Raw genomic sequence first — 68,523 nt, 5'->3', positions numbered from 1 at the left:
CAGAACTGCAGTCTAGGCACTAGTATCAAGATCCACGTCTTTTTGTTGTGGGGGGTGTCCTAGTGCTCAGGGGAGAAGGTGTTTCTGCTGCAAAGAAAGCCTCGGTAAGAACACTGCCCGCAAGGCCTGCCCAGGGGGAGGCAGGAAGACAGTGACCACAGAGCACTGCCCCTGGCTCACAGCTCCTCTGCTGCCCACAGCGGGCCAAGCTGGAGGCCACCATCGCTGAGGTCGAGCAGCACGGGGAGCTGGCCCTCAAAGATGCACGGGCCAAGCAGGAGGAGCTGGAGGATGCCCTGCAGCGGGCCAAGCAGGACATGGCGCGGCAGCTGCGCGAGTACCAGGAGCTAATGAACGTGAAGCTGGGCCTGGACATCGAGATCGCCACCTACAGGAAGCTGCTGGAGGGCGAAGAGAGCAGGTGGGGCTCCCATTCAGTCACCTATCAACTTCCTGTGCATCTCTTCTGTAGGGCAGAAGTGGGAGTGGGAGGGGACAGCCAGTGCCTCTTTGCCCCTGTGGTGTAACATGGACAAGTGGAGGTTATGATGGTTTCTTTATGTGTGTGGCCCTGAGCCGAATCATTTAATTTGAGCGTCAGAACACACTCAGGAAAGCAACAGTGTAGGGTTTGTTGCTTTCCTAGTTTGCAGAGGGGAAAGCAATTCAGTTGTATCAGCTGCAGGGTTGGGACTGGCATGCACAGCAGCTCTACTGGCTCCTGGGGTCCTCTTCCATGGGGCTAGGTGATAGGTACCTCACTACAGAAAATGCTAAGCCCCTTGGTAGGAATTGAATGGAGTGGAGGCAGAGGCTGATCTCACCTTTGTACACTCATCTGCAGCCAGAGAAGAGGCTGGGGTGAGTAAGTCTTACAGGGAGTTCTTCTGAAAGACCTGGAATCTCTGTCTGTGAAGTTGGGCCTTCATACTCACATTGCTAGGCTGGTTGATTCATTTAATCAACAGATAAAGCTTTATAGCTGTGCCTTGGGGGAAGGTTAGAATTTGGAAAGAGTAAGAGAGAACAGCATGGGAAAAAGCTTGCCAGGAGAATCCATGGTTTGGCTTGTTGGAACCAAGCACCAACTGATGATGTCAGGTTGGAGGATGGTCATGCAGCTTGATTGAAGAGACAGAACATCAGTGGAGAAAGCATGAAGGCCAGTCACTTAATCTGCAAATGCTAAATTCATAAATAATACTTTCCTGAGCCTTCTTCCTGAGGGGCTGCAGAGAGGAGGCTGAAGATGAGTAGGTGGTGGGGAAGGGCACTGGGGAGCGGGCAGAATGCCTAGTTATAAGTATCCAGCTGGATATCTGTTCTAATTAAGATAGTTCTCTCTGTGCCCTCTGCTAGGGGTACAGGAACCTCTCTTTCTGGGGAATGCCTGCCCAAGCATTGTCTGGAAGTCAGGGCTGGGGACCGATCCCTCCCTCCAGGGGCAGACAAGGGGCTGAAGATCAGGCATTGGGAATGGCATGTCCAAGACCACACAACAAGCAGAGCCGCTGGTTCCTGACAGCCTAGGTTCGTTCCATCCTGCTTACTCTCAGTTTCAAGCCTGGTTCTCTGAGGGGACACTGTCCTCTTCCCGCCCCTAGGGGAAACAGAAATGTCACCTTGCTCTTATTCCTTACACTTCAACTCTTTCCAGGGGCAGAGCCAGGATTTGTTGGTAAGGAAACTCACACAATTTGGGAGACCTTTTTTTAACCATACAATGTTACAAGCGTGAAGATAGGCCTAGGAACAAATATTTATTTAGGATGAGAAAAGAAAAAAAAATTACACAAATCACTAGAGCCATAAATATTCAGGTTCCTTCTTCCTGAGTTCTTGAGGCACTGGGCCAGACATTCTCTTTGGGATTGTTGCCTGGTTGCAGCCTGGTTTCCCTCCCCACCTGCTCTGTCAGCAACTTCCAGCATTCCAGAGTCATTGGAACAAGGGGCCTAGAGGCTTCCTAACAGATCTCTCTCATTATTAGCCTTTGCTGACCTTTTCCTGATCCCTGAGCTACTAAGGCCAGCTGGGTTCCCCTTATTCCCTCCACTGAAGGTCTCCCCTACCCCCTGAAGAGTGAACTCATCCCCAAGGGCTTGGTGACAAACGGGCTGTGAGTCACAAAACAAACACACCCAGTTGGATTCTTAATTTCCAGTGCAATACCTGTTTCAGCCCCACAGGCTGCTCAGACTACCCCCCCCCCCCCAGCCTAGCTAGAACCACATTCACTCCGTCAACAACTTACTCATTTCAACACACACATTAAGTAACACTACTGCCAGACCTTTTGCTAGGGGCTGGAGGTACAGGAGCCAATAAACTACAGTCCACTTTTAGGATTTTATGCTCTGGTTAAGGGGAGGGAGCTGACTGTGGTAATAATCAGAACCACAAGAACTCACCAAGTCCTGTGTGCCTGGGGCTTTAGGTAGATTGTGTTATTCTCCCTGGCAAACAACCCTATGAGTCTGGCTCACAGGCTCCATTTGCAGGTGAGGGAATGGAGGCTCAGAGACAGTGTCCAAGATCATGTGGGTAGATAGATGGGAGGATCTGAGTGAAACTCCCTTCCCTCTCATTTTGCAAGAAGGATGAACATCAGTCCTCTCAGGTCTGGTGGGGAGGAAGCCGGGGGTGCATCCTATAGCTGGAGAGGAAAGAAGCTCTTACAGGTTTCTTCTCTGTCCCCAGGCTGGTCGGAGATGGAGTGGGAGCTGTGAACATCTGTAAGTCTTTCACTGTTGTCCATTCCTTGCCAGTGCTGTGTAGACTAGGTTGGGTCTATGGGAGGGTGCACTAGCCTGAGGGCCCTGTCTTGTGGGGCCACCCCCCTTTCCTCCAATAGCTCACAATTTCCCTGTCAAGCTCAAAGACCCAGAGAATCCTTGCTTCCTTGCCTGTGAAGAGGGCAGGATATGGATGGTCACTTATGGAACAGCCACCACCACTGCCCCAGGCTCCTTTGGGCTGGTTTCTGGAGGGCCGTGGGGCAGCTACAGCAGGGGGTGGGGATAGGATGCAGTGGGGAGGCTCTGGTAGTGGCCTTGATACTAACAGAGCCCTCTTCTGCTCCCAGCTGTGGTGAATTCCACTGGAGGTGGTGGTGGCAGGCTGACCTTCAGAGGAACCATGGGAAGCAATGCCCTGACTTTCTCAAGTGCTGGGAGACCTGCGAGCTTCAAGTCTTCTTCCATCAGGACCACATATTCCACCCGTAGGAGAGTTCGCAACTGAGTCTGGGCATGGAGAGACCCTCCTACTACAGTCATGGGTGGACCCTATTCCTTGCTCTCATCTCTGGTCCACAGATTGCAGGGGAGCAATGTTAAGGCTTCTCCTAATAAAGCAAACTCGCCAAGAGGCCTGGGTGAGCCTTGTGCCAGTGCCTGGTGTCCTGACTTCCTTAGGCTGAGCAGAAAGAATGTTGGGAGGACTGAGACCCCGGAGAGGGAAAGGCCAGGGTCTGCCTTGACAACTGAGCAGACACTGTGCAGGAGGCTGGCGAAGCACATGGGAGACATGGGAGACCTGGTGCAAGGGACTCAGCTTAGATCCAGTGTGAGGTGTTGGCCACTCCCAGGGTTGGGGCTCATTCCAACTTCAGTCTTGAGCCAAAAAATTCTCCATAGAAGTTCTAACTCCACCAGGAAGTGGGTATAAGAGGCCTTTCTTGCTGAGGTGGGGGGTGGTAGTGCAGGAGGGCTGTTTGTACTTCCCCACTGGCCTTCTGCACCTCTGCTCACTTTAGTCTTGTGCTGCCAGAGTACACTCCTCTGTGGAATGGCCACAGACATTCACTTGCTCCAGGCCTGGGTTTTGGGTGGACCAGCTAGCTAACTCTCAGGTCAGCTTTCCTGGTGCTGAGTCTGTCAGGCTCTGTGTCCTGCATGGGGCTTCCTGAATCTGGGATTCTGTAGGGGTGATGGAAGTGGGAGTGTGTCTGAGAGGGGCATCCCAAGGTCTAGATCGCTGGTGGGTGCTCTGTTCCTGGGTTCTTGGGCTGTGCATCTGGATCTTTTTGTGTGTGTGTGTGTGTGTGTGTGTGTGTGTGTGTGTGTGTATGTGTGTGTACACGTGTGTTTGTGGGGGTAAAAATCTGTGTTAAGTCTATACTTGATGAGGGTGTCTGTGGTCTGTGTGTCTTGTTTCTGATGTGGGGTCTGAGTTTTGGGGCATTTGATGTTTTTTTTTCTTGGGTCTGTCCTTTTCTTTTAGGCACTAGCATCTACTCTGGGTACTGGAGAAGAAATGGGACACCCAGCAGCTGATGCTGACATAGGGGTTGCATTGGGACGTTGTCTAAGGAGTGTTGGTTTCTGGGGGAGTCTGCATATTTTGTTTGTTGAGATGGAGTGGAGTGGGGGAGTAGAGGGAAGGGACCGCTTGTGTCCTAGTAGCCATAGTACTAAGGTCTCACCCAAGGTGCCAGGAGAACCAGGTCCTTCCTGCTGACTCAGATTCTTGTTGGTGGCCCTTCTCATAGCCCTGCCAGCTCCTCCTCAGGCTTCTATGTGTTTGGGTTGTGGACCCAGTCCCTGTACCCTGCAGATGCATGAGTATGGTGGGAGGGACTTCGTGCCTCAGAGAGAGCCCCTTCTCCTTTGGGTGAGATCGGCTCCTTCAAGCACAGGTGCATCAGCTGGCAGTGGGATAGCAATGTTGTGTGTACCAAAAAGAAGATTATCAGACACTTTTTATATGATTCAGAGCTTTATTGCAACACCTACGGAACAAGTACAAGGGAGCTAGAGAGGGTGTCCAGCATAGTTGTTCCTGGGAGGCACCTCCTTGGCCTCCTGGAGTCCTGGGACTAGAAGGTGATGGAGGCATGGTGTGCTCAGCACACTGGCATCCATGTGCAGGGGGCAGTTTGTCTCTTGAGGGCACGGTGGTCCAATCTTGCTCTGTCCTCAACAGCCCTGATCATGACTAGATCTCATTTAGACACTAAGGGGCAGGGGTCTGGGAGAGCTGCCAGACCTCAGGCTGAGAAACCTGGTCCTTCTAGAAGAAATGAAGAGACAAGTGGTGAGTGAGGTGCGAGGAGAAAGAGCAGTTGTTCGGACTGAACAAATGGGTAGGCTCCCGAAGTCCTTCCATGTCAAGATCGGGGGTCTTGGGGGACCCTGGGGCCTGATGTAGGAGGCAGGACGGTTGGCGTGGAGCAGAGTATTTACAAAGCAGAAGGGGCGCTATGCAAAGTGCACTGAGCGGCTGCTGCCACAGCTTTGTCCACAAGGTGCGCACAAGCCTGTGCTCACCGCCAGGTTCCCGCTGCAGGGGGCGCTGCAGGCGTTGCCTATCACGGGTCTGGAGCCAGACACGCAGAGGTCCCCACAGACGACTCCGCCTCGGGAGCTGCTGACACCTGTGAGGGGCAGACAACACAGCTTAGTCCTAAGAAAACTGTCTCCTGGCCAGAGATTCCTCCCCTTGCTCAGAGCACCTCGTCTCCACTGCTGTCCTCCAAACCACGCCCCCCCCCCCAAGCTCCCCCACACACCCAGACATCCTTACACTTGGGCACAGCCTTCCACAGCCCAGTCTTAGCCCGGGTTCTCCCTTTAGCACAACTACTTATCCTAATCACTCACTGTTTCACCCCTTTCTTCCTTTTAGAATCTTCAAAATTAAGGCCATGGACAAGCCTCCTGCTTTTGTAAATACTGGGTTTTATTGGAACCCAGTCAAACCTACTCAATAAGTCTTGCTTATGACTGTGACTACTTAGTAGGTGAGGTTCAAGTCTAAGACACTGACTCTCTGGTTCTTTAGGAAAATGTTTGCTCTGGGAGCTGCCTTTATTTTAGAAGCCATGATACAGATACTTACAGACATTCACTGCACCAACACCCTCGCACAACCTTGAGGGGGAGCAGAGAGACAAAAAAATTAGTTGGGGGTACAAAGCTTGGAAAATTACTTCCTCTAAAAAATTACTTCCTCTAAAAAATCTTAAAGTCATTTTAGATGCAAGTACTATGCAAACATATTCCTGGCTCTAAGCACAGTTGAGGGTGGAGGGTGTGGTTCCCACCTCTGCTCCTCGCCCTCCAGCAGACGCCGGTAGGTGGCGATCTCGATGTCCAGGCCCAGCTTGGAGTTCATCACCTCCTGGTACTCCTTGAGCAGGCAGGCCATGTCCTGCTTGGCCTTCTGCAGGGCCTCCTCCAGCCCCGCCAGCTTGCAGCGGGCATCCGCCAGGGCGGCCTCGCCCTGCTGCTCAGACTGGGTCACCGCGGCCTCCAGCTTGGTGTTCTGGGACCAGATGAGAGTGCAGTGGGTTAGGATGTTGAATCTCTCTACTCACTTCCTGGGGGTGTGGCATCTCCTCAAACAGCAGGGAACATCCCAGAAACAGATGTCTCATCTATATCAATGAGTTCCACTGTGTGACCACCCCCCCCCCCCACGTCTCTAGGCTGTGACTGACAGTGGAGTTCAGCTTAGCACGCTGCCACTGGACCCTAAGAGCCTCAGCTGCTCTGGTCAGAATATAGTGACCGTACCTGGCACTTAGCGTTCTCCACCTCAGCCGTTAGCCTCTGGATCATGCGGTTCAGCTCATTGATCTCCTCCTTGGTGCGCCGCAGGGTCTCCCCGTGCCTGATGACTGTAGCCTTCATCTCCTCACACTGGAGAGAGAGGCAGTAGAGATGTTCATGGGGCTTAGGATTTGCCACTGCACTGACCTCCCCTCCCACACACACTTTGCTTGTACATCTGATGCCACATCCTGAGACCCACTTGCTCCTCCTTTGTCTATCCTGGCTACCTAGACAAAGGGGGAAGTCCTCATAGCACCCTTCTTGCTGTGGTTCTAGGAAGGAGATGCAGGACACACTCACCTTGCTACGGTACCAAGACTCTGCTTCAGTCCGGCTGCGGCTAGCGACATCGTCATACTGAGCCTTGATCTCAGCAATGACGCAGTCCATGTTCAGGTCTCGGCTGTTGTCCATCTTGACAACAATTGAGGTGTCTGAGATGTGGGCATGGAGCACACGTATCTCCTGCGGTGGGGGGAGAGGACAGTTAAGAGTTACTTAGAATGAAGAGCCCTCCTTTTGCCATTCTTCCGGTCCTCTTCCTGCTTCCTCATAGCTCCTATCTGAAGGTTCTCTTTTTCAGGTAAGTCTTCTCTCAACCCTGTGACCTCTAAGTATTCCTCAGACTTGCACTACTGAGGCTGAGGAGAACACATGTCTGAGGCCCCCAGAAGTCCAATGGTGTATTGGTCACCTTCTCCTTGCTGCCCACTGCCCCCTTGCCACTCACCTCCTCATACAGGCGCCGCAAGAAGTCGATTTCCTGGGTCAGGGCCTCCACGTTGGCCTCCAGGTCTGACTTGCGCAGGTAAGCACAGTCCACATCCTAAAAGGGTGAAAGCAGCACAGGAATCTCACTGGGGAGGTAGCACAGAGCTCTACACACCAGGGTAGGGGACCTCCCCTCTCTCCCAGGCTGGGAAAATTCCCTGGAGCTCCAATCATTTCTCATGCTAGGGGCTGCTAACATTGTGTTGGTAAAGTCCTCTGGGCAGTGGAGGGACAGGAGGAGATACTGACAAGGGAGGGGACCTCAGGGTGTGTACTCCCTCTGGCACCCAGTAGAATGATTCTGCATTTTGGGCTACCAGAAACAAAGATTCTCAAATAAAAATGGGTCAGTTCTAACTCTGATCAAACCCTCTGCACTCTAGAATCTCATGAACAAAAATCTGAATGCTTGGTCAGAAGAATGAGTCTCAGGCATCCTCTCTGCCTCTCCCAAGGTAGTGAGATTCAGGTCAGGATCCTCGGCCTCTGTGCCTCCGTTGCCCTTCTGATTTTGGAGGTGGTTTAGGGAATTGCTACAAGTTTGGGTAGTAGAACTTGCACAGCATTGTCATGGCTGACAGGTGGAGAACAACAGCATTCTTCACCCCTGCATTTCCCTGTGTGGCTCATTGGTGCATGTAGCCTTCCCCAAGCAATCATGTACTCTGTCATTCACACACCAGGAATGTTGAGCACAGGGCCAGGGAGGTAGGAAGCCATTGTCAGATGGGCATCACCTGTGCTGTGGGAGAACAGTGCCCTGCTGGAAGCAGGCAGCACACTCTGATGTCTGGCGGGTCCAGGGAGCACAGGGGGGACTTGGGGAGAAATGACTAGGTGATGCTGTGTGATCCCAGGGCCCCCCTCAGTCTCTGAACTACAGAGTGCTCTCTCCTGCCTCTGTCCTCAATTATGAGTCATGGGATGTGCCTTCTGGGCTCACTCACCTTCTTCAGTATCACAAATTCATTCTCTGCTGTGGCCCTCAGTGCCACCTCCTCTTCATACCTGGGGACAAAGAGTACAAGGTGGAGTGACTATGACTTCAACAGGCTGCTATTTGAAGTGGGGTTGGGCAAAGAGTGTGACGGTCCAGGCAGGCACATTGCAGGAACTAGAGCTTCTGGAGTTGGTCCCAGGATATAGAATGCTGGGAAGGAAGGTGTCTTGTCCATCCCTTTTCTCTGGATACCCAGACTGGCCCACCGCACCTGGTGTTCTTCTTGGACCCATTTCTGCTATTGGCCAGTATGCCCTAACCCACATGTTGATGGGTCTCCTCTCTGCTTTCAGATTATAATTCTTGGGGGGGTAGAAGGGAGGAATCTTGCCTTAGTTAGCCACCCTCTTTTCCTCGTCCTTATTTTCTTACCCTACTGAATCTCAGGCCCCAATACAACCCCCGGAATGTAAAATAAGGACACAACAAATGTTATGTAAGTTAGAGAAGACAGCATTTGGTAACGAGGAGGCTGAGAGCAGTTCAGACCCTCTCCAGTGTCTAAACTCCTCTCCCAAAAAAGAAAGACCTCCATAGGCTTCCTGTCAACATCTAAGTCTACTGGAAAGTGTCTTCTGCTAGCTAAACTGAGTCTTGCCTGCTTTGATTTAGTCCTCTTTCCTTTCTCTCCACCTTCCTCTCCCAGACACTCACTTCTTCTTGTAGCCCTCCAGCACCTCCTGCACATGGTTGAGCTCCGCGGCCAGCCTCCCACTGTCGGCCTCCACACACTCGGCCTCCCGCCTCAGCGTCTCGATGTAGCCGTTGAACAGCGGCTCCAGGTTGCTCTCACAGCACTGGCGGTTCTGGTAGAACTGCCACTTGGTCTCCAGCAGCTTGTTCTGCTGCTCCAGGAAGCGCACCTGGGGTGGAAGTGGGAAAGAAAGTGGTGGAAGGAGCCACAGTCCTCAGCCTCCTCTCTCAGAGAGCGGGCCCAGCCAAGACAGAGCTACCTGTGTGGCATGGTGAGGCCAGGTGAAAATGGCTGGCCCCTCTTGGGTTCCCCTGGCCTGAGGAGAACCTTTTGCATTATGGTTTCTTGCTCAGGTTTGAGTGAGGGTTCAAATATCAAAGTAAGGGGAGCAAGTGCAGTAGTGGGTAACAGCTGTGCTGAGGCCAGGAAGAGGGTAATATAGGTAGGAAGTCTGCCTGGAGGGAAGAAATGTCAGGGAGGATTGGTAGGGCTAGAATTAGATAGATATTTCTACATTTGTTTATTTATTTATCTTCAGGCAGAGTTATCACTGGGGCTTGGTGCCAGCATAACAAATCTACCACTCCTGGCAGCCACATTTCCTTTCCTTCTCATTTATTTATTTATTTTCCCTTTAAGGGGGGGGGATTGACAGTTTATAGTGGACAGTAAAATACAATAGTTTGTGCATGTGTAACATTTCTCAGTCTCCCACATAACACTCTGGCCCCCAAACTAGGTCCCCCTTCTTATTTGTTAGGATGGAGAGAAATTGAGAAAGGAGAGGGAGGCAGAGTGGGAGAAAGACACCTGTAGACCTGCTTCACCACTTGTGAAGCTTCCCTCTGCAGGTGGGGAGTGGTGGCTTGAACCAAGGTCCTTGTGCATGACAACATGTATGCTCAATTGGGCGTGCCACTGCCTGGCCCCCAAGATAGACATCACTTACTGAAGCTGCAATAACCTATTTATCTCTGTCCTGAGTGGTCTGCTCAGGGATTCCAAGGACAGAACTTCCAGGAATGGGGAATGAGGACTGCTGATATAAATGACAAGGCTTGGGATGTGGTGGCGCGTCCCAGTGCTGCCTTGGCCTGTCCAGCCCTTCCATGTTGTGGCAATCCACGCACTGCACCCTCACAGCCCTGTGAGGAAGACACTAGGTTGAGATGCGGCCACACAGCAAATAAAAGAAGCAACTGGGCATGGAACCCTGGCTGCCTGCTCGGGGTCAGGATCCTTTCCTCTCTATACATCCTGACTGCCTTTCCTGGCAGTGAGTGCCAGCAGCTTTAGTGGTGCAGTGTCTGCTGAAGTGCTTTGAGTCTTGCTAGGGGTAGATAGATGGCAGAAACCCCTTGTTTTGGGCCCTCTAGCCCCAGGGCCCAGGAGAACTGGAGAGTCTAGTCACCCACCTCTTCTTAGTGGGTTTTTGGGAAGGTCCCTTGCCCTAGACCTCCATCTCTTTTCTTTTCTGTCTACACTAAATAGTTGGACTGATGGAAGCCATTTTTAAATATCAAGCATGCACAGGCACATTCTGAGATTTTTTTTTAAGCACCTCCTCATACTACTGATCTCATGATTCAGCTACAGATGTTAGCTGCAGCTTAATACTTACACTTAAGTGAACTCAAAGGGGGAACATTACTATATGTTACCACCATGGTTGTAAAACCTCTGTCATATACTGGGAAGTCATAGAATATTGAGTCCTAGCTGATTCTAGCTGAAACCACTTCCTCAGGTCTCTTTTCATGTTTGTTTCAACACCTAAGATGACATGAAGAAAATTTTATTGGGTATTTATATGTCCTCAACATCTCTTTAACACTCACAACTCTCCTGCTTTTAATTAAGAGTGGGTGTCTGCTTGGAATTAAAAGCAGGAGAGTTATAAGGAGTGAAGAGATATTGATATATTAGTACCCAGTAAGATTGTTTTTTTTTTTCTTTCAATCTCATCTTAGGTGTTGAGACAAACACAAAAGGAGAGAAATACAAAAGAAGACAGATTTTCTTATCAGGAATTTCAATGTGATTTAATGCTTTCTTTTACATCACCTAAAATTATGACATAAATGCCAGCAGTTCATACTGGCCATTTCCAGAGTGAATGATCAAGAAGGGTGTGATCAAGGATATCCACCTCCTCTGTGGGAATCCTGCCGGTCTGGACAGAGCTACCAATCAGGAGCCACACTCTTTACTCACCACCTGTACCTGTGTGCCCATCTTTTTTCTTTCTTTTCCTTCCTTCCTCCCTCCCTCCCTTCCTTCCTTCCTTCCTTCCTTCCTTCCTTCCTTCCTTCCTTCCTTCCTTCCTTCCTTCCTTCCTTCCTTCCTTCCTTCCTTCCTTACCTTTTTTCTCTCTTACTTTCTTACCAGAGCACTGCTCAGCTCTAGTTGGTAGTGGTGCGGAGGACTGAACTTGAGACTTGGAGCCTCAAGGCATGAGAGTCTTTTTGCATAACCATTATGCTATATACCCCCTCCCTGACTTGTATTATCATATCCTCCCTTCCCTTGGCTCCCGTCTCAGAGGCCAGCCTGTGCCAGGTTCAGGAAGGGTGTGATCTAGGACACCCACCTTGTCAATGAAGGCAGCAAACCTGCTATTGAGACACTTGATCTGCTCCTTCTCCTCCTGCTTCACGCACTGGGCGTTGGGGTCGATCTCCAGGTTGAGGGGTGTGAGGAGGCTCTCGTTGACTGACACGGAGGTGATGCAGGGAGGGCTGGGTCCACACACGCCCCCGGAGCGGTATCCGAAACTGCTTCCGTAGGAGCCGGCGCGGAAGCCCCCGCAGACGCTGCGGCTTCCGAAGCCCCCAGTGAGGCCTCGGTAGCAGGAGACCCCGCGGTAGGGGGCGGCGGAGATGCAGCAGCGGCCTGGCCGGGGCCCGCAGGCCGAGGCGCAGCTGAAGGCGCGGTCCCCGCAGGGGGCGCCGAGGCGGGCGGAAGAGCAAGACATGGTGCGCGGAGCAGAGGGGCGGCGGGCAGCTGCAGGAGGGAGCCTCGCGGAGCCTTTTATCCCTTGGCGGCCTGGGGAGCACAAGCAGCCACCGAGTTTATGAGCTTGGCGGTTGGTCTTCGCGCCTCTTCGAGCCTGGTATCAAAGCGGGCCGGGTTGCCGGGCCGCCTCCATAAAACGGCGTTTGCTTCTCCCCTCGCTTTATGAGGCCTGGAAGGGCCTGGTCAGCCCAGCAGGCCGTGAACCTCTGCCCGGATCTGGGAGACCTGAATGGCTCCCTCACTAGGTACCTGTTTCCTCCACTGTGTCCCTTTCCAGCGCTTATCCTGAGGCCTGGGAAGCCCAGGTCTTAGTTGCAGGTACATCTCTGCAGGGAATGGAGAGGGAAGGGAGCTCTGAAGTCTAACCTTTCAGAGTCTCTGTTCCTGAGCCAGGGTGTCTTCCTGTACAAGAAACAGGATAGCAATAGTATCTATATGAAGGTTGTTGAGATGCCTTAATGAGATAATGGATGGGATAGTGTTCAGGGCCCTACCTGGCACTTACTGAGTGGAATTGTTGGTTTGTTTTTCTATTCACTCGATTTGTTATTAATTTGTCTTGCTTTTTTTTTTTTTGCCAACACTTTCTCAGAATTCATCTCAAAAGTCATCTTCTCCTAACTGTCCTGCTCCTTCCACCCTCACCCACCCTGACTCCAGCAATTGCTTCCTAAACCCCTTTCCACTTTGTGAGGAGGAGGGAATTGCATTTCTGGAGTGCCCACAACCTGGGAAGGCTTGAAAATGCACTATCCCAAGGACAATGTCCTGGTATCCCTTGACCTGCTTTGGCAGATAGTTTAGCTATTTGTTTAGGGTAAAGACTCCCAGGGCCTTCCCATACCTGTCTCTCTGTGGGGGAGGGGGTGGTGGGAATCTTTGGAGTCTCAGGGAAGGTTGAGCTTTCCCAGACAGGAGCACACACAGGATGCTAAGAACTGGGACCTTAAAGAAACCGACATAATACTGGTCCTGACCACCAACTCCAGGAGTCCATAATCTGTCACAAAGGAGGTTCATTACAAGTCAGTTATCAGCAGAGGGAACTAGAGTGTGCACTCAGCAGCAGCTTTAGAGATAAACTTGCAAATCCCCACCTGGAGGAAAGCTTTATGAGTGGTGAAGTAGAGCTGCAGGTGTCTAGAGCTCTATCTCTCTCCCTATCTCCTCCTCCCCTCTCAATCTCTTTCTGTCTCTATCCAAAAATAAATACATTAAAAAAGAAAAACATGCAAATCACCCTTAGCTTCCTTTGCTTTAAATGTGAGCTGTTATTTTGCAAATTAAACCCAGAAGTCTAGAGGTCATCACGACAGCAGTACCGAGATGCTGGGTTCAGAGAACACTCCTCCTTCAGGGAGTGGACCACTGCACCATTTGCTCTGTCGCTGTAATACTCCTATGGGCCTGAAGCCCTTTGGTCTAGGCTTGGTTCCAAAGCCAACTTCACTAGCCTTGATTTTGTGGGAGTTTTGGACCAATTATAGTTCTGCTCTCTGATGAAGAAGGGGTTTCCAACTCTGCAGTGGCTTGTACTTGCTTCTCCAGCTTTGACAGGGCACACCAGCTATGTGATAGAGAACACTGGGTTTGTGAAATTAAAAAAGTATTATTGAAAAAATTTATTTATTGTATGAAAACAGAGAAATTGAGAGTGAAAGGGGAGATAGAGAGGGAGAGAGAGAGAGAGAGAGAGGGAGAGAGAGAGAGAGGAAGAGAGAGAGAGAGAGATATCTGCATCACCACTTGTGAACTTTTCCCCTTGCAGGTGGGGACTGGGGATTTGAACCCAGATTCTTGTGCACTATAACATGTATATCTATCAGGTGCACCACTGCCTGGCACCAGGACTGTGCATTTCTACTCTGGATTCTTCAGGGAAGCACTACTGGAGAATTTTTCCCTTGTCATTTCCCTGACGAGGAAATGGACTTACCTCAAAGCTCTGAATTAGACTTATGAAGGCTCATGAAAGGGAATTAAATCACCCCCCTGTTATTATATCAAAAAGTCCTGCCAAACAAATTATAATCACAAATGTCAAATGCAAAAATTTCAACATTCTTAAACCCTGTTGGAGAATGTCTCCCTGACCTTGGTAAAGGGATTTTTAATACATAGAGAGATTAAAAACTAGATTACATTAAAAGTAATGGCTTTCATTAATCAAAATGTTATAAAGTGAAAAGACAAGACAAAAGCCAGAAGATGACATTTGTTACACATATAAGTAACTAGATAATAAAACCTAGAAATTTACAAAACGCAGTCTATTAAGAGCAAGGTAAGCAAACCAGTAGAAATAATGAGAGCAGAAAAGAAAATACAAATGGATAATAAACACTTAAGGAGTCAAGTTTGGTGGCCATCATAAAAATGCAAAGCAAGTCCAAACATAAGATTGATTAGACCATTTAATTGTTGAAATACAGACATTTTGGAGAGGCTATACATGCTTTATGCTTTGCTAATCAAAATGTAAATCATTATTCTAATAACTTTGGCAAATATTTTTTGTCTTGTACTATTTGGCAATATCAAACATAATGGACCAGAATTTATAGGTATATATCAAAGAGATATTCTCCCATATTTTCATCTGGGAACATTTAGAAAGATGTTATAGCACTAACCTTGTAAGAGGAAAACAATAATAGACTTACATAAAATGTAGGTATTTGGCCCAGGTGGTGGCACACCTGTTTGACCACACAAGCTCCAGCATAAGGACCCAGGTTCATGCCTGGGTCCCACCTGCAGAGGGGAAGCTTCATGAGCAGCGAAGAAGCGTTGCAGGTGTTTCTCTTTCTCTCTTCCTATCTCTTTTTCCCTCTCACCTTCTCTCTAGCCTGTGAAGTAAATAAAAAAGGAAACATAGTTGTGGACACTCAACAGAGCACTACAAATCATCGTGTTTAATAAAAGAAATCTCTGTGTGATTCCTCATAAAAAAAGTACCAGTGGCTGCTGCTTGTGCTGGGGCCCAAGGAGGGATGTGCTGGAGTGAGGCCGCCAGGACCGTGTGAGCTACAGACACACTACCTGCCAAAGCCACAGCTGCTTAGGGGTCCTCACAGACCCTTTGCCTGAGTGTAGAATGAGCCAAGGAGACTCAGACCCAGCAGATATTCCACACGCAGCAAAGGATATTCAAGGAGATGACAAATGGATGTCTCAGCACAACAAATTTGTCCTGGACTGTAAAGACAAAGATCCTGATGTTCTGATGTGGGGGACTCCATGGTGCAGCTAATGCAGCAATAAGAGATATGGTGAGAGCTTTTTTTCCCTCACTTCATGCACTGAATTTTGGAATTGGGGGAGATACGAGACATGTTTTGTGGAGACTAGAAAATGGAGAACTGGATGGCATTAAACCTAAGGTCATTGTTGTTTGGGTAGGAACAAATAACCATGAGAACACAGCAGAAGTAGCAGGTGGAATCAAGGGCATTGTTCAACTTATTAACACAAGGCAGCCATGGGCCAAAGTCATCATATTGGGTTTGTTACCTCAAGGTGAGAAGCCCGACCCTTTGAGGCAAAAGAATGAATGCCAAGGTGAACCAACTCCTCAAGGTTTCCCTGCTGAAGCTTGCCAATGTTCAGCTCACGGATACAGACGGGGACTTCGTGCACTCGGACGGTGGCATCTCCTGCCAAGACATGTTTGATTTTCTGCATCTCATAGGAGGGGGCTATGCAAAGATCTGCAAAACCCTCCATGAACTGATCATGCAGTTATTGGAGGAAACACCTAGGAGAAGCAAACCAACATTGCCTGACTGTCCCCCATCGGTGCTAATAGCATCCCAGTTTCCTCAGATCAGTTTTATCACTGGCACTACAGAATCCTTCCCTTTCTTAAGGCACTTTGCATTGTAGAATGTTCCTGGATGTTCATATCTAGTGTTCGAAGGGGAAGAGGGATTTAAACTGGTCCTGTACATAGGTTTGTTTGAGACCACAGAAAAATAAACCAAGGAAGATTATTTAAACTCAGTTGAAACAAGAAGGGGACTTTTTAGTTCTGTATGACACATCCACTGAAATTTCACTGTTTTTCCTAGCACAACATCAAGTCTGAGTACTGAAATGAATATTCTTTTTTCTTTATCCTTTCTATGGATTATCTTATATATAATAACCAGAATCACACCTACTTGGCTTTGAATCAGTTGCTTCTCCCCACCCCAGCCTCAGTTTTTAAGGTTCATATTATAGCAAGTTTTTATTTCACTTTACTCATATGTATTCTCAATGTTTTCTTAACATGTAGCATCAGGTTGAACATGCTTGTTGTTCAAATAGGGGAGAAGTTATTACTACAATTGAATATGTTCCACTCTCTTAATATTCCCCAGGCTCAGCAGTGACAGGTTTATCCCATCTGGGGGACTCTGTGGAGAGTATTTTGCTGCTTGATGGCTTGTCTGTAGTAGACCCACATATGCACATGCTCTCCTTCCTACCACACCCCCCAATCTCTATTTTTTATTTTCTTCTTGTCCTTGTTGACATTACAAGCCTTTAACACGTTTTTGACTTGGGAGCTCTGTTGCTAGAAGTATAAGTCCCCAGCGATTACTCCTGTGATAATATTACTGATATGTAACTCATTCTTGTGCAGTGTTCTGTGCTACAGAGTCTGTCTAGTGCTACCCATATTCAAAGTTCTGGTTTGTTTTTTCCCTTAACCAACCTGTTAAAGTTTCCTGTTTAGGGGATGGAGGTGGGAAAAAATCAAACCCAGAACTCTCTTACTCCATAAGCTTTGGCATATTTCAAGTTTTATAGTATCTTAAGATATATATTTTATATTTTATTTTTTAGTATTTATTTATTTCCTTTTTGCTGCCCTTGGTGTTTTTCTTTATTGTTGTTGTAGATATTATTGATGTCGTCGTTGTTGGATAGGACAGAGAGAAATGGAGAGAGGAGGGGAAGACAGAGAGGGGGAGAGAAAGATAGACACCTGCAGACCTGCTTCACCGCCTGTGAAGTGACTCCCCTACAGGTGGGGAGCCGGGGGCTCAAACTGGGATCCTTATGCCCATCCTTTTGCTATATTTTATTTTTTTATTGGCTTAATTTCTAAATGATATCAGTTTAGAAAATTTTGGCCTATTCTCATGGAGAACTAAGTGAAGCTGCTTTTCTGAATAGACATTCTACCTTTATCACCATTTTTGTAACAGTAAAAAAGAACTAGGTTTGCTTAGCTTTCAGGGTTTCTTTATTGTATCTCCATCTGAGAGCTGCTTTCAAGAGAACTCCTTATAATCTTAATGGTTTGCTTGAGTAGCAGCAACTGCCATTTAAGAAATGATGGAAAATAGATGGATTACTGACTAACGTATCTATGTGTCTGTACAAACTGGATCAACAACTAATTTGAACTAGACCAGCTGGGTATTGAAGTAACCCATCAATATGTGATCTGTCATGATTCTGTTTAATGCTGAAATTTGGTAACAAGGGCATATATTTTATGCCCTGCTTGCAAAACAAATGACGTTGCTTTTCTGTGTTGGAGGGCCTTTGCTGATTTGTCCTAAGAGCCACTTCTGATTGAGAAGGGTGAAACTTGAGTTGTTTTTTTTTTTTCCTTGTCAAGCCTCTTTCTAGAAATTTTTTTTTGCCTTTTAAGAAAAAAAATATGTACTTTTCTGAATGTATCATGTGTTCATTAGCAACAGAAAATACACATGGTGTTTGCTAAACTTGTTTACTATATTAACTTTTTTCTTGTCCTAATTCTCTAGTCACCCAGGTTCTTTGAGTTTTTCAACACAGATTTCTCTTCTTAGCTGTTGTTCTAGTGGGGAGAATTAATTAAGGCAGAATACTGTGTGTGTAAAGATAGTTTTCTATCAGGGTGTTTTGTGTTATCAGAGGGTGGGAGTATGGTCCACACAAACCCATGGCTACTCCTGCAGTATGCGCTTTTAACTTCTCTCTCCACTGAGTATCAAATATCCCTTTGTGAGCTGTCCTTCAGCTCCTTTGCTTATGTATCTAAGCCTCAGATGTTACTACATTTATATCTATCTACCAGCGCTATTCAAGCAATAGTATTTGAACCACTAGCCTTTTAAATTAAACTATACCCCTATTTTAACAATGACTCTTTAGTCACTATTAGACCACCCCATCAGCTGAGGCCCTATTTGGGGAATCCTGAGATTCCCAAACAGACATGATGTTTCTAGACCTCAAATAAATCCCTCTCTCCATTGTTATAGGTCATTTCTATCAGGAACAACAAAAAAGACCCCTTTGTGGGCCCCCCCATAAGACCTTGCCCTCAACTGAATCAACAATGGTAGAGAATGTTCCATCCTCTGAAGGGAGGATGGACAACATACTCTATGCTACACCTGAGGAAGATGGGTCAATATTGGGGCAGCTTGGAATGTTCCTACTCATGACCACAGAATGTGAGCTCAGATCTACAGGGATGCAGAGGTTACATAGGCTCCAAAGCTGAATATGGGCCCCAGACCAAATCAAATTGATGGGGTTTACAATCAACAATATTTATACCCCCTTCCCTTATTAGGGAGCTACTATCTTCCCTGATCAAGCTTTCTGTTCCTTCTGCAGCCATGACATCACCTCCCCAGACAATAACTTGAATCCATCTGCATATCAGATTTCAGGCTCAGAGAAAACAAACAAAAAAAATGACTAGTATAGCTACAGGCCTTTTGAAATATAACTAAAATATGCCTGCTAGCTATCTACAAAATGGAAGACCCCTCCCCCCCAATCACTTCATCTGCACTACTCCAGCCTTTAGGTCCATGATTGTTCAACAATTTGTTTGGCTTTGTATGTTAACTCTGTTTTCAGCCACCAGGTTCCAGATGCTAGCATGATGTTGACCCGATCTCCCTGGACAGACAACCCCACCAATATGTCCTGGAGCTCCACTTCCCCAGAGCCCCATCCTACTAGGGAAAGAGAGAAGCAGACTGGGAGTATGAATTGACCAGTTTATGCCCATGTTCAGCAGGGAAGCAATTACAGAAGCCAGACCTTCCACCCTCTGCAACCCACAATGACCTTGGGTCCATACTCCCCAGAGAATTAAAGAATAGGAAATCTATCAGGGGAGGGGATGGGATGTGGAGATCTGGTGGTGGGAGTTGTGTGGAGTTGTACCCCTCTTATCCTATGGTTTTGTTAATGTCTCCTTTTTTAAGTAAATAAATTAAAAGAAAAAAATAAAGTATGCCCCATTACTAACGTGCAGATATTGAGTCCACTTTCATATTCTTTGCACTGTTTTTGGGGAAATTTTTTTTTTCATTTATTTTTCTTTGACATCCAGCTCACTACATGGACAGCATTTAATGCTTAATGTCTGAATTTCTCTCTTTGTACTTTACACATACACATGTCTGTGTGTATGTATTTATATATCTATATCTATATATACAAAATTGAGTGCACTGTCCAAGTGAAATGTCCTAGTTGTCATTGTGATTTAAGGGGCCAATATTCAGGCAACTAGTAGAGGTATTACTCTGTTCTTTTCTCAGCAAATTTTTTCTCCCTTGCCCACCCATTTCTACTGCACTAGGTGGCAACTAGGATGACATTATAAAAATTTCTGTGGACACATTTGGAATGTGGCAGGATAAAGTGTACTGAGAATGGTTCTCTAGGGCATGCTCTGCTGCCCATATATTCTAGACTGCCAAGGGCAGTACTTTGGCGGCCACTTATTATCTATTTGTACTTTGGTGGACATCCATTTAAACCTGAATCTTTTGTTTAAAAACCTCAAACTGCATCCCCCCCAAGCAAATTTTTTCAGAGCTCATGCCTTGCTCTTAAAAGTTCTGCTTCTTGTGAAAAAATGAATTTCAGCTTTCTTATTTTATTTTTTAACTTAGTTACTGTTTATAGTTAGTTGTATGATATAGCCTGAAATATTGTTTGTGCTGTGATATATGAGCATTGCCAATTTTCTGTTTATTACAGTGAAGAAGAAACTAAACAGTGCAGATGAAAATTATTACTGATGCTTTGGTTCTAGTGTTGGTGTAATCCATCTACTTTGAATTATTAGATAAACAATTAAAGCAATACACTATTTGTAAGACATGGACCTAAACTATAAGGTTATAAACTGAAACTAAACTGTACTGTAAGCCATTAACTGTCTCCCCGATAATATGACTTTTAAGAAGAATGTGTTAAAATGATTAAAAGTGTACCATACCTGGTAATAATAACTTTTCACAAAACATTTCAATTTATATGAACAGATATGTATGTGGGTAATCATCCATGATATGAAATGTTTATTTTGAATTGTAGTTAAAAAGATTTGACAGTTAATACTCAAGCTCTTGCCAAAGTACAGCCATAGATACATATCAAAAAGCTCATAGTAGTAGCTTCCTAAAGCAAAAATAAAACCGAGACATACACAGTTACTTATAGAAGAATAGAAAATGCTCACACACTAGAATGCCTTATAGTAGTGAAAAATAAATTTCCATTCATCAGAGGGGGATAATTTCACAAATAGAATGCTGAAGTGGACAAAGCAAGGCATAGGAGTAAACCAATAAACCTTGGAGGTGGCACAGTAGCTAAAGCACTGAACTTACATGCATGGGGCTCTGAGTTTGACTCCTGGCACATGTACCAGAGTAATGTTCTGGCTCTCTCTCTTTCTCTCTCATAAACAAGTCAATAGATCTTTAGGAAAAGAAGAATACAAACAACAATTCTATTTATGTAGAGTTCAGTGATGGACAAAAATAACTGCTTGGGGTTTCATTCTGGTAGGGTAAAATGATAACTAGAAAGAAGGGAATGCTTCACATAGAAGCTCTGGAGAATGGTTGCTTAATGATAGGATGAGGTTAACATGCACAGCACATGCTCCAGCCCAGGAACCTCTACCTTCCCATCTGGGTTTACAGAATGTTCTCTTGCACTATTTCCAGAACATTGTAGTTGTAACAAGGTGAGGTCACAAAGCCACTAGAAAGGAGTGGCCTGGTCCCCAGAGGAGAGGATTCTGGGAGCTCCTTAGGTTGGAGCTGGCTTAGGTTTTGCTGAGAGGCCTGTGGAGGACTGGAGCTCTGTTCATCATGGTAAGACGTGCTCACTGGCTTCACTGGGTCACACAGGATGAGGGGGCGTGGATGCCCTTCAGTTCTGTGGGACTCAACCAGGCACAAGGTTGCCTATTGTATCTATCTAGCTTTGGAGAATGGCAACAGGAAAGGATCGGTAGGGACAGGGTAGAGATGGATGGGAGATAATGCTTTGCAGTTTGTTGATGTCTATTCCCTGGTTTGGCATAAATATCTCCTCTTTTTTGGGGGTTGAAGGGTGCAGGTGGCTTTATATCACTCTGCAGAGTAAAGACCATGGGTTTAAGGTGTGACCTGGTTCAGTCATTGCCTGGCAAGACCACTCATGTTCCTCTGAGTCCTTGCTTCCTTGCAAGGTAGATATAATGAGTGCCAGCTTTCTCAGTGAAAGAGGATGGTGACCTAACATCTGCCTGGTGCATAGCTGCTGGTGAGCTCAGCCAGATGGAGGAGGTAAAAGGACTTTGGAGAGAGTGGCAGGTGCATTGTAAGTGTCAGCTGCCTGATGTCCAGACTTATCATGTAGTATATAGAGACATGACATGGGAGGGGTAAGGAGCCCTGACAGCATTTCTTAGAGATATCAGCTTGGGGTTGGAGAAGGAGCCAGAATCTGTCACTGACTAAAGGCATTCAAGTCAAACATTTTGTTTCATACTCCGAGATTTTAAAAAGCTTTTTTGTTAACTTGCTTTTGGTGTTGGGCTATGTACCTGTGTGATTTCACTGATCTTAGGGGACTCTATTTTCATCTTTTAATTTTAGAGAGAGAGAGAGGGAGAGGGAGAGGGGGAGTGAGGGAGAGAGAAAGCTAGGCACAGAGGAAGAGGCAGGGAGTGCAGGAGAGAAAGACATCACAGTGCTGCTCCACCCTTCATGAAGCTTACCCTGGTGCTGTGCATGGCACTTCCATGTGGTACTAGGGGCTGGAACGCAGCTCCTCATATCTGGTCAAGTGTGTATGCTACTGAGTGAATTGTCTTCCACCCCCTTTTAAAGTCTTAATTTTATTAAACTCCTTTTGTGTCACTTTAGATGATCATATGGGGATATTAAATTGTTTTTATATACCTTACTTGCTCCTCCTAGCATGAATCCTCTGTGACCTCACCCAGAGGTTGAGTTCAACAGTGCATTATCCTTTTTGCCTAAATTCACAGTGCCCTTAGCTTCTCTAGGTCTGGAAGAATCCTTCAGAACTTAGCCAGCCAAGGGCAGTGTGGATAAGAAATTATTATCCCATAGAGAAACAGAAGTGGTGTGAAGTTAGATGTCTTATCTGTGATAGTGGTTGTGTGGGTGGGTATGGGAGTGGCCTCAGGGCCTCAGGGCCTCAGTCAAGTTCCCCTTCTGTTCTATATCTACCCTCCTGTGCTATGAGGACATCGAGGCAACTGTGCAGAAATGCAGGCAGCCCCTGAGACACAGCAAGGAGGAGCTGAACAGGCTCAACCAGGCCATCCAGCAGCTGACCTTGGAGCTGGACAGCACCAAGAGTCAGGTGAGGGTGAGAGTTTAGGCCGCAGATTGGTGATGGGGTCGGGGATTCCAGCATGCTTGATCACGAGACTAGACACCTTATCCTTTGGCTAGTTGGACAGAGCTCCTCTTTGTGAGCTGACAGGAGTGTGACTGTCTATGTCTGCCCAGCTCACATTTACTTAGAACTCAACACAGCCCACACAGGCAAGTCATTCACTGTCGGTGCTAGTTTGGATATCATTTTAGTACATGGATGTGTGTTCTTTATGTCTCTGTTTTGCTTGTCCTTCACATTATTCAATTTGAGCCCATCTTCAAAGGTTTCAAGCACCCAGGAATGCAGTTTTCTAGGTCCTCTTTCAAAATGTGAAGGTCTGGCAATGTTAAAGTGAGACTCCACACAGTGGCTTACCCCCTGCTTCCCTGTCTTTGACACTGAAGTGGAGGGTTTTGCACATACCACTATGTGCAAGGACTTAGGCTGAGCTCCCTTCTCCATCTGCAGGGGGCATGCTTCAGCAGGTCTGTAGGTGTCTGTCTTTCTCCCACTTTGTTTTTCCCTCCCTCTACTCTCAATTTCTCTCTGTCCTGTCCAATAAAACAGAAAGAAAGAAAAAATAATAAAAGGAAAAGATGGCCTGCTGGGAGTGGTGGATTGGTAGTGCCAGCACTGAACCTGGTGGCAAAACAGAATAATAATAAATAAGATGAGGGTTTTCTGTCACTTATCATCACTTTGACTAGCAATGAGATTATCCTTACAGAACAAAAAAAATTTTTTTTTTGCACACACACAAAATGAAGCACTTCTCCACTGCTTACGAAGCTTCCCCCCATTCAAAGGGAGGGCCAGGAGCTTGAACCCAGGTCCTTGTACATGCTGACATGTGCACTCTACTGGATGAACCACTACCCAGCCTCTTACTGGTTTCTTTAGAAGCAAGTATGCAAGTGTTTCTTTTTCTTTTTCTTTTCCTCATAACTTGTGAGGAAAGGGTATTCTTCATGTTAGTTTCCCTGATGAAATAGCCATTCCAACAATATGTGCTTTGGAGCATATATTAGAGATGCCTCTCAGCTACCCCATGACTGCTCCCAAGTCTCCACCTTAGGATTGGGGCAGAAACATAAATACATGTTTCAAAACAGGCCTCCTCATTCCCTGCAAATGCTCTGTAATTCTTCAGCAGAAATCCAGCCTTTGGAAAAGGTCTAAATCCTTAATGGGTAGGGGGCCAAGAGTGCCCTTCTGTCCATGGTCCTTCCATTGTCCCCAGCCTGGTGAACTAGAGAGAGCCAAGGACCCACCAGCTGTGCAGGAGGAAGGGGACTCTGGCAGTGCCAAGTGCAAGCTGGCTTGGCTGGAGGCTGCCCTGCAGCGGGCCAAGCAGGTCATGGTGAGGCAGCTGTGTGAGTACCAGGAGCTCATGATGGTCAAGCTGGGCCTGGACCTGGAGATCGCCACCTACAAGCGGCTGCTGGAGGGCCAGGAGAGCAGGTGAGGGAACATGCTCAGACCCCTTCAGGCCACAGAGAGTTTAGTTCATCAGCAGGGGAGCCATAGGGATGCATGATATGCATAGCAGGTCAGTTAGAGGTCCAGCCAGGGAGACATAGGTCCCTTATGCAGTGTCTTCTTCTCAAGTCCACCCTGCTCCTCCAGGCCCAGGAAGGCAGGAATAATATATATTGCCACTGGGGTTATCACTGGAGCACAGTGAATTCATCACTCCTGGTAGCCATTTCCTTTGCTTTTTGATATTAGTAGAGATAGACAAAAGTTGAGAGGGAAGGGGTGAGGTAGAGGGCCAGGTGGTGGTGCACCTGGTTAAGCACACATAGTACTAAACTGAAGAACCTGTGCAAGGATCCAGGTTCAACTCCTTGCTCCCCACCTGCATGGGGGAAGTTTCACAAATGGCGAAGCAGGTCTGCAGGTGTCTCTCTTTCTCTCTACCTCTCCATCTCCCCCCTCCTCTCTCAATTTCTCTCTGTCCTAGCCAATAAAATGGAAGAAAATGGCTGCCTGTAGCAGTGGATTCATAGTGCTGGCACTAAGCCCCAGTGATAAAGCTGGAGGGAAAAGAAAACACCAAATGGAGAGAGAGAGATAGAGAGACAGAGAGAGAGAGATACATGCAGCCCAACCTCACCACTTGTAAAGCTTCCCACCTACTGGTAGGGACCAGGCTCTTGAACATGTTAATATGTGTGCTCACCAGGGCTACCACTGCCTTTCCTTGGGAAGGCAGGATTTAAGGAGTAGCTAGGGCCTAGATTTTCACCCCAGAGAGCAGTAGGCTGTGAGTTCTAGCTGGGTCTGCTCAGGCATGCTCTGCTTCATATTTCCATAAAGCCCCACAGAACATCTTGAGAGCGATTCTATTAGCCCCATAGTACAGACAGAGGAGGAAACTGAGTCTCAGGGGGAAAGGACCACCTCAGGTAGAAAGTACTTGGGCACAGCTTGAACAAATTGTTCAGATAAGAGATATCTCCTCTATAACCCTCCTGGAATGTTTCAAAATTGCCTACCCCATGATTTCTCTTTTTAAGATAGGATCAGGCCAAAGGAAGTATAGTTTATTTGGTTAGTTTTGGCTTCTCCTTCCTCTAAGAAGTTATGAGTAAAAGTGAGTTACCTGAATTCAGGGCAGGAAGGATTGAGTTTAAAGGTCCAGAAGGATTTGATTCAGAAGGCCTGTGGGGGAAGGGGGTAGGTTGAGAGAACCAAAGAACTTACAGGATGGAAAGATTCCTGACGTCTGGAATGGGCTGGAGGTGCTATGTTAAGGAGAATGGAAAATACTGTATTTACAGGATAGATTCACTCACCCGCTTCCTCCTTCTCCCTGCAGGACTGGTCTGGGATGTGGGGCAGGGAAGTTCAGTAAGTAGATAATTGGCTTAATTTTGGTTATAAGGGTCAAATGTCACCCCCTTCCTTTGTTTGTTGTAAGGGTCTAAAGTCACCCTCTCCCTTTGCTTAATTTGGGTTATAAGGGTCAAATGGTATCCCCCTCCCTGTGTGTGCAGAGAAGGATCTGTCTTTGTGTTTGTGACTGTTTTTCTTTTTTTGGGGGTGGGGTAGGGGACATTCTGGGTGATTCTGTGTGTTTGGTCTGTTTGCTTGTGTGTAGATTTCATTGGCTTGTCCTGGGTGTGGGGGAGGGTTCGTGGGTCTTTCCTTGTGGGAGAGACTGCTTTATTTTCAGGGGGGGCGACAATATGTGTGCCTGCTCCACTGGGGATTCTTGAGTGGATTTCTTGCGGGTAGGGGACTATGTACCTATGTCACCTGGGGGTGGTGGTGGTGGTTTGCACCTATTTCTCAGTGGGATGGAAGGTCTTTGCTTCTGCTGCCCCAGGTAGAGAGTCCTCATTGCTGTCTTCTGCGGTTCCCTGGGGGTATGAAGAAGGGGGGTTTCCTCTTTCCTATAATGGCTCTCCCTTCAGCCTTGGGCAGTGTTCAACCTGGATCTCCACCAGCCTGCTCCTGTCCATGGCGGGTTTCAGTGCCCTGGGAACGAGCGCCCCTTGCGGCCACTGCTTGCACCACGGCTCCCGGGACTGTGTCAGGGACAACAACTTCAGTTGAAGAAGTTGAAGAATGTTTTCTGTCTTACCCTGCAGAAGTCAAGAAACACTAGCTTCTGATCGAAAGCTGAGACCCTGTGTCTCAGATGCCCCCTCCCATGGAGCTGGCCCTCATTTCACCCCTTCCTGTTGCCCATGACCCCAGATGGAAATGCCTTTTGGACTTCACTGGATGGTCACAGATTCACCCCTGCACTGAAATGGTTTGAATGCTGCACTATTGCATAGGCATGCTCTGAGGCTTACCCATCCCTATCCTCAGCCCTCAGAGCTATTCCCACTCCTCTTCCCCTGGGTCCCCTTTGCAATAAAAAGTTCTTATGTGGCTTGAAATGCACCTGGATTTTTCAGGAGCTATTCTCAGAGGAAAGACAGCTGTCTGGAATTTGGGGTGGGGTAGGGGGAGTGGGGACACTTCCAGGAAGCAGCCCCTAGAGCTTCTGTTTATGATATTACAGAACCAGGATCTTGAGGGTTGAGGGGGTGCTGGTGTTAGAGACCCAGGTGAGTGAAAGAGGAGGTTAGTTCAAGCCATGGATTCTACTTATCCTTTAGCCTGGAATCCAGTCTGTTTTTCTGACAGGGGAGCTGAGAACAGCATTACTTCATCCATTCATTCACTCACTCTATAAATTCTCAGTCTCTGAGGCCCAGGCATGGAGGGATTTGGTGAGCAAGGTGCAGTCCTGGCCTTCTGGACATGACATTCTGGGTGGAGACATGAGCCATCAATAAGAAAACAATTTTGAAAGAGGATAAAGTAGATGAGCTTCCTGGTGCTCGGATGGGCATTTGAGGAAAGGCCCTGGGGAAGACAGTCCCTGGAGACTGGGACTGGGGGAACATGAACACAATTGGGTGGGCCAGACTAGGGTTTTATTTTAACAACAGATATGATGGTAGACTGGGGAGTGCAGTGTGGTGGAGGAAATTTTGGGTTTAGGAATCAAGTGGAGACTCTGATGCTGGCTTTATTTCCAGACTGAGACTGTAATTGGTCTGAGTTTTCATAAGCTAGTGGGTTTTGTGGGACAGAAGATAGATCAGTTTGGGGGTGGGGTGGTCAGAGAAAGGTTGGGTCTAAGAGCTCTTTCCTTCCACACAGGCCCCACAGAAGCTTCCGTTTAGTGAGCTCACATTCTTTTCTACTGCACAAAGGATTACATCATCAATGCACCTTGGGAACAGTGACTCTTGCCTTCTGTGGCCCTGGGTGTGGCTAAGATGTGTCATTGGCCAGAGGCCCTGGCTTTACCTTTTAAGGTACATTAGTGCCAGTGAGTCTGCTGTGTTCTCCTGGGTCACTGCTTGGAGAACAGGTTACCTAAAAGGTCCCCTTTCATGGTAAACAGATTAATCTCATAGCAAAGGAATGGAAATGGAACTTGGCTGCTATCATGGCCTGGCTAGATTTATACAGACCCACACCAACTATATAAACTTTATTCCCAACACACCTAGTGTTAAGCAGTCAGGTCAATGCAGAGCTGCCCCTCTGCAAGGTTTTCTAGTCTGGCTCCAAGCTCCCTGCATTTTGCCGGGTGGTGATGACATCCCTTGATTCCCAAAGTCAGAGTTTCCCAGCTCCCGCCCCCCTTGTTCTGATCATGCCATAGAAGGAACACTGTGGGAAGCACCTATAAAATATTCCTCTGGAGTTGCAAGATCTAGGGTGAGCCCTCTGCAGCCTGCACTACTGAGGCCTGGTTGCTAGCATTTTACTATCCCAGGTCCCAAGCCTGAACTTGCCTAATGTCATCCTAAGAAACTCCCCAGAGCTGTGGGTCAAATCAGAATCTCTCTCTGGGCCAGGCCACAGGGACACTAGCCACGTTTGTGGTCTGGGGATTGAATCTCTGAATGGCTTTTCTGGCTGTGGGCCACATTCCAGCCTGGGGTGGGAGAGGACTCCTTGGTCCATTTATGAGGAGTCATTCATCAGCCCATTTATAAGCTTTGTGAGTTAGGGTGACTTCTGAAGAAAGGAGGTTGTCACCAGTTTGGTCATCATTTCTCAGCAAAAGAGGACCACAAAAAGTCAATCCTCTGTCACCTCTCTTTGCCTGCTTTGTACTTATTGGCACTCACACATGCTGAATCAGGTGTGTCCATGTCTTTATTTGAACCCTTTGAGGCCAGGGACTCCCTGATCCACTCACCTCCAGGGTCCCCATGAAGCAGGTATGAATGTGGTCCTGACTGGTTGGCCAGACACTTGCATATGTTAGACTCTGTTTCCTACCATTAACATGTCTCATATGCTAGAGAAATACTCTGGGAGTCTCTCGGTAAGTCTAAATGCAGTCCTTTTCCATATGATTCTAATTTCAGTGTGTCAGCCAGACTAGACTTCAGTAAGGAAGAAAGAGCCCAGATTCCATCTCCAACCTTGCTATTAGCTTGGCCCAACTTGTTGCCTATTTGTGGGCTTCAGTTCTGCCCTCCCAAGATCTAAACGGTGAAGATTCATTTGCCCCCTTTACCTTCCCTTCCTACATAAATTCTCTTCACTTTGCCTTGTAAAATAAGAATAGTTCTTATCATGGAGTTGATTAAATATACTACTGTACATAAAGCCTTAAACCATGGCAAGAGCTATATAAGTATAATCAAGATTGCACTGCCTGGAGTTCTTGGGAATAATTTCTTTCCACTAGATAGAGACAGGAAGAAATTGAGAGGGAAGGGGGTGATAGGGAGAGAGACAGACACTTGAAGCACTGCTTCACTGATCATGAAGTTTTACCCCCTGCAAGTGGGGGCTGGGGGATTGAACCTGGCTTCTTTCACATTGTAAAGTATCCTCAACCAAGTGCACCACCACCCAGCCTCAGAGAATCTTGAATACCTTTAAAGAAGGTTCTATAGAGTCCAAGGCTAGCTGACCTCCCTCCCATGGCAGCTGGTGCTAGAGTAGGATAGGACAAGCTTAGGGTTTGGGGGCTTCTTGCTAGAGGACATGCCCCAGCAGGATACTCAGTAGCACCTGTCTGTCTCCTTCCCTGCCTCACCAGCACCTGAGCACAATGGTGCACTTGCCCTTTTATACAGTTATCAACTTCCTCATAGTAACGCACAGCAACAAGCCTCACAGGCGGCTACTTCTTTTGTGTATACAGAGAGTATGACTTGTTTGGGTTAACAGCAGACTCCTGGGCAGAAGGAGCTGACTCTAAGGCCATAGACCATAGCCACTTGGATGACAGCAGTAGAAAGCTCTGTTTATGCTGGGAGAAGGGGGGAAGATGGCCCCCAACTGCATTTTTCTTGAACTAGGAAGTTAACCCTTCCTTGACTCAACACCTCTTCTGAACATATATTTCACTGGTGAATACATTGAAGCCCAGAGATGGGAGGTGATATACTAAAAGTCACACACTCCCATTTCCCCACCATTCTGTGGTGTGACTATTATGTGTTTGATTTATTCACCTTCACTCCTCTGCCCCAGCTTGTCTGGGAGTGAGAATCTAGAGGGGGGTGAACACTGCAGCTAGAGTAGGTACAGAATGTGGAAGGTCTGGCTTCTGTAATTACTTGTTTCAAACATAGGTGGTGGAAGGTCAATCCATACTCCCAGAAGCCTGTTTCTTTTTTTTTTTTCATTAAAAAAATTTTTATTTATAAAAAGGAAACACTGAAAATAACCATAGGGTAAGAGGGATACAACTCCATACAATTCCCACCACTAGAACTCCGTATCCCATCCCATCCCCTGATAGCTTTCCTATTCCAGCAGTCTGTTTCTACCTTTCCCTAGTGGGGTAGTGCTCTGTAGAGGTGAGGTTCCAGGGTATATTGGTGAGGTCGTCTGCCCATGAGGTTCAGGATGGTGTCATGGTAGCACCTGCAAATTGGTGTCTGAAAGGCAGTAAGATATGAGGCAGGACAAAATGTTTAATAAACAGGAACCAGAAAGTAGGAGTAGAGCAGATGAGAATAGGGATTTTAGAGTGGTAAGAAGCTTGGAAGTCTATTATATGTATATATATATAATATATATATATACATATATATGTATATATATTATATATATATGTTCCTAGGGGCTCATGACTTTAATAATTTTTGCCTGAGCTTGATATTTAACATGGAGGTGGACTAAAAATATTGTCTAGGAAGATGCAGTCAGAGTTGAGAATAGGATTAGAAAGCTGGATTAACTCCCAAACTTGGAGAAAATAGATAAATACAATTAACTGTTAACCACATCAATTTGACCCACGGCCCATGTCTATTCATATTTAGCACAGAAGCCTGTGTAACCTCTGAGTTCCTGTCAGTATGAACTTGCAGTCCATGGTCATAGCCAGGAACATTCTAGGCTGCACTCAATTTTAGGACTCATCTTTTTTGAGTGGCAGAGAGGGCTGACCCAGCTTCTCTTCAGAAAGTGGGGCAGTCCCTACCATTGCTGATTTATAGTGAGGCCAAGGTCCTGGAGAGAGAGGCCCTCAAAAAGGCTTTTAATGATGTTCCTGATGGAAGTGAGCCGCCATGGTGGAGGGAGGGCTCTACATTACAGGTGAAGCCCCATCTTATCTATGGGGGAATCCTAAGATTCCCTGACTAGGGCCCCAGCTGATGGGGTGGCCTGCACACATATAATTTCTTACTCTTCTTGTAAATACTATGCAGGTAATTTTTAAAAAAATTCTTTAAAAATATTTTATTGGATAGAGACAGAGTAATTAATAGGGGAGAGGTAGAGAGTGAGAGAGATACCTGCAACACTGAGCCTCACTGCTCATAAAACTTGTCTCACTGCAGGTGGGAACCAGAGGCTTGAATCCAAGTTCTTGAACATTAACACTGTGTGTTGCAACCAGATGTACCACCACCCGTATCCACAGCTTTTCTTTAAAGATGTGGACATGGTGGCAGTAAGAGGGTCAGGACACTCAAGGTCAGTTAGGAAGGAACAGAGACCAACATTGGATCCAGGTTGTCTGGGTCCCAAGTCTGTGTATTCCTTCCATACCTCATTGTATTGTTGTCACATGCTGTTTTAGATGGAGTAATTTATCATCTGTGGCAGATCTCCAGATCCCTAAATGACTGCATTAAAAGAAAGTCACAATATCAAAGACATTTTGGAAGTGGGAACCACATTTATGCCTTTACTCTTAGAAGAATTCTAATAAATTACTCAGTTGTTAGTCTTCCCCAACAAAGCAATGAGTGATGTTTTTTTTTTTTTTAGCGTCAAGCAAATGACGAATCTCATTTTCCAATATCCATTAGTTACACACGTGCAAAGGGATACTTCCTTGGAGGCAGGCAGGTGTGGTTGAGCAAAATAAGCACACACACAGGATTCTAACTCAGTTTGAGACTGGGCACCAGTTACTGACTGAGCTCCTGTTGTTTCTTCATCTGCAAAATGTATCAGGAAGGTTCTGTGGGTGACATTATACCCCATAAGACAGTAGTACAACCCTTGGTTCATTCTGAGACTTCTGGGGGTCTGTTTACAGAGGTATGTGCCAGAGACCTCAGATAAGGTTTTTCTCTGCTCCATGTGACTTTGAGGTCCTTCACAAGCTCTTGACCCCAAGAAGATTAATAAAAGAGATGCAAGTAAGCACAGGGTTGTTTATACTGATTTATTGGAAATACAAGTCAAGACAGAGATAAACACAGTAGAAGAGGAAGAGGAAAGATTGGGGGCTGTGACCACCGGTCCAGTGGCAGCCTCGGGTAGGTCCTCATCCTGGTTCTCCTAGCCCCGGTGTCCCCTCCCTGTTGGCACCAAAGTGACTTATCTGGGGTGGTCTTTCCGAGGACTGGTGACAGAGATAAAGAAGAGGGAATCATAAACACACATATACACATACACACACACAGGGGCCAGGAGTAGGAAAGACCTTTCAAAGTGCTAGAGAAGTAACAGAGTGCTGGCTCCGCTCCATGGTGGGGCGGGGCTCCGCTTGGCAGAGCAGGTCAAGAAAGGATGGGCCAGATACTCTGGCTTCAGTCCAGGTGCCTAACATTTGCGGCCGCTGCTGACATAGGAGCCCACGCCACAGGAGCTGATGCCACAGGAGCCCACACCGCCAGTGCCCAGGCCAGAAGACGTGATGGAATTGCAGGGGCCGCAGGGGGCGCACAAGCCTGTGCTCACCGCCAGGTTATCACTGCAGGGGGCGCTGCAGGCACTACCTGTCACAGGCCTGGAGCCAGACACGCAGAGGTCGCCACAGACGACTCCGCCCCGGGAACTGCTGACACCTGTGAATCCCAAAAGTTGAGTCAAAAGACTTGAGGGGCCGACAATCATCCCACTTCCCAGATAATACCCCTCTGCATGCTCTGAGCACTGCATTAAAAGTCCGGGAAGTCTAAAAACGACCTCCTCAGAACACAGACCAAACATGCTCTTTCTTGCTGTCTGAATACCCAGTCCTTCTGCAGTGATGCCCCAATGTTTGCTTTTCTCATTCTATGCTTTGTGACTCTGCCTTCTCCCCCAGGAAGGAATATGTCCCACACAGGGGATGGTACTCACAGACATTCACGGAGCCAACACCTTCACACAACCTTGGGAGAGGAAGGAAAAGATGTATCAGGGACTCCCGTATCGATAGAGCTCCACAAATTTCAGAGTAGGGCTCCTAGCTCTAGGAAGTAGGAGTGGAGGGTGGGCAATTGCCCAGACTGCCCCCTTCACATAATGGACAGGATAGGTTTCTTATGACCCCTGGTACCTGCTCAGGCAGGAGAAAATGAATACAGTGCCCAGTGGGATGGAGGGCCCTGATCAGGTTGAGTGGTTCCCACCTCTGCTCCTCGCCCTCCAGCAGGCGCCGGTAGGTGGCGATCTCGATGTCCAGGCCCAGCTTGGAGTTCATCACCTCCTGGTACTCCTTGAGCAGGCAGGCCATGTCCTGCTTGGCCTTCTGCAGGGCCTCCTCCAGCCCTGCCAGCTTGCAGCGGGCATCGGCCAGGGCGGCCTCGCCCTGCTGCTCAGACTGCGTCACCGCGGCCTCCAGCTTGGTGTTCTAGGACCGGATGAAAGTGAGGTGGGTTAGGACCTTGAATTTCTCTATTTACTTCCTGGAGGTGTGGGGTCTCCCCAAACATTAGCGAACATCACAGAAACAGGTGTATCATATCACCTGAATCCCATTCCTGTCCCCCAAGAATTGTAGGCCATGAATAAGAGTGGGCTCCAAACTGGCACACTGCGTACAGATCCCAGGCAGCTCTATCTGCTATGGCCAGAGCCCGGTGACCATACCTGGCACTTGGCGTTCTCCACCTCGGCTGTCAGCCTCTGGATCATGCGGTTCAGCTCATTGATCTCCTCCTTGGTGCGCCGCAGGGTCTCCCCGTGCCTGATGACTGTGGCCTTCATCTCCTCACACTGGGGGTGGGTGGTGGTGGGAGAATGTGAGAGGCAGGACAGGGCATCTCACCCCCACCCCCATATCTGCCCTGGAGCCTGTGGAGGCACCCTGTCTGAGTACTGCCTGCCCTTCTCTGCCTGTCTCAGGGGTCAGTGGCTAGACCAGAAAGCTTTCTCTAGGACCAGAAAGCTTTTCCTAACCACATCCTCTCATGGTAATGTCTAGAGTTAGGGGTCCCCTAGATTACCCACCTTGCTGCGGTACCAGCTCTCAGCCTCAGTCCGGCTGCGGTTGGCAATGTCGTCGTACTGAGCCTTGATCTCAGCAATGACACAGTCCATGTTCAGGTCCCGGCTGTTGTCCATCTTGACCACAACCGAGGTGTCTGAGATGTGGGCATGGAGCACACGGATCTCCTGTGTGTGGGGGGGAGTTGAAGAGGAGGGAAGATAGCAAGATCTGGATTAGATGCCACCCTCCCTCCCTCCACACCTTCAGCCTATCCTGCCCCCTGACTTACATGCTCTGACAGCCTCATGGCTGCAACCCCCCAGGCCCTTTCCCCCTCACCTCCTCATACAGGCGCCGCAGGAAGTCGATCTCCTGGGTCAGGGCCTCCACGTTGGCCTCCAGGTCTGACTTGCGCAGGTAAGCACAGTCCACATCCTGCAAAGGTGGGGATTCCTTCAGCTCAGATGACCCCTGGTGCTCACCACCCCAAATCCTCACTTCTCCTATTCTGGAAGCCAGGGGAAGGATTCCCAGTGCTCCTATTCATTCCCCTCTAGATGCCTCCTTGCCTTCTTGCCAGGGATCTCTCAACCTCCTCCCCTTTGAGAATAAACCTTTTAGTGCTTGGAAAATGACATCAGCCTTACACACACACACACACACACACACACACACACACACACACACACACACACCAGCCCAAGAAAAGTGTCTTCCATCTCCTTGTTTACCTTGTCTTTCAAGAAGCCCACTTAGACTGACTGGCCTACACAGCCCCCTGGACCCTCCCCAGGCTGCCATTATCCTCTATGACTGTTTCATCCTGTTCTGTGCACTAAGTCCTTCTGCTTGTCAGACTCCCCACAGCACTGGATTACATGCTGTCCTTTCACAAGGATGAAAGACTCTACAAATCCACACACCCCAGCACCCCAGACTACAGTCTCGGAAACAGACTGGACTTCCATAGGTCTATGCAGTCACCTCTGCTCCAGAAAAAGCCTCTCAGGGCTATTCCAAGACTACAATCCTTTGTCAAAGGTGGGACGTGCCTTTCATGACCAGGCCAATAGGAGCTCCCATGCTACTGGAGGTTCTCCCCAATAAGGACCTCATGCTGACATCCTGCCTGAGCATCCTGGTTCCATGTTACTTACTTTCTTCAAAATCACAAACTCATTTTCAGCTGCTGCTCTCAGAGCAACTTCCTCTTCGTACCTTAGGCAGAAGAGAACAAATAGATGAAGGAGGGTCAAGTCTCCCAGAATCCCGTCTACTTCACTCTGGTGAGAGGAGCACTACCAAAAACTTCTCACACATGGATCCTTCCCAGCTGGGTTTGGGATGTATCTGTGATTCTCTCTCCTTTTTGAATTAGGGGACCTCATAGCCCTGTTCCTAAAACTGTTATAATGCCCTACAGGAGATAAATTGGGGTTCAGTATTAAGTCTTCTTGAGGGAAAGAAACACTCCCAGTGCATTCTACTCCAGCTTCTTATCACTTCCATTGCAGGTGTGTGTGTGTGTGTGTGTGTGTGTGTGTGTGTGTGTGTGTGTGTGTGTGTAGGGCACCCTGAGGGTATAGTGCTTAGCAATTAGGGGACATTCAGAGCTCCACATCACATTATTTCTGCTCCACTGGGGGTTCATATGAGATCGAGGGAACACAGGGACAGTGACTAGGGCTGGTGCTCAGACAGGACAAGGCTAAGGCAGGAGAGCTGCTGCCACACCCACCAGCCTGGCTCCACAACCTCTGGCCCTGTTGGGAAGGGTTCTTAAGCCCACAGGCTTTGCTAAATCCATCCCCAGGCCCACACTCACTCCTGGGGGCTCTGCACTCACTTCTTCTTGTAGCCCTCCAGCACCTCCTGCACATGGTTGAGCTCCGCAGCCAGCCTCCCGCTGTCGGCCTCCACACACTCGGCCTCCCGCCTCAGCGTCTCGATGTAGCCACTGAACAGCGGCTCCAGGTTGCTCTCACAGCACTGGCGGTTCTGGTAGAACTGCCACTTGGTCTCCAGCAGCTTGTTCTGCTGCTCCAGGAAGCGCACCTGCCGTTTGGAGGTAAGTAGAGGGAGTCAGATGGGTCCTGGTGTTTCAAGGCCACATTTGGAGGAGAGGGTGCTGAGGACCTTAAGCTGAACCCCCAGACTTGGAGCTGAGCAGAGCTCAAGCAAAAGTGGACCGTGGAAGGCTTGCAGCATGTGCATTTCCTGCATTCCATTACTATCTGGACTCTTCATTTCACCATGGGAGCAAGTGTGCCAGGTGAATAGAACTACTGAGCTCATAAGCTTTGCTGCTTTGAGAAGGGAGGTCAAGGATTACCCTCTCAGCTTGTTGCCAGAGGATGAGTCCTTTTTACAGGTCAAATTCCTTGTCCAGACCATGGTACAGGAGCCTCTGGATGGTTTCAGGGAGATGCTCTTACAGGCCATCGAGAGAGCAGCTGAACTACTCAGTTTCTGTTTACTTCATCTCATAGCTAGTGCACTCTGACCCCCTAATGGAATGGGCTCCTCACTTGAAACTGCCCATGCTTAGATCTCAGAACCAGCAGTAATTTTTCTTCCTCATCTCTTCAAAGTCTAATCTGTGCCCCTCACTATCTAGACCTTATTTTCCACGAGTCCTGCCAATCTGAACATTCACTGGTGTCTTCCTAGGTCTTGTGTGAATCCCTGCTTGCATCTATGTGCTTATCTGATTCTCCTAGCAGACTCGGAGCTCTTGAAGGTAGTGATCTTTCTGTCTCTTACTCTCTCCTCACTGCTCATCCTGAGTTCTGAGCACGGATGAAGTTCAGGAAGGGTGAGATCTAGGACACCCACCTTGTCAATGAAGGCCGCAAACTTGCTGTTGAGACACTTGATCTGCTCCTTCTCCTCCTGTTTCACACACTGGGCGTTGGGGTCGATCTCCAGGTTGAGGGGTGTGAGGAGGCTCTCGTTGACTGACACGGAGGTGATGCAGGGAGGGCTGGGTCCACACACGCCCCCAGAGCGGTATCCAAAGGTGCGGCCACAGGAGCCGGAGCGGAAGCCCCCACAGATGCTGCGGCTTCCAAATCCCCCGGTGAGGCCTCTGTAGCAGGAGATACCACTGTAGGGGGCAGCGGAGATGCAGCAGCGGCCTGGCCGGGGCCCGCAGGCTGAGGCGCAGCTGAAGGCGCGGCCATAGAATCCTGATCCACAGGTCATGGTGTTCTGGGAGGTTTGAGTTGCTGAGTGCAGGATAGGAGGTCTGGAGTTTGGAGAAACTCCAATGTGCTCTCCTCAAGCCTTCTCAGTCCTATTTATGCTCAGGGGAAAAGGGGTTTGGCTATGCAGATGCAGTTGGGGCAATTTGTACTTTATGGGCTTGGGCGAGCAGCCGGGTCCAACGCCTCTCCAGAATGTGCTTTAATGGTGGAGTGGCCCGCGCCCTGCCATGTGTATAGGATGCCAACCCCTGAGCCACAGGGGCACTCAGCATATTTAATCTTCAAAGTGCCTTGCTGGCAGGACATGCACTCACCCAAGAGGACTGTGGAGAGGAGGGCAGGGCAGTGAGAGAGGAGTGGAACTGAGGGAAGGGGAAGAAGCAGGCACAGTGCTGGAGAAGCAGGAAAGAGGAGAAAGGCTGTTTGTGTGTAGATGGACTGGTGGTGAGGAGATACAGAAGAGACAGTGAGACCTCATCCTTTATTTGTGTTCACAAAGAACATCTGGAAGTTTCTATTTTCAGTAGTGGGCAAGGTGTTACTATTGCATAAAGTGAAGCTCCCTCCAAAAGGCTACTGAAAAGCTAAGATTTTTCAGTCAACAGATTAAGAATTTATGGTTTTAAGACTTTTTAAAGTTTCGTTGCTATTTTCTTTTTTAATGTGTAAGCGAAAGATTAGTATGACAACCTTGAGGTGTTTCATCTAGATACCCAGAGTCAACATTGCCATTAACACCCAAATTATTTGACAGGTACAGAAACAATGGGATGTAGTCCTGAAATACTCATCTCCTAACAGTCAGAACAGTTCCATTTTCAACATGAAATGGAATGGGCTCCTCACTTGAAACTGCCCATGCCTAGATCTCAGAACCAGCAGTCGTTTTTCTTCCTCATCTCCTCAAAGTCTATTAACAAAGAAAAGTAACAGTAATTCCAAAGAATCACTTCCTAGCTATTCTATATTCAATTTTCCTGGTAATTAAAAAATGAACTATATGTGGTTTAACTTGGTGTTTATCTCTTGTTTATCTCTTGCATCTTAAAATAAAAGGGTTTTAAACATGGCATCAGGGGTTTGCATTATTCAATAACCTATCCAAGACCAATTCCTCATTTATGTATTTTAGGTAGAGAGGAAGCGATACAGAGAAGAGAGACACAACTGCTCCAATATGCCATCCATGGTACTCCCTTCCTGTCATCTCGAGTGCTCTCATGCTCAGACATGTATTCTACCAGTTACTATCACCTGGCCCCTCGCCTTTGCATTTTTAAATTTTATTGCCACCAGGATTATTTCTGGGGCTTGGTGAGGGCACTATGAATCCACTGCACCCTATGGTCATTTCTTCTTCTTCTTATTCTTCTTTTAATCAGAAAGAAATTTAAAGGGAGGGAGAGGGAGAGAGGGAGAGAGAGATACCTGCAGACTTGCTTCATTGCTCCTTAAATAGTCTCCCTGCAGGTGGGGAGTGGAGACTTGAACCCAGGTCCTTGCACATGGTAAAAATGTGTGCTCAGCTAAGGGCACCCATATTTCTTGTATTTTTTTTTAAACTTTAAGTTTAGGCCAAGAACCAGGTTGTTTAAGATCATAGCCAAAAGGTCTATACTGTCACTGAAGTTTGAATTAACTGAACTTAAATAAAGATCTAGTTTACTCATTTGGACTGGTTACAAACTGAATTTATTTTAAAAATGATTTATTTATTCATTTAATAATAGAGAGAAAGAGAAAGCAAAGTAGAGCTACATTTGTGGTGCTGGAGATTGAACCTCTGGCCTCACACTTTGAAGTCACTAGCCACATTTTGGACAGTGCAGATACAGAACATTTTTATCCTCTTACAAAGTCCTCAAAAAAGGGCAGGAACAGCTATTCTCATATCTGACATCATAGACCTTAAAATAAATAAAATTTTAAAAGATAGGGACAGATATTACTAATGCTCAGAGGACCAGTCAATCAAGAGGACTTAATAATTATTAACATCCTTACACCCAATGAGAGGCCATAGGAATATATCAGACATCTACTGAAAGAGCTATAGCAATATATTAACAGCAACACAGTAATATTAGGGGATTTAAGCACCCCACTTTTCTGAACAGATCAACCAGGCTGAAAGTCAATAAAGAAACAAAAGAATTAAATGAAGAGATAAACTAGAACTATTTGACATTTTCATAGTTATTCACCCCAAGAAACTGGAATAAATGTTCTATTCAAGTCTACATGGGTCATTCTCAAGAATAGACCATATGTTAGGCCACAAAGACAATGTCAACAAATTCAGGAGCATTAAAATCATCCCACACATCTCACACCACAGTGGAGTCAAATTAACACTTAACAACAAACAAAACATTACTAAATGTCCCACAATATGGAAATTCACCAAGTCCTACTGGATATCACTGGTCTAGAATCTTAAACTTAAATTAGGTTTAATTAGGATTAACCTAAAATTTTGTGGGAAAATATTTATAAACCATGTTCTTATTGGATCTCTTTAATACGGAAGCACAAATATTTGGTTGTGTTTTAATGTTCATAATGCTAACTAGAGTACACTTCGCTCTTTACAGTTAGAACCCTATAGAGATAATTTGTGTGTCTTAGTGTATGTGTGTGATAAGAGGTTGTTCCCATCTTATGGTTCACCTACTGTGAGATCATCATTATATACCATAAATGACCATTCGTTCTCACTTCAGTCATCACCAGCACATATCCTTACCCTCATTTTATAGACAAGGAAACAGAGGCTCAAAGATTCAATAACTTGCCTAAACTCTCCTAGCAACTAAGTGGGGGAGCCTGGTAGGGGGTAGGGGTGTGTGTGTGGGGCACACAGTGCCTTATCATCTACAAACTATGACATCCTTTGCATTGCCTAGTCTTTGGAAAATTCCCAGTGAATAGAGAATGTTGTTTTGATTCAGGGGAGAGTCAGTCTAAGGAGTATGAACTGAGTCATAAGGGGTCAGGGTGGGGAAACCAGTAGGGATCAGGAGGCCAAGTGTGGCACCAGAGAGTATGAGGCTGGAGCTGGTGGAGTCAGGGCTGGATCTGCAGGATCTGGTTGAGAATTGCTAGGTTGTTCTGCTGACATCTTGGTGAAGCCCGTCTCTCACACTCCAACAGAGCAGGCCCTCACAAAATGATCTACAGTTGGGAGGCTTTAGACAAGTATAATGATATGACCAGGAAGCCCCTGTGACTGTTGTACCTTTGGGGCAAAGTCAGAGGAGTCTCTTGGGAAATGAGAAGGCTGCTTAAGAATAGAAAAAGATGTAGGAGAGAGCAGGGCCGTGTGTGTCCCTAGAAAGCACTCAAGAGTCAAGTCTTATGAAAGGATAAACACGGGGTCATGGACCATGCCACCCAACTGGCCACCCTGCAGGAGGGTGTGGCACCTGCTGTCACTTTATGAGTTTAGAGAGTTGGGCCAGCATTTCCAAAGCCCTTTATACCCTTGCCTGCAGTTCTGCCTCCAGTTGAGTGGTAGTACTACCAGAAGCCAGGTAGCTAGGTAGCCTGAGGAGAATCCTAGTGAGTCAAAAGCAGAACTCACGCACCTTGCACCTTTTCTGCCAGTGCAACTCTCTATAAAGGAAGGCATACACATAAGATGGCCGCGAATGCTGGCCCTGCTAAGCAATTTTAAAGAAGCGACTGAAAACACAACAGGAAAAAAGAAAATCCAAACATCACACCATCTTATTGCACTACAGGCATTTTTAATCACTGCTTATTTTTGAAGCCCCCAAAGGTTATTCAATCTGTATGTTTCCTGGAATGAAAAGGCTTGCAGAGGCAGTGGGGTGGGGTGGGGTGATGGGAGAAGGAGAGATCACCCCATAGACTTCGAAAAGGTGAGCTTTGTGGAATAAATTTTTTTCATTAGGAAATATGTTATACAGTGCAAGAATGTATAGGTGATGTATCCATCATGCACCTACAGAGAAAAGAAAAGGTGCCTGCAACTTAGAGCTTCCTAAAGTCCCCTCTGATTGTTTCCTCATTTCCCATTCTGACTTTGGGACTGCCCCTTTGTGGGTCTGGATTCTATTACCTTGGGGTTCTTTGCAGTTTTAGGGCTAATGCATGCATCCCTCCCCCCAATCAGATATTGTTTAGTTTTTATATTTTTGAACTCTATACATGGACTCATATGCATATCCTCCTGTGTCTGGTTTCTCATGTTCAATATTATTTTCTGTGGCTGTGTAATATCCATTTCCACTCTGGATGGTATTCATCACACTGCTCCTTTTAATATACCAAAGCCTGCTTCCTTTCTCCCCAATAATATCATGGTTGTTTATAGAGTTTTTACTATGAACAGAGCTTCCATGAACATTCTTTTCATATATATATGTGTATATATTCCATTTACATAAATATATATTCCATTCTATATATTTTTTCTCAGTGTATTTAGTAATGTTAAAATATTACAAAAGTGGCATAAGCTTGGTGCAGAAAATACTTCTACAAAATATAATTTTTCTAAATTAAAAAAGGTAACATCTCAGGCTGGCAAGATAGCTCACCTGAATAGTCTGCTCTGTCATATACACGACTGAGATTCAAGCCTGGCCCTTACCACACTGGAGGAATCTTCGGTTCTTTCTCTCTCTCTCTCTCTGTGTCTATCTCCCCCTTTCTCTATCTGAAAAAGTCATCTCACAGCATTGTGACTTTAGTGATGATAAACCAAGAAAAAAGAAATCCAGAAAAACAAAACAAACAAACCAACCCTAAAAACTGAAAACAAAATCCAGGATGTGGCATGGCAGAAGAGCATAGAACTTGTTAGCATGAGGTCCTGACTTCAGTCCCTGGCACTGTATATACTAGGCTGACATCTGGTTCTCTTTCTCTCTCATTAATAAAGAAATACTTTTTAAAAAATAATATCTCTAATGTCCACCTTACTTCATACTGGATCTTGTACTAAGAGCCCCACACAGTGTCACATTTCAGTTTACATTTCTCCCTCAGAGGCAAGTGTCATTATTCTAGGTTTACAGACAAGGATACTGAGGCCTGGGGAAGTAAGGAGACTCGGTCAGATTGTGTCATGGTGGCAGGGCTGTCACTCAGAGCCCAGTGTGTTTGGTCCTAGTGGCAGAGACATGTTTATGTCCTGGCACTTCCATCTATTCACCATCATGCTACACAATAGGTGGGGTTTATATGTAGCACATCAATATACCCCCATTTCCTCCAAGCACACTCACTAGCCTTTCCCCCAGTGCCTTCTTTAGGGTTGGTCAGAGGTCAGAGTGTTCTCAGGACTTGGGAATCACAGCCTGGGGAGAGCTCACATTTACTCATGATTTTAAGAACAAAGCTGGACAAGTACCCAGATTCTGAGCCAAAATGTAAACCCTGCAATACACCAGAGAGTGAAATAGTTTTGTTTCATGGATATGTTCCAAGGGCTTGGAACATAGTAGGTGCTCAATAAATACTTGTTGAATGAATGAAATGAGTACCAGCTGCATATAAAGTGCTGAGTCATGAAGCCATAACAGCTTTGTGGTTAATTATGCTAAGCTTTCTAGTAGGATAGAGTAGGGAGCAGATTCAGCAATCTGGAGGGGGTGTGGCTGGACAGAAAAATAAATCTTAACTTAGGCCTGAAACATGGGAGAATCAGCAGATGGATCCTTGGTCAAAGGAATGTGCTTGACCTGAGTGATGGCAAGAATCCTGTGGGCTTTGGGGCCAGAGTAGAGGGGAAGGAGAGAAGTGTGTGGGAGGTAGATTTCTGTGGAGAAGATGCCTAAACTTAGGCTGTTTCCTTCCAGGGCCAGTTGAAAGGAGGACAAAGACTGGTGTGCAAGGGAAATGGGCCAGAGAAAAAACTGGAGGAGACAGGAAGAGGAGAAAAGATATGGAGGATAGTGGAAGAAAAATATGGAGAAGACACCTGGAAGATTGGTAGAGGTGGGATAGTGGAGAAGGAGGGCCACCATGGGCGGAAGAAACCCACAGAGATGGGCAACCCCAGCTCTTATTGGATAGAAATGAACTTTCATGGGGTGGGGACATGGACTGAGGAGCTGAAGCAGTCAGTCTGGCTAGGAAGACCAAACTCTCTGGGGGCAGAGATTTCGAGCCGAACTTTACCTTCTCCCAAGCTTACCTAAGCCATTTGATCTCATGTCCTCTAGTGACTTGGGATGGGTAATAATTAGTGAGAGTTCTGGGCTAAGTCTTGACCAAGGAGGAGGAGGTTTGACATGGGTCACAATTCATCAGCCAGTCTGCTGGTGGTGGCTGGACTTTGAGTCAGCTCTCTCTTCAACAACTCCAGTGTCGACAAACAGTTTCTCCCTCATGTCAGAAGGAGAGTAATCCTGGGCAAAGATCTTAGGCCCTTCTTTCCCCTTGAACTGACTCTAATGGTGGAATAATAGTAGATTTATCAAACTTTTTCTATGTGTCAAGTGCTGTGTTAATCTTTCTTTTCCTTTTAAAAATATTATTTTTTTGGGTGGGGATAGATAGCATAATGGTTATGCAAAGAGACTCTCTTGCCCGAGATTCCAAAGTCCCAGGTTCAGTTAACCGCACCACCATAAGCCAGAGCTGAGCAGTCTGGTGTTTCTCTCTGTGTCTTTCTCTCTCTGCATCTCTCTCTCTATATCAAAAATTAAATAAAATAAATTAAATACTTTTTTAAAAAGAAAAAATATTATTTATTTATTTATTTATTGGATAGAGACAGAGAGAAGTTGAGAGGGAAGGAGGAGATAGAAAGGGAAGCAGACAGAGAGACACCTGCAGCCCTGCTTCACCACTCCTGAAGCTTTTCCCCTGCAGGTGGGGACCAGGAGCTTGAACCTGGGTCCTTGTGCACTGTTAATACGAGTGCTTAACTAAGTGTGCCACTGCCTGGCCCCTTCCCTTTCCTTTCCTTTCCTTTCCTTTCCTTTCCTTTCCTTTCCTTTCCTTTCCTTTCCTTTCCTTTCCTTCCCTCCCCTTCCCTTCCCTTCCTTTTCTTCCCTTCCCTTCCTTTTTTCTTTTCCTCCTTCCCTCCCATCCATCCTTCCTTCCTTTCCTTGCCACCAGGGTTTTCATCAGGAGTTTGCCTCTACATGATTCAACAGCTCCTGAAGGATGGTTTTTTTTTTAAAATTAATAGAGAGTGACAGACAGAGAGGGAGAAGGAGGGAGAGAAAAAAGAGAGAAGGAGAGACATTACAACCCTGCTCCCATGTGGTGGCAGGGAGCTCGAACCTGGGTTCTTGCACATAATAAAGTGTGTACGTGACTAGGTGAACTATCTTCTGCCCCTACTTCCATTTATACATAATTTAATTCTCCCACTAGTCCTTCAAGATAGATATTAAGTCAGGCATTGCTATGAATTTTGCATAAATGGTTTAGGACTGTGGGTAAGTATATTTTAGCAGATATGCTGATATGCCAGTTGCAGCTGCAATGGCAGTAACACATAACCCTATGGCCCCATCAAGCCTGTCACTATAACTATACAAGCATTAGCATCAACAACCACTAATATGTTTATATACTCATAGTGTATGAGGCTCTGTCCTAAGTGGTTTATATTGATTAATTCTTTTAATCCTTAACAACAACTTTATGAGGTGAGTACTGTTATTATCACCATTCAGCAAATTATGAAATGAAGTACAGAGAGGATAAATAATTGTCCAGTGTTTCACAGGTAGAAAATTCAGAGCTGGGTTCTGCCTTTTTATTTTCTATTTATTTATGTTTTAAATTTTATTTATTTCAATTTTTATATTTATTTTTTCTGTCTCTTTTATTTTTTCCCTCAGGACAGAGAAAAACTGAGAGGAAGAGGGGGTATATAGAGGGATAGAAAGAGAGAAACACACACTTGAATAACTGCTTCACTTCTTGTGAAGCTTCCTTCCCGCAGGTGGCAAGTGAGTAGGAGCTTGACTTCAAGTTCTTGCTCATTGTAATGTGTGAGTTTAGTCAGGTGCACCACAACCCAGCCCAGGCTTTGTCTTTTTTAACTCCTATATCTTGCCTTAAAATTCTTCAGTTGCAGTCATATCACAGAATAATTTTGCATAGTGATAGAACACACACATATACATATATACTATATATAATTTAAAGAAAAGATCATGAAACAATTCTTACTGTATGTAATATATTTATACACACATATATAACATACATGCATATAATATTATTTAAGATATTTTATTTATGTATATATGTATTTATTTATTTGTTGGACAGAGAAAAATCAGGAGGGCAAGGGAGGATAGAGAGGGAGAGACAGAGACACCTGCAGCATGGTTTCACCACTTGTGAAGCTTCCCTCTGCAGGTGGGGAAGAGGGGCTTGAGCCCTGGTCCTTGCACATTGTAACATGTGCCCTCTAATGGGTGTGCCACCACCTAGGCCCTATATTTTATATTATTATATTACATATGATGTCTGTATAATGTTTATAATATGTACATGATATAATATATACATGATATGTGGGGAGAGGATATGAATAGAATAGTCACCAAAGAAGAGATCCAAAAGGCCAACAAACATATGAAAAAAGTCTCCAAGTCACTGATTGTCAGAGAAATGCAGATAAAGACAATAATAAGATACCACTTCACTCCTGTGAGAATGTCATACATCAGAAAAGGTAGCAGCAGCAAATGTTGGAAAAGTTGTGGGGACAAAGAAATCCTCCTGCACTGCTGGTGGGAATGTCAATTGGTCCAGTCCCTGTGGAGTATTGTCTGGAGAACTCTCAGAAGGCTAGAAGTGGACCTACCCTATGACCTTGCAATTCCTCTCCTGAGGATATATCCCAAAGAACCAGACATAACCATCCAAAAAATATTTGTATATACTTACGTTCATAGCAGCACAATTGGTAATAGCCCAAACCTGGAAGCAACCCAGGTGTTCAACAACAGATAAGTAAGTTGTGGTCTATATACACAATGGAATACTACTCAGTTGTTAAAAATGGTGAATTCACCTTCTTCACCTCATCTTGAATGGAGCTTGAATGAATCATGCTAAGTGAGATCAGCCAGATATATATATATATCTTTATATTTTAAAATATATTTTATATATTATATATTTATATTATATATTTATATACATTTATATTTTATATATTATATATTTATATATAATATATATATTTTACCAGAGCACTGTCCAGCACTGGCTTATGGTAGGTAGTTCAGGGGATTGAACCTGGGACCTCGGAGGCTCAGGCATGAGAGTCTCTTTGCATAATCATTATGCTGTCTACCCCGCCCCAATGTGAACCCTGATACTAAGTTCTTATCCATAACTTCTTGCTTCTTGATGATTACAATAAAGCACATTTGTACATCTGAACTGTATTCTGGAGTCTGCTGAACATGTGTACATCCTTATAAGTCTCTAAGGTATCACTGGGAAGAAAAGGCTTTATTTCTTAGAGGAGCAAAGTTCCTTGCCTCTTGATTATGCAGAGTTAGTCAGAGTAGAGCCCTGGCTCTTACCCAATTTCTTTGGATTCAAGGTTCATGCTATACACAACAAATCAAAGACAGATACCAATATAGGTCTGTTCTAACACCTTATGAGGCTACTGACAAAGTGCTGTGAAGTTAAGAGAGTTGAGGTGAGTATATCATGAAAAGCCGCAGAGACTCAGGGAGGTGACCACGGCAGGAAGCTAGATGCTTTCTTAATATGACTCTATATAAATCAATTCTATTATGCACAAAATGCCATATCAACTCATAATCCATGCCTGGAGGTGATATCTAGAGATCTCTCCTTGCCTGGGGTCTCATTGGAAATGGTTAGGGTTGGGTATTCCTTAGGCTAGTGAGCCAATGTGTGCCCCCAAGGTCTAATGTAAGTCTGTGAGGAGAGGAATGTCTCCTCTCAGCATAGGTAGCCAATATGCCTTGGCCAATGAATTGGCTTATGGACTATGTGCAAATGGGTAGGTGACTATGGTTGTGGGTGGGAAGGCTGGCATGTGAGAGTGAGAGAATATGCTAGGTATAGGTGAGCAATTTGGGAGTCTGTCAGGTGTTGGGATTCTGTGAGAGTGACTGCATGAGAGATTGTGTATGTATGTTGGGGGGAGTGGGGGCACAGAAAGAGGCCTTCATCATGAGGAAATCAAGAGAACCTCATATTCCACTCAGTTGAACTCACATTCCCCCACCCACAATGCTCTTGCACAGGCCTGATCAGCACCAGGGACAGCAGCCCCTATGTCATCAAATGAGATGACCCAGAAGGAGTTGCAGCCCTGCTTCTCCTTCCCTTCCTTCCCACATGAGTCATTGCTTCCCTAACCTTCAATTCCTCAGTTTGACCAAATGTGTATGGGGAGGTTGGGATGGGTGTGGGGCAGGTGAGCTGGCCCTTTGAAGATGAAAACTGTGCAGTTTAGGGTAAAAGGCCATAAACATCTGGCTATATTGGCCCACAATTAAACACATTAAGGGAGGAGCTACAGTAGCTAAACAGCCCAAGCCCATAAATAAGTCTAATTGCTGTTAAGCCTGTGGATACATCAGGCTCCCCAGATATATAAAAGGCCCAAATACACCCAAGATGTAAACATCTTTTGCACTGTACCCTCCACTAGGACGTCTCCCTTCTCTGAACCTTCTGTGCCCCAAAGAAGCACCATGACCTGTGGATCTTACTGTGGCCGCGCCTTCAGCTGTGCCTCAGCCTGCGGGCCCCGGCCAGGCCGCTGCTGCATCTCCGCCGCCCCCTACCGTGGTATCTCCTGCTACAGAGGCCTCACCGGGGGATTTGGAAGCCGCAGCATCTGTGGGGGCTTCCGCTCCGGCTCCTGTGGCCGCACCTTTGGATACCGCTCTGGGGGCGTGTGTGGACCCAGCCCTCCCTGCATCACCTCCGTGTCAGTCAACGAGAGCCTCCTCACACCCCTCAACCTGGAGATCGACCCCAACGCCCAGTGTGTGAAGCAGGAGGAGAAGGAGCAGATCAAGTGTCTCAACAGCAAGTTTGCGGCCTTCATTGACAAGGTGGGTGTCCTAGATCTCACCCTTCCTGAGCTCCATCCATGCTTAGAATTTAGGAAAAGTCTGAGGCAGAAAGACCCCTGTCTCTATGATCTCCACCTAATAGGAGAGGCAGAGAAACACACAACTACAAGCAGATACTCACATAAGACCCAGGAAGACTTAGTTGAGAATTGAACTAGGTAGAGTTTGTGGAAAAAAGCTGTGACCTGGATGCTCTGGAGACATTAGAGAAGTGGAGGAAATAAGAGCTCCTTCTAAAATCAACATTTGAACAGTGCCAACTTGAGGATCGTGCTCTTTCTGAGGGGTTGGCAGATAGGCTATCAGATAAAGCAAAAAAGGTGGGCTAGCTAAGTTCTCCTCTCCATGGCCTGTGCCATCATCTCCCTGGAATGCCCAGAAATGCTCTGCTATTGTCTGAAATGGGAGGTGTGGCTGACGAGGATATATACACTCTGGCTCAGGATAAGGAGTCCTTCCCCTCCCTGTTCACCATTTGGATTCATCAGTCCAATAACTCATTAGTTCACTTGATGAAGGACTAGTCTTTCCCAGTTCCCTTCTCCAACCAGCCAAATGCCAGCTCTAGAAGTTTCCTTAAACCATCATCATGCTCCTCACAAAGCTAAATGAGAAAGCAGTTTTCAATTCATCCTCTGCACCCCAAAATGGTAGAACAATCCAAAATAAGGCAACTTCTACACTTCTTGATCAAATCCATGTCTGATTACCAATTAAGGTTGAGAGTCCATGTCTCAGCTCCAGGTCTGGGGGTTCATCTTAAGGTCCTCAGCACCCTCTCCTCCAAATGTGGCCTTGAAACACCAGGACCCATCTGACTCCCTCTACTCACCCCCAAATGGCAGGTGCGCTTCCTGGAGCAGCAGAACAAGCTGCTGGAGACCAAGTGGCAGTTCTACCAGAACCGCCAGTGCTGTGAGAGCAACCTGGAGCCGCTGTTCAGTGGCTACATTGAGACGCTGAGGCGGGAGGCCGAGTGTGTGGAGGCTGACAGCGGGAGGCTGGCTGCGGAGCTCAACCATGTGCAGGAGGTGCTGGAGGGCTACAAGAAGAAGTGAGTGCAGAGCCCCCAGGAGTGAGTGTGGGCCTGGGGATGGATTTAGCAAAGCCTGTGGGCTTAAGAACCCTTCCCAACAGGGCCAGAGGTTGTGGAGCCAGGCTGGTGGGTGTGGCAGCAGCTCTCCTGCCTTAGCCTTGTCCTGTCTGAGCACCAGCCCTAGTCACTGTCCCTGTGTTCCCGGGGAGCCAGGATCTACATTCACCAGGCTTCTCTCTCAACTCTCAGGCTTCCTGGAGTGGCAGGATTCCATCTGCCAGTTTCCCAGTGAATTAGCGATAATATGATCTGGGTGTTTTCCCCACCCCAATTTCTGAGTGCCATGTACTCAGACCCCCCTCGCTCCCCATATACACCTTTTCTAGATGGATGGAGGTATGGGGAACACTGGAGTACACTGTGGTGCTTCCCACCCCAAGCAGGTGTTTGGTACTGAGCCCCAGTTTGCCTCCTAGAGGAATCTCACAGAGCTTAAATTAATCCAAATCCTCCATTCACAAGAGAGAGAGAGAGAGAGAGAGAGAGAGAGAGAGAGACTCCCTGACACATGCCAAACCAAACCAAACCAAACCAAGAAGGACCCAGAAGGCTGCCAGGGATTTGTGTGTTGGAAGGTTCTGGCAGTGCTCCTCTAACTATAGTGATATAGAGGGGATTCTGGGAGACTTGCCCTTCCATGACCTCTGTTCTTTTCTGCCTCAGGTATGAGGAGGAAGTTTCTCTGAGAGCAACAGCAGAGAATGAGTTTGTGGTTTTGAAGAAGGTGAGTAACATGGAACCAGGATGCTCAGGCAGAAAGGATGTCAGCATGAGATGCTTAGTGGGGAGACCCTTGGGGTCAGCCTCATTGTGGAGTGCAATGACCTAGTTCAATCAGGATGGGGAGTTCCCACTGATATACCCAGGCCTTTGGCAAAGGGCTGTAGGCTTGAATAGCCCTAAGGGCTTTCTCTGGAGCTGAGTAGATCCCTGGGCTGACTAGATCCCTGGAGCCAGTAGATCCCTGAGTAGATCCCTGGAGCCAGCACTGAGTAGATCCCTGGAACCAGTAAGCTTCAGAGACTGTGGTCTGCATTTGGATCTGCGGAGGCATGGGAGCTTCCATGTTTGTATCTGCTGTAGCCTCTGGGGAGTCTAACAAGTTGAAGGACTCAGTCCAGGGAACAGGGTAGGATGAAATCATGGAGACTTCCTGGGAAGCGTCCTGGTGGCTGAGTGGGGTGGTCAGTCTGTGTGGAGTTCTTTGAAGAGGGGATAGGACATAGGGAGATGGCAAACAAGTGCCTTGGGATCTGGGGAAGGGTGTTAAGGCTGACGGCCCATTATCTAGGCACTAAAGGGTTTATCCTCAAAGGGGAGGAGGTTGAGAGATCCCTGGCAGGAAGGCAAGGAGGCATCTAGAGGGGAATGAATAGGAGCACTGGGAATCCTTCCCCTGGCTTCTGGAATGGGAGAAGAAGTGAGGATTTGGGGTGGTGAGCACCAGGGGTCATCTGAGCTGAAGGAATCCACCCCTTTGCAGGATGTGGACTGCGCTTACCTGCGCAAGTCAGACCTGGAGGCCAACGTGGAGGCCCTGACCCAGGAGATCGACTTCCTGAGGCGCCTGTATGAGGAGGTGAGGGGGAAAGGGCCTGGGCTGGGGGCTGGGGGCAGGAGCTGCAGCAGTGAGGCTGCCAGAGCAGGTGAGGCAGGGGGGTAGGAAGGGCTAAAGGTGTGGAGGGAGGGAGGCTTGGTATCTTCCCTCCTCTTCAACTCCCCCCCCCCCCATCCCCCAGGAAATCCGCGTGCTCCACTCCCACATCTCAGACACCTCAGTTGTGGTCAAGATGGACAACAGCCGGGACCTGAACATGGACTGTGTCATTGCTGAGATCAAGGCTCAGTACGACGACATTGCCAACCGCAGCCGGACTGAGGCTGAGAGCTGGTACCGCAGCAAGGTGGGTCAGGGGGGACCCTGCCTCCAGATTTGGCCATGGAATGGTTTGCGCATCCTGGAAAAGGCTTCCAGGTCTAGCCTTTGACCCTGAGATGCTGAGAGTAGGGCAGGCAATGCTGCCAGGGTGGCTACATAGACTCAGGGGCAAACTGCCCCCACAGCCAAGGTGACCTGGAGAGGAGCTGTGCCCCATCCTGGCCCCTCATGTCTCTCCTCTCCCCCCTCCAGTGTGAGGAGATGAAGGCCACGGTCATCAGGCACGGGGAGACCCTGCGGCGCACCAAGGAGGAGATCAATGAGCTGAACCGCATGATCCAGAGGCTGACGGCCGAGGTGGAGAACGCCAAGTGCCAGGTACGGTCACCGGGCTCTGGCCAGAGCACATGAGGCTTCCCAGGGTCCAGCAGCAGTGTGACAGGCTGGACCCTACACTCGTTCTCAGCCCATGTGACTCTATAGTCCATAGTGGGGTCACACAGTGGCCTCACTGGTGTAGATGGACACCTGCTACTGGGATGCTCCATGTGGATGGGGAGACCCCACACCTCCAGGAAGTGACTAGAGACACTCAGGGCCATACCCACCTCACTCTCATCTGGTTATGGGTTCTTGATGGGATCTCAGGAAACTGAAGTTCTCCTTCTCCTCTCCTAACTCCTACTCTTCCCCAGAACACCAAGCTGGAGGCCGCGGTGACCCAGTCTGAGCAGCAGGGCGAGGCTGCCCTGGCCGATGCCCGCTGCAAGCTGGCCGGGCTGGAGGAGGCCCTGCAGAAGGCCAAGCAGGACATGGCCTGCCTGCTCAAGGAGTACCAGGAGGTGATGAACTCCAAGCTGGGCCTGGACATCGAGATCGCCACCTACCGGCGCCTGCTGGAGGGCGAGGAGCAGAGGTGGGTAGCATAGTCTGCTTTCTCTCAGTTGCCTGAGTTCTCAGCCTGCTTGTCCCTCATACTCCTTACTTCAGTCAACTCCTGTTTCCAAATCTCCCCATCCTGCAACTGGACAGGTAATTTGCATATGTCCTTTGCATCTGTTTCTAGTTCCCATTGAGTTTTTTCTGTCCAGCTAGTCTGTGTGGTTGATGATTTTTGCATGAGTTCCTTAAAACCTGGTGTCAGGCTTCTAGTAATCCCTGTTCCCCAGAAACCCACCCTGAACTTGCGGCTTCTTCTCCTGCATCTCATTTTCTTCTCTGGGTCCTTGTTCTAACATTTCTGATCAACCCAGCTTTACTTCTCTGCCAGAGGCTGTTTTGCAAGTCTAGGATCATCCCAGGATTACCTAGATAGCTTTATAAACTCACACTTACTCAGTCCAGCTACTGTGAGTCTCCCTATGTGGTCTTACATGGTTGCAGGCAGGGCCAAGGTAGACAGACAGCACGGCCTTGGCCCTTAAAGGCAGCTTCAAAGTATTTACATTGAGAGTCAGAAGACTATTCCTCTGCTCCGGCCTGGAGGGTGAGGAACTCAGTGGGTGCTGCCAGGGAGGCTCCTATGCACTGGGGAGGTGGGGGTTCAGGCATGGTAGTTGAAATAAAGCCATCAAATGCCGTGATTTTGACACTAGCCTCAGTCATGCACAAAGTCTAGACAGAGCGGTGTTGAAGGCTTGGGAAGTTTTCCCAGTGAAGCATCCAGGAGGAGGCAGTGTTCAGAGTTGAACCTGGGAGTTGGAAAGCCTTGTGGAGACATCACTGGAAATGCAGCTGGATGCTTTTGGAATGAACTGCAAGATTTGCTGGGGGCTCCCTAGGGGATTGGATATGATTGGAGAGTGCCTAAAGCTAATCTTGACACCCCCTTGTCATTGTGCTCACAGAGGGACTCCTATCTGTTTCCCTCAAGGGATGCTGCTGCCTGGGAAGGAAACCTAGGTTGGGCAGAGTAGGTGGGCTGAGCTGTAGCCCTTCCTCTGTCACTGGCCATCTTCTCTGGTTGAACCTCAGTTTTTCCATTTGCCAAAAGAGCGAGTTTATGTAGATGGTCTCTGAGCCCATTTCAAATGGATTTTTAACAGTTCTAGTCATTCATCCAAGAGGTGTTTGGCCACTGCAACTTGGAGGGAAGACATGAACGTATCAAAATCAGGCCCCCCAGCAATACTGATTCAGTCATCACAAGATGGGATTCTTTACCCTTTTTTGTTATAAGGAAACATCTTTGATTTTTTAAAATTAGTGATTTAATATTGATTTAAAAAACCACCAGAGTTCCTCACTCCCATCCCCTCCATTAGAAACCGCAGTAGCTCCCCCACCAAGGTCACAGATGTGGGTTGACTATTATTTCTTTGACTATTATTTCTATACACACACACACACACACACACACACACACACACACACACACACACACACAATTTTCCCATTTCTTTCATTCTCTTGCTTTATCCTCCACCCTAAGTCAAACTTACACCCACTACCATTTCCAAATTCTTTCCTTTTCCCTCTTCTCTCTCTGGGTCCAGATGGAATTGGAGTTCAGAGCCCTTTGGTCATCTTTCCATAACATTTCTCCATTAATGGGGTATGGACAAAATTAATTATTGGGTGTAGAAGGTGGGAGTTCTGGCTTCTGTAATGGAAACATCTTTGATTGACTGGACCTTACTCAAGGACATACGGTATTGCTTTTGGCACTGTGATTTCTGCAATGGGGAGAAGCCACACCTTAGTGATACCAATCAAGCTAGATTTAGGAAAGAGTCCCTGCCCCTCAAATGCACCTGAAGATTGATTACAACCAGCACAGTGCTGGGTGGTGGCATACCTGATTGAGTACACATATACATTAAGTGTGCAAGGACCTGTGTTCAAGCGTTGGGTCCCCACCTGCAATGGGGACAAGCTTCATGAGCAGTGATACAGGCCTGCAGGTGTCTCTTTTTCCCTCTCTACCTCCCCCTTCCCTCTCAATTTCTCTGTCTCTATCCAAAACAAAACAAAATAAAACAAAACAAACTAGGACAGAAAATAGCAACAGATACCATGTCTGTTGTGCTTACTATGTTCCTAGGCCCATGCCACTTGATTTGCCTTCACGATAGATCCAGGAGTAGATCTTTTCCCAGGAGCATCTAGCCCAAGGGAGGCAAATCTGAGGTTGCATACTTTAAATAAGGGATGGAGAGACAGGGGCACCAGAAATTCAGTTTCTAGAATCTAGGGTCACCCTGGGGGTTACCCTGGCTTCTGGACAAACCTTATAGTCCTTCCCCTCGGCCAATGCCCAGAAGGAGGGCAGGGATCTCACCTCCCACCTGCATTGGGTGGGCTGGCTAACCTTTCTGGGGCACTCATGTCTCTCCTTTTTTCTCCCTACAGGCTGTGTGAGGGTGTTGGCTCCGTGAATGTCTGTAAGTAGTTCTTCCCAGCCCCTTCTCCAGAGGGGGGTGGACCTACTACCTTTGGGGAGAGAGTATTTTCATTTGCTCCAAAGCCGCCTGGTTATGGCTGCGCCTGACTGGTACCTCTCTGCCTGTTCTCCCCCGGCCTTCGGCCTTCAGGTGTCAGCAGCTCCCGCGGTGGCGTGGTCTGTGGAGATCTCTGCGCCTCCGGTTCTGCCCCTGCTGTGGCCACCAACGTCTGCAGCGCCCCCTGCAGCGGCAACGTGGTGGCCAACACCGCCTGCGCCCCCTGCGGCGGCTGCAAGAGGTGCTAGGCTAGAAGGCTGCACAAGCTGTCGTCGCTGTCATCGTCTGCCCAGCCAGGACCCTGCATAACTGGGACGCCCCTGCAGTCGCCCCTCGCACTGCACGCCTCCCGAGGACCAGTCAGATGTGTACACCTGCTTCCTCTGAGCGCCTCCCCCACCCCGTCATCCATCCTTGTGTTGTTGGATCTGCAGGGAGGCCTCTTTCTGTAACCTTTTCTTGTAGTTTATCTATTGTCTTGAAAACTCATTTTTTCTTCAGCCTTCCGTTTATTGTTGCAATGCTTGGTGCTGCTTGACCTTTCCTTGGAGCTTGGAGGAGTGGTGGGGGGGAGAATCTCCCTGCCTGCACTTCCTGTGGAGTGGAGAGGGAACACGGATAGTGGGTTCCTTGTAACTAAGCGAGAGCCCAAGAATATGGGAGAACATATTCCCTGGCCTGCAGAAGCTGCCTCAAAGCCCCAACTCATTCACCTGCATGTTTGTTTGCCTTTGTTTTACTCTGATTCTCTAATAAACTAACTGTAGCTAATCAAATATGTTGCCTAGAGTCCTGAAAATGCCAAGGTCTTTCTGTGGTAGATGCTCTCCAGCAGGGATGGCTTGGAGAAGAAAATGCTCATATAAACTTGAACAATCCAAACCCTGGAGGAACAAGAGAACATGCCTGGGGGTAGGGAGTGTGTGTGTGTTTGTGTGTGTTGTCACAGGTTTTTCTAGCTTCAACATTACTCCCAGTGTTGGCTGGGGGGATTTTTGTTGAGGTTTGTCCTGTATATTATAGGATGGTTAGAAATATCATGGACATCTGTCCACAAGATGCCAATAGAACTTCCCCGCCCCCTGACTGCAACAGTGAAAAATGTTCCCACACATGTCTAATTGTCCCCTAGAGGTGGTTCTGCCATTTTCCCAAAAGTGTGGTTTTAAGCAAATAGCTTCTACTTTCTGAACTCCAGGTTCTCGGAATGTAAGTTCTGTTTATGTTTTCTTTCCTCATTTCTTTCTTCTTCTGACTAGAGTGCTGCTCACCTCTGACTATTAATGATGCTGGGGATTCTATCTGGGGCATCTCAAAGGCAAGTCCTGTGTGTCACTGCTGTTACATCTCCCCAGCCCACCTTGGCTGTAGAGAAAGGGAAGTTTGAAACGATTTTTAAAAAATTTTTTTAAAACAATATTTTATTTATCTTAATCAAAGAGAGATGCAGAAAGTAACACAGAAAGACTAGAGCACTTCTTAATCCTGTCTTATGGCGATGCTAGGGATTGAATCTGAGAACATTGGTGTTTCAGGCATGAAAATCTTTTTGCATAATCATTGTCTCCTCTCCCCAGCCTGGAAAATATACTCTTTAATTTTAAAAATTATTTATTTATTTATTTATTATTAGCTAGAGACAGAGAGTAATTGAGAGGGAAAGGGGAGATAGAGAGGAAGAGGGACAGAGAGATACCTGCAGCCCTGCTTCACCACTTGCAGGTAGGGAGCAGGGGCTTGAACCAGGTCATTAAGCATTGTTTATTTATTTATTTAGAAAAGGAGACATTAACAAAACCATAGGATAGGAGGGTACAATTCCCACCACCAGATCTCTATATCCGATCCCCTCCACTGATAGCTTTCCCATTCTTTATTCCTCTGGGAGTATGGACCCATATGGAGCCGGTCGAGGTTCCTTACTTTTCATACTATGTGTGTTTAACTGGGTGCATATTGTCCAACCCCCTACTTTATTACTTTTCATAATATGGGGCAATTATACTTGACATTATGCTGTTTGGGGTGTTAAAATATCAGGAAGTTCCAAAAAAATAGCTTCATCTCAAGTGACTGAATTTGATGCTGGTCACTGACTGGGAGTTCAGCTGGTGCTTTTGGCTACAGGGTATCAGGCAGGGTCTAATGAGGAGACAATCATCTGCACAAATAGATCTTAATATAAAAGATAAGTAACTATACAAGGTGTTGGAGTAATGAGGGGCTGACTGAAAAGTAAAAAACAAGAACTCCATAAAGAATTCAAAAGCTACAGTGACCCAGGAAGTAACACAGTGGATAAAGTGTTGGACTCTGAAGCATGAGGTCCTGAGTTCAATCCCTGGCATTTCCTGTTCCAGAGTGATACTCTAGCTTTTGCTCTTTGCTTATAAATAAATACATACATGCATACATAGATAAGTAAGTATTTAAAAAGAAGAATCCAAGGTTGTAGATATAAGGAACAATTCCTACCCCTAAGCCTGAAAGGAAGAGGACTGTCTATGATGGATTTCTGTATCTTGTCAGAGAAGACTCATGGTTCATGGCAGTGCTTTATAGACAGAACTGTGAACTTGGTAGAATTCTGCCCTTTATGAAAAGCTGTTGGTGAATCTGTCTCCACCTCCAACCATGTGAGAAGGGTGAAGGTGGCTTCCATTTTCCTCTGATCAAACACCCTGATGTGTAAAGTGCCATCAAAGGTGTCAAGTACATCATGGAAACCATGAAGTCAGACCAGGAGTCCAACAATGCAGCAGAGGAATGGAATTACATGGCAATGGTGATGGACCACATCCTCCTTGGAGTCTCCATGCTTGTCTGTATCATTGGAACCCTGGCTGTGTTTGCAGGTTGGCAGACTGAATTAAATCAATAGAGTAAGGAGGAAGCTGAGCTGAGCAGAGCTCTGCCTCAGGACCACAGAGAGGTGGCAAAGACAACCATTTTAACACACACTCATTGATCAAACATTTCACTTTCTGTATAATGATAATGATTTCTGTTTACATACGGCTATGGAAGTCCTCAAAGTGTTTCCACAGTGCTTTCCTTTCAACCCTGTGTGTCTGTTTGGAGAGTGAGCCCCTTTCAGTCAATAAGACTGGGTGGCTATTAAAAAAAAGGTGGGGGGGTCGGGCGGTGGAGCAGTGGGTTAAGCGCATGTGGCGCAAAGTGCAGGGACCGGCGTAAGGATCCCGGTTCGAGCCCCGGCTCCCCACCTGCAGGGGAGTCGCTTCACAGGTGGTGAAGCAGGTCTGCAGGTGTCTGTCTTTCTCTCCCCCTCTCTGTTTTCCCCTCCTCTCTCCATTTCTCTCTGTCCTATCCAACAACGAACAACATCAAGAATGGTAATAATAGTAACCACAACGAGGCTACAACAACAAGGGCAACAAAAGGGGGAAAAATGGCCTCCAGGAGCGGTGGATTCATGGTGCAGGCACCGAGCCCAGCAATAACCCTGGAGGAAAAAAAAACTTAAAAAAAAAAGGTGGACCACTTCAAGGCAGGGGTTTGGTCCTAGGGGAGCTTGGTGCAGCAGGAATATACAAGAGGAGCACACTGGAATCAAGGAGGAAACACCTTTTCCCCTACACTGGCAAAAATGCAAGATGGCACCAAAAATAAAAGGAAACACTTAATGAATCCTTTGCAGTTTTCAAAGAATGATGAAGAGGGGCCAGGCGGTGGCACATCGGTTACGTGCACATAGTACTAAGTGCAAGGATCCATATAGCTTTGAAACCTGAAGCCCCAACCTAGTCTGATTGTTGGCTATTACCCCTCAGTGATTTAATCTTTGTAAATAATAAATGGAGACTGGACAGTGGCACCTGTGATTGAATGCACATATTACCATGTGCAAGGACCTGGGTTCAAGCCTCTGCTTCTGTAGGGTGTGTGGGGGATGCTTCATGAGCAGTGAAGTAGTGCTGCAGATGCTTATCTTACTCTTTCATTCTCTGTCTTTCCCTCCCTTCTCAATTTCTCTGTCCTTCCAATAAAATGGGGGAAAAAAGGCTGCCTGGAGCAGTGGACTTGTAGTGCTGGCACTGAGCCCCAGAAATAACCCTGGAGATAAACAAACAAACAAACAAACAAGCAAACCACAAAAACCAATGAAGAGTGAACAGGAAAAAGAGACCACAACACATTGATAACTGACTCTCCTCCACATGAACCTTTATCATGTGGCTGTTGGGCTTCTTATAGCCTGTTGGTTGGGAGCTAAGAGGACAGAATGAAGCAGATTGCCAGTCTTCTTTAGGTCTGGGGCAGCAGGTTACTTCCAGCATATTCTATTGGACAAAGCAAGGTCAGGTCAGGTACCAGGGTAGAGAAACCAACCTCTACCTCTTCATGATTTACATGTGCCATCAGAGAAGAGTGCTTGGGTTCCACATGTGGAGACAGGCTCCACAGTATACCCTCTGGACACAAATCCACGTTCTCCAACAAATAATATGTGCCTCCTGGCAGGGGTACAGGCATGCGCAGATAAGAGGTTCAGGTTTGGGCATCTGTGCTGCTAATTTTGTTTTGTAGATCCAGTGATCACACATGCATGGTTGTTTTGGATTTATCTTCCATTTAGAAAGAGATAGAGATGGGGTAGATCAAGAGATGTCATAGCATCAGAGCTTCCCCTGGTACCTTAGCACCTCACATGTAGTGCCAGACTTGTGCATGGAAAGGTATATACCCTACCTGGTAAGTGATATCTCTGGTCCCTGTGCTGCTGATCCTGGGAGTGTGAAAGGCAAAAGAAAAAACCCCGAGACTCTAATATCAAAAGAGAAGTCTGTTTGGGTGAGGTATGGGGCCCAGGGAGTAAGATCAGAGTCAAGAGCTTGAGGGAAAGGGGGTGATAGGCAGTAGAGGGAGCTTAAGTGAAGAGCCCCCAGGAAATTCCAGGAGGTAATGAGGGGATGTAGTAGGTCCTAGCTGCATGGTACGAGGAACAAGAGAGGCCAGAAACTGAAGCAAGGAGCACTGGGCCTGGAGAAGGGAGAAAAGGAAGAAAGAAGAAGGGGCTAGTGTGAACAGTGTGAACTACAGCTAGTGGGCTGGAGTCCCAGAAGGGCTGTTTTAGGCCTGGTACTTCCAGAGTGAGTTTGGAGCTTCTTGAAGTCTCAATCCTGGGAGCTCCCCAACTCTTTGCAGTGGACAAGAGTGGCCAGGTCATGCAAGAGCCAGAGAAACCATCTTAACCTTGGCAACAGAGCTCTGAGAAATCTGTGAGTGAGGGCAGAAAGTAATAGAGTTGAAAGTGTCAGTAAATGGTGTCCTTTCACCATAACAGAGCTTTTGGGATGCTGTCCAGGGTGCTGACGAGATGTGTGTATAGGGATGGGAAGGATGGGCAAGGTCCATATGTCCTTGTTTACTAGGCAGCAGTGGAGTGGAGTTTGGACTAACAAAGAGTGACCAAAGGGCTATTTCTGACTGGTGACACTTGTAAGAGTGATGCTGAGGTGCATTGTGTGGTTTGGGGTGGTGGTAGGGTGGTAGCTAGTAATGGGGTACCCAGAAAGTGGCACGAGTGTGTGTGTGTGTGTGTGTGTGTGTGTGTGTGTGTGTGTGTGTGTGTAGGGGGATTAACCAGGTACACACACACACACACACACACACACACACATACACACACACACACATACACACCACACAATGACTTTCAGAACATCCATAACCTCCTCTCATTCCTTTCTAAACCAGTAGAGAAACAACTCTCAGATTACTCCAAAGTGAGAGAGAGGTACTGTGAGCATGGTACTATGTATGAGCAGTACTGTCTGGTCAGGGGAGGATGGCACTATTTGGGTGCAAGCTCTGCAAGTGTCCAGGCCTTGGGCAGTTTCTCTAGGCTGGCTGCACACTGGTAGGCAGACATGGGCTCACACTAAGAAAGCAGGACATCACAGCACAGACATCAGGTCTCCAATTTATTGGAAAAACAGGAGAAAAGAAGTGGCCAGAGAGGTAGGGGAGTCAGTCTAGTGGAAGAGTCCATTCTCAGGCAGCATCCCCTTGCAAGAGGAGGGGCTAGTGGGAATGAATTGGGTGGTGTATTCTCAGAACACGACAGGGAAAAGCTACTGTCTTGCTGGTGTTCTCAGCTGGGGCTGGAGCAACTCCACATCCACCCAGAAGGCAGAGGGGCTTCTCTGGCTTTCTCTCAGGGGCTGCCTAGCTTCTCCCTCCACAGCTGGTGTTGAGCTGGCCACAGGGGGCGCACAAGCCTGTGCTCACCGCCAGGTTCCCATTGCAGGGGGCGCTGCAGGCGTTGCCTATCACGGGTCTGGAGCCAGACACGCAGAGGTCCCCACAGACGACTCCGCCACGGGAGCTGCTGACACCTGAGGGGACAGAGCAGAGTCAGAGTTCCAGCTGAGGGCCACCCCATACTGCCACCTTGCTGTGGCCTCTCTGGTCTGTCTGGCTGTCCAGGGAAGAATGCAAAAGACCCTCAGTCCTAGTTCAGATGTGTGGCAGGAACTTAGCCTGGCAGTCAGGAGCCCTAGGCTCTGTCCTGATTCTGTTGTGTTACCTGGGGCAAACCTGCATGCCACCCGCAAGCCTCTTCTTCCTCATCCACAAGGTGGGAGTTGTAGTGGGTGACCTCTGAGGTCCCTTTTGACTGTGCCCTTTTCGTTTTCCTCTCCTCACTCCCAGTCATGCTGTGAGGGTTTTCTTCAAGTTAATGCCAGTCTCTCCCATTACATGGCCAGTCTGTTCCTACAACTCCCTCCTATGAGAAAACATCTGGAAGCACTGCTCCTGCTGTCTCTATACTTAGATCTTGTTTTCCAAAAGGTTCCTCAGAATACTTACAGACATTGACAGATCCCACGCCTTCACATAGTCTGAATGGGGAAAAGGCAAGAAAAGGGAAAAGAGGTCAGAACAGGAGCCTTAATTTGTACCTAGCTGTTAGAAAAGAACATCGCAGGGCTATTTCTAGATTCTATTTAGAACTTATAATTTGAAAAGTGTCTCCCTGGAATCCAGGGCACACTGTTGGGCAAGCAGTTTACTGGCGGGACCAGCTCTCACTTGCCCCTCAGCTGACCACTGGTGTGCAGAAAACAACCTGAACAACCACACCTGGCAGCCCTTGAAGGGAGGGTTCTCTTGGGCAACCATGGGAGTCCAGGGTCAGCACTAGGCCAACAATTCTTCCATAGGGCACAGTGACCTCCACGACACCAGGAAGGGAGGGAGCATATCTTGGAAGAGCCAGGGATGGAAGGATGTTTCAGAGTGAGAGGGAAGGTGCCTTGGTTCTAAGCAACACCCTGGCCTCTCTGAGATTCTAGATATCCCAGTGTCATTGGCCTTTATACTATGTCTAGATTCTAGCCCTCTGAGGTCTGGGATTCAAAGATATCAGAGTCTTGCTTGGGGCCAGTGTGTGTGTATGGATGAGATTAGGATGTAGAGGGATATAATAAGATGGCTGAGTTCATGCCACTAGACAACTGGGCAGAGGTGGGGGGGGGGGCTACCTCTGCTCCTCGCCCTCCAGCAGGCGCCGGTAAGTGGCGATCTCGATGTCCAGGCCCAGCTTGGAGTTCATCACCTCCTGGTACTCCTTGAGCAGGCAGGCCATGTCCTGCTTGGCCTTCTGCAGGGCCTCCTCCAGCCCTGCCAGCTTGCAGCGGGCATCGGCCAGGGCAGCCTCGCCCTGCTGCTCAGACTGGGTCACCGCGGCCTCCAGCTTGGTGTTCTGGGGAAGAGTAGGAGTTAGGAGAGGAGAAGGAGAACTTCAGTTTCCTGAGATCCCATCAAGAACCCATAACCAGATGAGAGTGAGGTGGGTATGGCCCTGAGTGTCTCTAGTCACTTCCTGGAGGTGTGGGGTCTCCCCATCCACATGGAGCATCCCAGTAGCAGGTGTCCATCTACACCAGTGAGGCCACTGTGTGACCCCACTATGGACTGTAGAGTCACATGGGCTGAGAACGAGTGTAGGGTCCAGCCTGTCACACTGCTGCTGGACCCTGGGAAGCCTCATGTGCTCTGGCCAGAGCCCGGTGACCATACCTGGCACTTGGCGTTCTCCACCTCGGCCGTCAGCCTCTGGATCATGCGGTTCAGCTCATTGATCTCCTCCTTGGTGCGCCGCAGGGTCTCCCCGTGCCTGATGACCGTGGCCTTCATCTCCTCACACTGGAGGGGGGAGAGGAGAGACATGAGGGGCCAGGATGGGGCACAGCTCCTCTCCAGGTCACCTTGGCTGTGGGGGCAGTTTGCTCCTGAGTCTATGTAGCCACCCTGGCAGCATTGCCTGCCCTACTCTCAGCATCTCAGGGTCAGAGGCTAGACCTGGAAGCCTTTTCCAGGATACGCAAATCATTCCATGGCCAAATCTGGAGGCAGGGTCCCCCCTGACCCACCTTGCTGCGGTACCAGCTCTCAGCCTCAGTCCGGCTGCGGTTGGCAATGTCGTCGTACTGAGCCTTGATCTCAGCAATGACACAGTCCATGTTCAGGTCCCGACTGTTGTCCATCTTGACCACAACTGAGGTGTCTGAGATGTGGGCGTGGAGCACGCGGATTTCCTGGGAGGAGGGAGAAGAAGAGTGATCATGTTTTCAAGGTGTCTCCTGACTGCCACTGACTACAATGTCTTTGACTCAATCTGCATGTCAAGGTCTCAGGCTGGAAGCAGAAATTCCTCTGATGGAATTGTATAACTTTCTTTCCAGATAAGAAGACCCTGTCAGAGCACAATACAACCACTCCCCAAGTGCTTGCATCTAGGATAAGTCAGGTTCATGGGCAGCTAGGCTGCTCTCTACCTAAAGATTTCTAGGGTTTCAGACCTTACATGAGGGCCAGTCACATTTTTCTATGACTTATCAGTCAGATTAATGGAGGCTATTAGGTACCAGAGAGAGCCTAGGCTGAGAAATGGCTGGGTGTTGAGCTGCTTTCTGTGTCCTGTGCAGTGGTCTCCCAAGTGGCCCTCCAGTTTTGCTGTCTCGCCCTTACTAGTTCTGTCCCTTCTGTCTCTCCACACGTCTGCCTCCTTTCCTCTTCTTCTTCCTTATTTTTTTAAAAGAATTTATTTATTTATTAATGAGAAAGAAGGAGAGATAGAAAAAAAAATCAGACATCACTTTGATGCATGTGCTGCCAGGTATTGAACTCAGAATGTCATGTTTGAGAGTCCAATGCTTTATCCATTGCACCACCTCTCAGACCATATTTCTTCCCTCTACTTGTGCTTCTCCCACGCTCAAGCTCCAGTGTGTGTTCTCTGTCTGCAGACATGCTCATGCCTGTGTTTATCTGGGCAGGTGCTGAGGGAGGTCCCCCATTGGCTGAGATCCCTCACCTCTTCATACAGGCGCCGCAGGAAGTCGATCTCCTGGGTCAGGGCCTCCACGTTGGCCTCCAGGTCTGACTTGCGCAGATAGGCACAGTCCACCTCCTGTGTGGAGGTAAGGGTCAGTGAGGCAGGTTCTCCTCAGGGTGCTGTGAGGGGTTGGCCTGGTATGGGCAGGGCAGGGAGGGTGGGGCCACTCACCTTCTTTAGAGCCACAAACTCATTCTCTGCGGTGGCCCGAAGTGCAACTTCTTCTTCGTACCTGGGGTGGGGGTGGGCAGAGATGGGTGAGAATGGGGCCTGATCTGAGCAGCCATGAGGCACACATACAAAGAACCCAACTCCTAGACCCTGCTTGAACTTCCTGTCTCCAAAAGAAACAAGAAAGAACCAGAACTCAGGCTGCCCATCCAAGTTTTCTGGGTTCACTGTGGTGAACGGAAACATCCGCTCTCAGATCACCTTTGAGCCTTTTGGTGTGTGGAGTGCGTGCATGCGTGTGTGTTTGCAATTTCTGTGTGGGGGCAGTGTGTGGAGTAGAAGGACTCTGTCTTTCTCATAAGGCACTTATTCTTGACTCCTTCCCTTGTCTCTGGCTTTGCTACAGGAATTAGGGTCCCTCTCTGTTGCCATTCCTGGCTTAGCCTGCTGCACCTTCCTACTCAGCTCAGTGCCAGAGGGAGAGAAGGTGGTGGGTGGGTGGAAGGGCCTCTGGGTGGCTGTATTGATGAAGGAACTTGCCACCCCCAAAGTCATATTCCTTTAGTGCACTCATGTTTTACAGTCAGTGTCACACTTGTCACTGAAGCTCATGTCTGTGACTGCTGTGCCCACCTCCCAGTAGGCTGTAAGCCTCACAGAGACAGGGACCCACATCTAGCACTGGCCCCAGGATCTCTAACACCTCGCCTGATGTCTGGGCCAAGTAAAGTGTTAGTTAAGTAGAGGAGTACCATTGAGAATGCACAGGGTTTTGAGGGTTAGGCTCAAAGATACCAAGATTATTCACTTTGCTGGCTTCCTAAGAAAAAGTTCCAGAGGAAGAGAGAACACCATTTCTCCCAATCTGCTGCCAGGAAGGGGAGGTGACTTCCCATGGACTGCACTCATGGAACCCGCCAGGCAGCATGGGAATGTGGGATCTAGTCTGTCCTCTGGGAGATACCCAGACACAGACTAGGGCTGAGAACATTCTTTAAGCCCTTTCCTGAGCCAGCCTCTTCCAGCACTCACTTCTTCTTGTAGCCCTCCAGCACCTCCTGCACGTGGTTGAGCTCCGCGGCCAGCCTCCCGCTGTCGGCCTCCACACACTCGGCCTCCCGCCTCAGCGTCTCGATGTAGCCACTGAACAGCGGCTCCAGGTTGCTCTCACAGCACTGGCGGTTCTGGTAGAACTGCCACTTGGTCTCCAGCAGCTTGTTCTGCTGCTCCAGGAAGCGCACCTGCAGTCCAGAGGCAGAGTCTGAGAATGTCTCTTTTCTGGGTTAGGTGTGAGCAGCAGGGTGTCTGCAACAGGACCTGCAAAATTCTCTGACCCAGATGTCTCCCTGAAGGAGCTTTGGTTATCTTTTCCAAAACCCCTCCAGGACTCACTCACGTCACCAATAGGAATCCTTCCTGTGAACTATAGATTCTACTAAGATGATTTACCTGGTGTCATGGCAAACAGTAAATCACATTTAATCCAGACTTTAATGGCCCTAGTTAATACCATGTACTTAACTCAGCACTTATCCCCTGAACAAGGTACCCTTTTTAGAAAGGCTGGCTGTATAAGTTGCAAAGTAAAGCATATATCAATTAACATAAACCTACAACAACACTATTAGGGTATTGTCCCCTGAGAGGTCAGTGCAGGGATGCTTTGTGCTGTGCTCCAACTCTCTTTTCACACATGCATAACTGAAGGCCCAGGGAGCTTACTGACTCTCACAGTGAGGCAGAAAAGGCTCAAACTTATGCCCTTAGGAATTCCAGAGAGTTCCATTCCTTCCAAGTTGGGTATCACTTAGTTGATTTTAAGGGGCCATACTTGCACCCTAGAACTGCTTCCTGGACAAAGCCTGCATCCTCTCCCGGACTTCTCACATTAATGTCACGTGACCCTTGCTTGGATCCTTGGGGAAGGTGGCTGCAGACATGAGCTGGACAGTAGCATATGCAGACAGTTCCAGATGTGCCTGCCTTCTCAGAAGGCCCAGGGTCATGGGCACTGTGCCTACTGCTCACACTGTGGACCAAGCCTTCTTGCCCCTGCACAGTGGTGTAGTGACCACTTGGTTTGGAAACAGTCTTCTCCCCCCTCCTCTAGTTCCTAAAATCCCCTCCAGCCCATCTTCCAGTATTGTCACTGAAGTTTTGGGCTCCACATTTCTGAGTCTTTCTAGAATTTCTGAGTCACTCTCCCATAAAACATATCAGGGCATGACACGATACATACCACCTATGCCAGGCCACTTCTGAGACTAACCATTTAAGGGCACCAAGAGAATGGCACCTGCATTCCCAGAAAATGCTTGCCTCTTTCCCAAGGAAATGGTGAAAATTTCACCTGGTTGTTTGCTCTTCTGTCACTTTGCGGAAGACATAAAAAAACTTTCTTCAAAAGTGAACCCCACCCCCTTTTCTTGTCCAGGGACTAAAGCTTTTTCTTTTTTCAAATTCTGTTTTCTGTGTGCGTACTTATTACCTCATGGTATGTCCTGAGCCATTGGCCACAGCAGCTCACTCACTAGGGCATAGGAATGCCATCTGGGTGGCTCTCAAGCTTCAAGTGCACCGGGCATCCACACAGCAGCCTTTTGCTCAGAAGTGGATTAATCTTTCAACACAAAAGTTTCTACCCCTAGTTCTGTCTGCATGGTTTCAGTCTGTCCCTCCTACCCTCCATCAGACTGGCAGCTCCTGATCCTATTCTTGTTTTTCTGTTTGCATGTATTCAGAGGTACACGTGCCTCTTACTTGGCACTTGTAGCTTCTGTTGGCAAGTGTGTCTCTCTGACCGTCTCCCAAGTGTCCATCCTGAGTTCTGAGCACGGATGGAGTTCAGGAAGGGTGCGATCTAAGACACCCACCTTGTCAATGAAGGCAGCAAACCTGCTGTTGAGACACTTGATCTGCTCCTTCTCCTCCTGCTTCACGCACTGGGCGTTGGGGTCGATCTCCAGGTTGAGGGGTGTGAGGAGGCTCTCGTTGACCGACACGGAGGTGATGCAGGGAGGGCTGGGTCCACACACGCCCCCAGAGCGGTATCCGAAACTGCTTCCGTAGGAGCCGGCGCGGAAGCCCCCGCAGACGCTGCGGCTTCCGAAGCCCCCAGTGAGGCCTCGGTAGCAGGAGACCCCGCGGTAGGGGGCGGCGGAGATGCAGCAGCGGCCTGGCCGGGGCCCACAGGCCGAGGCGCAGCTGAAGTTCCTGGGGCCAAATCCATAGCCCACAGAGCTGAAACCACAGGTCATGCTGGAGACAGAGAGGAGTTGAACAGTGGAGAAACTGGCAGAGAGGACTGAGCCAAAGGCCTGTGTTCCCTGGACTGCACAGCAGGTCCTTTTATGCACCAGGGGCAGCTGGCATTAAAAGGAACAGCAAAGAGACAATAGCTGCATTTTATTGGCTTGGCATCATTCTGGCCTCTTAAGAGCCAATCCAGCTTGCCTCTTCAGTGTAGCTGTGTCAACAACCCTTGGCCACAGGCCTGTTTCATCTTCAAAGCTCTTTACAAGCTTCCTAACACCTCTCCCCCTCCCATGGCTACTGGTGAGGAGAGGGAGAAGCGCTCCTGGAAGCATTGGCTGGACCATGCTCCCCCAGTGGGCCAGGAAGAGTCACACTGGCTGGAGTCTACTTGTTGAATCCTCTTCTGGATGAGGCACAGTTGGGTCTGTTCTTGCTTTGGATTGACCTGTGAGTCTGAAAGAGGGGATATGCTCCCCCCACCAATTCTTTGTTCTGGGCTTCTTTGCTTTCCACTAGTTCCAAAACCCCATCCTTTTCTTCATGGTTAATGTCACCCTTTTCTAACTATTTCATGGATGGAGCGGGTGTAGAAATTTTGGAGGGAGTGAGGTGCCTTTGCTATTGGTATTCATAGGAATAAAGAAACCCTGGCACCTTAGCTAGGACAAGGGGATAACTGAGAGTCAGGGTATCTGTCAGATTTTGGGATATGATGACTAGTGTAGTACCCTAGAGGCCTTAGTTGACAGGGTTCAATCAGAGAAAGCTCCTTGGATAGACTGGAGTAGTATTAGGATGGATGGCATGAGGATAAGGTTGGGAGGAGATAAGAAAGGAGTCTGGCTGTGACTTGGAGGCACAACTCTATATGAAATCATTCATTCCTTCATGCAGTCAGAAGAGACATGAGATTTTGGTGGTGAGAGAAGGTAGGAAGCACAAAGTACCAACATCTGACCAGTGACAGGGGGAAACACCATTGATAGAAAGGAGGCCCTGAGGTGTCGGGCAGTAGCACAGTGGGTTAAGCACAGGTGGACCAAAGCACAAGGACTGGCATAAGGATCCCGGTTCGAGTCCCCAGCTCCCCACCTGCAGGGGAGTCACTTGACAAATGGTGAAGCAGGTCTACAGGTGTCTATCTTTCTCTCCCCCTCTCTGTCTTCTCCTCCCCTCTCTATTTCTCTGTCCTATCTAAAATAAAATAAAATAAAATAAA

General features: G+C 47.6%; 6 protein-coding genes and 1 pseudogene across 6 annotated transcripts in view; 4 read left to right on the top strand and 3 right to left on the bottom strand.

Annotated features, from left to right (window-relative positions):
* Positions 1-3,388, top strand: part of KRT7 (keratin 7) — a 15,582-nt gene extending 12,194 nt beyond the window's left edge. The window contains exons 7-9 of the mRNA XM_007518320.3: positions 201-421; positions 2,701-2,735; positions 3,086-3,388. Of these exons, the coding sequence (XP_007518382.2) occupies positions 201-421; positions 2,701-2,735; positions 3,086-3,243 (414 nt within the window). The 3' untranslated portion in view covers positions 3,244-3,388. The remainder of the gene's footprint in view (positions 1-200; positions 422-2,700; positions 2,736-3,085) is intronic.
* Positions 3,389-4,700: 1,312 nt separating this feature from the next.
* LOC103109277 (keratin, type II cuticular Hb1) lies at positions 4,701-12,053 on the bottom strand. The gene is made up of 9 exons (XM_007518319.2): positions 11,613-12,053; positions 8,983-9,191; positions 8,276-8,336; positions 7,288-7,383; positions 6,858-7,022; positions 6,519-6,644; positions 6,047-6,267; positions 5,842-5,873; positions 4,701-5,377 (listed from the first exon to the last, which is right to left on the bottom strand). Exons 1-9 carry the CDS (start codon positions 11,994-11,996, stop codon positions 5,202-5,204), a joined length of 1,470 nt encoding a protein of 489 aa, XP_007518381.1. The 5' UTR covers positions 11,997-12,053; the 3' UTR covers positions 4,701-5,201.
* Positions 12,054-14,650: 2,597 nt separating this feature from the next.
* On the top strand, positions 14,651-15,847 carry LOC103109276 (platelet-activating factor acetylhydrolase IB subunit alpha2-like; annotated as a pseudogene).
* Positions 15,848-21,074: 5,227 nt separating this feature from the next.
* LOC103109275 (keratin, type II cuticular Hb1-like) lies at positions 21,075-26,571 on the top strand. The gene is made up of 5 exons (XM_060195317.1): positions 21,075-21,156; positions 22,541-22,660; positions 23,919-24,139; positions 25,500-25,531; positions 26,098-26,571. Exons 1-5 carry the CDS (start codon positions 21,154-21,156, stop codon positions 26,289-26,291), a joined length of 570 nt encoding a protein of 189 aa, XP_060051300.1. The 5' UTR covers positions 21,075-21,153; the 3' UTR covers positions 26,292-26,571.
* Positions 26,572-31,829: 5,258 nt separating this feature from the next.
* LOC132539513 (keratin, type II cuticular Hb1) lies at positions 31,830-37,085 on the bottom strand. The gene is made up of 9 exons (XM_060195315.1): positions 36,654-37,085; positions 35,665-35,873; positions 34,976-35,036; positions 34,158-34,253; positions 33,839-34,003; positions 33,479-33,604; positions 33,019-33,239; positions 32,747-32,778; positions 31,830-32,469 (listed from the first exon to the last, which is right to left on the bottom strand). Exons 1-9 carry the CDS (start codon positions 37,020-37,022, stop codon positions 32,225-32,227), a joined length of 1,524 nt encoding a protein of 507 aa, XP_060051298.1. The 5' UTR covers positions 37,023-37,085; the 3' UTR covers positions 31,830-32,224.
* A 10,562-nt stretch (positions 37,086-47,647) lies between these two features.
* LOC103109202 (keratin, type II cuticular Hb6) lies at positions 47,648-55,290 on the top strand. The gene is made up of 9 exons (XM_060195316.1): positions 47,648-48,078; positions 48,945-49,153; positions 49,859-49,919; positions 50,679-50,774; positions 50,935-51,099; positions 51,327-51,452; positions 51,770-51,990; positions 54,426-54,457; positions 54,608-55,290. Exons 1-9 carry the CDS (start codon positions 47,713-47,715, stop codon positions 54,760-54,762), a joined length of 1,431 nt encoding a protein of 476 aa, XP_060051299.1. The 5' UTR covers positions 47,648-47,712; the 3' UTR covers positions 54,763-55,290.
* A 5,156-nt stretch (positions 55,291-60,446) lies between these two features.
* Positions 60,447-67,372, bottom strand: LOC103109188 (keratin, type II microfibrillar, component 7C). The gene is made up of 9 exons (XM_007518228.2): positions 66,923-67,372; positions 65,082-65,290; positions 64,050-64,110; positions 63,858-63,953; positions 62,914-63,078; positions 62,561-62,686; positions 62,023-62,243; positions 61,349-61,380; positions 60,447-60,873 (listed from the first exon to the last, which is right to left on the bottom strand). The coding sequence occupies exons 1-9, from the start codon at positions 67,304-67,306 to the stop codon at positions 60,704-60,706; spliced, it is 1,464 nt and encodes a 487-aa protein (XP_007518290.2). The 5' UTR covers positions 67,307-67,372; the 3' UTR covers positions 60,447-60,703.
* Between the last annotated feature and the right edge of the window lie 1,151 nt (positions 67,373-68,523).

This window comes from Erinaceus europaeus, chromosome 7 (genome assembly GCF_950295315.1).
Source record: "Erinaceus europaeus chromosome 7, mEriEur2.1, whole genome shotgun sequence".
NCBI lineage: Eukaryota > Metazoa > Chordata > Mammalia > Eulipotyphla > Erinaceidae > Erinaceus > Erinaceus europaeus.
This window is presented reverse-complemented; position numbering and strand designations above follow the sequence as displayed.

Bases quoted from the DNA above. Each gene is read 5' to 3' on its own strand.
- LOC132539513 (XM_060195315.1), bottom strand. From the start codon at position 37,022: ATGACCTGTGGATCAGGATTCTATGGCCGCGCCTTCAGCTGCGCCTCA. The intron at 34,004-34,157 runs GTGAGGGGGAAA...CCCCACACACAG, and splicing joins TGCGGCGCCTGTATGAGGAG to GAGATCCGTGTGCTCCATGC. The intron at 33,240-33,478 runs GTATGGTCACCG...ATCCGGTCCTAG, and splicing joins TGGAGAACGCCAAGTGCCAG to AACACCAAGCTGGAGGCCGC.
- LOC103109277 (XM_007518319.2), bottom strand. From the start codon at position 11,996: ATGTCTTGCTCTTCCGCCCGCCTCGGCGCCCCCTGCGGGGACCGCGCC. The intron at 7,384-8,275 runs GTGAGTGAGCCC...TCACCCTTTTAG, and splicing joins AATTTGTGATACTGAAGAAG to GATGTGGACTGTGCTTACCT. The intron at 6,268-6,518 runs GTACGGTCACTA...ATCTGGTCCCAG, and splicing joins TGGAGAACGCTAAGTGCCAG to AACACCAAGCTGGAGGCCGC.
- LOC103109202 (XM_060195316.1), top strand. From the start codon at position 47,713: ATGACCTGTGGATCTTACTGTGGCCGCGCCTTCAGCTGTGCCTCAGCC. The intron at 48,079-48,944 runs GTGGGTGTCCTA...CCCAAATGGCAG, and splicing joins TTGCGGCCTTCATTGACAAG to GTGCGCTTCCTGGAGCAGCA. The intron at 51,100-51,326 runs GTGGGTCAGGGG...TCCCCCCTCCAG, and splicing joins AGAGCTGGTACCGCAGCAAG to TGTGAGGAGATGAAGGCCAC.
- LOC103109188 (XM_007518228.2), bottom strand. From the start codon at position 67,306: ATGACCTGTGGTTTCAGCTCTGTGGGCTATGGATTTGGCCCCAGGAAC. The intron at 65,291-66,922 runs GTGGGTGTCTTA...TCTGGACTGCAG, and splicing joins TTGCTGCCTTCATTGACAAG to GTGCGCTTCCTGGAGCAGCA. The intron at 64,111-65,081 runs GTGAGTGCTGGA...CCCCCACCCCAG, and splicing joins CTGGAGGGCTACAAGAAGAA to GTACGAAGAAGAAGTTGCAC.
- LOC103109275 (XM_060195317.1), top strand. The intron at 22,661-23,918 runs GTGAGGGTGAGA...CATTGTCCCCAG, and splicing joins TGGACAGCACCAAGAGTCAG to CCTGGTGAACTAGAGAGAGC. The intron at 24,140-25,499 runs GTGAGGGAACAT...TTCTCCCTGCAG, and splicing joins CTGGAGGGCCAGGAGAGCAG to GACTGGTCTGGGATGTGGGG.